The sequence below is a fragment of the Aplidium turbinatum genome, chromosome 5 (genome assembly GCF_918807975.1).
Source record: "Aplidium turbinatum chromosome 5, kaAplTurb1.1, whole genome shotgun sequence".
NCBI lineage: Eukaryota > Metazoa > Chordata > Ascidiacea > Aplousobranchia > Polyclinidae > Aplidium > Aplidium turbinatum.
In genome coordinates, this window is record NC_137476.1 from 3,672,571 (window position 1) to 3,743,230 (window position 70,660).

Below are 70,660 nucleotides of genomic sequence, written 5' to 3' on the forward strand. Positions count from 1 at the left end.
GAAGAATGGGAGACCATACCTGTTCCCATGCATTTATGCTCAGATTTTTTGCATCCAGATGTTTCTGATGCTTTTGCATCTTATTTTTCATGGTTGTCTAACGAAAACCCGACTTAAATGATGTAACATTGTAGGCTTGTAGCAATACCTAAAAATGGGCAATCAATCCAATCATGTTGTATTATATTCAGTAAATCTATATTGTATTCTGTGTTTTGTTTTTTCAACATGATTGCCAATTTTTAGGTGGACACATTTTGATTCCAAAATAAGTTTGTAGTGAAGTTTGATATAGTGTACTATAAAATGTCTGAATCTGAAGAAAGTTTTGAGTTTGACTCTGAGGAGGAGCGTGTTGATTTTGAAGAACTTTTTCGATCCGGTCAATTGGCACCCTACCAATTTGAACCGGAATACACTGATGCGGAATTAGAGCAACTTGACTGTGCTGATGCTTCAGAAGCTTGTGCCACTGATGATCGAGTTGGAAATACTGATTGGTAAGTGATGTAATTGAGATCATGTTTCTCAGTGAAGTACTAAACACTAAAACAGCGTACTTCCAAACCTTCATGCACTGTGATAAGCAGTAAGCACAGGTAGGTTTATTGCGTTTTGTGTAGTGTTTGCGTTATTTTTGTTTTCATCAACGGTCAGATAAATAACTGCAATGTACTTTTACTATTTATTTATGTACCAAACTGTAAGATACAAGTTTGTACTATCACTGCTGATTGTAATTGCGCCATTGGAATTACCTTTCTCGTTCGAAGGTACCAAGTTTAGTCATGTGGTCTAACGGGAAAGTTTTTGCTAATGTTTATACAAATGGATGTATTACCAGGTGTACGTGTACCTGTTGTGTGACGGTGGAGAAGCAAAGTGAAGCTGTGTGCTGCCGTGAGGTTAAGACAGAGCGCATGCAATCCCTATTGAATGAGAATGGTGGCATGAAGTGTGTTACCCATCACCCAGGGTTTGAAGCAGTGTGCCTCAACCCATGGGTACTTGAGACTGCACATGGCGCTTACATCCAGCAGTATGGACCTGGGGCCGAGCAAGGACCCCAGTACAGGTACTTTGACCGAAATATAGCATAGCCTAGCAACGTTTATTAGCAGGCTATTAAAAAGCAGTCTTGCTTTGAATGTGAAGGAGTTACCGTGACAAGAGCAAATGTAACCAAAAGTTGTTTTTACAGACGCTATAGACACATTGCCCACAGGCAGTTTGTTCAGTGGATATGGGGTCATCTTGGACGTTCAATCCGTGTGCCTCTGCCGTCATGCATCGTTTCTGCCATTCGGTCTAAATTTTCAAGTGATGATAGTACATATGTTGGTTTTAAATATCCTGATTTGAAATAAAAAGTAGTCACAATTCAAAGTCTGCTTTAAGAAAAGCTTTGCCGTGTGCATAGAGAGAGAGTGATTTTTGTACATGTACAGTTACGTATACCAGCATACCTATTAAAAGTCTTGAGGAAATGTTCCTAGTTCTTTATAAACTAATATGGTGCTTGCCTAAAGCAAGTTGCCTTAAGTGTTCCTTTTATCAACTACTAACATGCTTGAAATCGACATTAATACACTAGTTCATTGTATTTGCTGGAACGGCACCATCTCTTACTCTAGCGCCAGATAAACATAGTAGCAGCCGCAAGGGCCCCGCGCTTGGTGCACAACCATTTTTTAGCAAAAAAAAATGTCAAACATACAGTAGTTGGTAATTTTTGGCTTGCAAACTGGAATGGCATAAAGAATAGTTGAAAGATTAAATTACTAGTACCAACGTCTTGTCCTTTCGTAATTAATGTGCACTTTGAAAATCGGTCATTTTCGCTGGAGGCAACTGCCTAAATGACTGCCACGATACTATCCCTAGTTGTTTGAGAGAACATTCGACTGACAACGCGTTTAATATGAGCGGGAAATATGACGCTTGTCAAAAAAAAAATCTTGGTGCTGTTGCAGAATATGTTCCATGCTATGCTCAATCGTTGAATTTAGTGGGTGTATGCGCTGCACAAGTGCGCAATCGTGTCCAGTAACAGTTCAATTCTTTGACTTCGTTGAAAATATCTATTTATTCTTTGCTGCTTCAACACACCGGTGGTCCGTTGTGTTTTGTGCCTCTTTGGCAGGATCCCTACAGACTTTCAGAAACAAATTTGCTAAGTTTGAGTCAGAGGCGCAGAAGCTGACTCAAGTGCCGGATTACTGACCAACAAGCACCAGAAAAATTGTCCGAAATCGAAGGCACGATGAGGATGTAGACAACGGCCGTTCAGTTCCGGATGCAATGGATAATTATCAATCACCTAAAGAGAGATTCCGGGTGGTAGTTTTCCTTGCAGTATTGGACACTGGACAGCCTACAATCTGCGCAGGAGCAACGTCGCAAGGCATACACCGAGCGTCATGGCGAATGCAACTGGTTCAAAAGTGGGTTCATCTCCGCCAATCAGAACCCGAGATAAACGAAATTACGTCATGCATGTGCCTGGCAGATCTATTGCGCCCGACGGAGTGTTAAATATTATTTGCTACTGCACTAAAACACGTTAAAACTGTTGCAAGACTGCCGCAAACAGTCTTTCTGATGTTGGTTTAATCGTAAAACACGGTAAAGTCATTTGGATTTGTGCATATAACTATGGGCCTACGCTCATTCGCAGAAGCGTACCGAAAATACAGATATTTTGTACGTATTGAAAAATTCAAGAGTATGCTACCACATATATCCCCGTACCACATTAAATGGATCCAAGGCATTGTACAGCTTTTGCCAGACAACAATGACTTCTACTGAACATGCCATTCTTATAAAAGCATAACTGTAAACCTTCTTTTTTGGTAAGATAGATATGTGGGCCTAGTTAGGCCTTCAACGAAGCCACACTTGTGTGGTGAAAGCTTCATAATACACTGAATTTCATCAAGTTAGAGCGGTGGCCTTCTCTCTATTTCTTCGATTGGTATTTATCGCACTACGCATCCACTTGCATCACTGGTAAATTCAAACAAAGTTCATTCACGTAGTTTTATTTTCAAATTTTGTCTTGAGCTGACTAAATTAACAAATAAGTTCAAATAAATATAATCGTATCTACAAGCGGTTTTAGAGCAGTGGTTCTCAACTGGGGGTTCTCGAGCATTTGTCATAGGGTCCGTGAAATCTTTGAGTTCGCAACATGATTAACAAATTACAACATTCAAAGATTGTCAGTGCTTTATTTGTTTCCTACAATGATTTTCAAACTGTGCATTGTTTGAAATTTTCAAAGGACGTCACATAAAGGATCGGTTTTCTAACTGAAATAAATTTCATTAAAAGAGTTGCATCTTTTATTATGCTATGTAGCCTATGTTCAACTTAATTTTTTTAGAAAGAAAATTGTTGATCAATTCTTAACTTATAAATAAATAGTCAGCAGTCTAAATTAACTTAATCAGCACTCACAGTTTTACCACGACTATGATTAGGCCTACAACAAAATATTGATTACAAGTAGAAAAAGAGAGCTTCTTTATAAAAGTCGCAAATATTGTATGATCATAAATTTTTGATAAAATTTATAGAAAAACAATAAACTATAGGTTTGCATTATTCAACTTTCATTTCCATTTTAGTTAACAGCACACAAATATACTGTAAGCTGTAAGGTATTTTGATGATGCTGTTTCATAATTTGGCGACTGGCGTCCTTTTCATTACATCATAACAAGTTTTGAAACAGATGCCGCACATAATATATCGGTGAATAGTCCGATACCAAAATATGACGTTAGTGTATAACAAGCTTGTTTTGATATGATGGTCAGAAATAAAAAACAACTGAACTGAAAAAAAAAAAAGCTCGACAAAAAATTCGATTGGTACAGAATTGCAGGCTAACATCTTTTCATGATCACACATGAGATTTTTAACACTTAATTGGACAACAATAGTAGGTTACAACAGTAGGCTACACGACGACAATAGTAAAAAGGTAAAATTAGTCCTTACTTGATTTTACATTTCGAGGGATGAGAAGATAAGGTTCTTAGCGTGCAAATACAATATTACAGTAAAAAAACAAGTATACAGCATTAAACAAAAACAAGATGCCCCTCCAGCGAATAATTGTTTGTTGAGCTTTTATTTGAAGTGCCTCGTGAATTCTAGCTTCAAACTTTAAATGACAATTTCGAATTATTGTAAATAATTTCAATGTAAATTTGATGTTACAACAAATATAGTCTTTTATTGCACTGTGTTTGTTGGTATCTGTTAAACTAAGGTGTGTCCTCATGTAGCCAAGTGCCTTATGGAGTAAGTCATGTTCGTGTCATACGAACAAGTAAATTTATAAACAATGCCGGTATGAAGAGAATAGGGGAACGGAAGATTTCATCTATGACGGAAGATTCCTTTGCACAAACCTTTAAAAATTATTACATATTTTTCGCTGAAATCTTGTAGGAAAGGAAGTTGCATTATTTACATCTATCAGTCATTTTCAGATGTAGGCACTCTATCAACTAGGCCACTTTACTAGTAGTGAATTTGTGGTATGGTCTTTATCTGCGAGAGTTTTGTATGTAAGATTACATTTAATTAAAAAATCAATCTATAAAAAGCAAAGAAAGAATCCAAAGGTTGAAATGTAGATTGTGAAGAAAGAATCCAAAATTAGGAGCAAAATAGTTGGTAGCATGCTGTCAATATTATCAAAAATGAAAAGCCTAGAATGTAGATAGACGCATGTTTAGCAAACGATTTACAAATAGTTTAATTTTTGAAATGTTTGCTGAACATGAGTTTAGAATTTAGGCTTACTCCAATGAAATCTAAAGACATACTCAGAAATTATAATGGTGAAGTCTTGGTGTTGGTCTGCAGGCCACAAAGTTTATTCAACCACAAGAACCCACTCGGTGCAGTTCAGTTTTTCTGACGTTCTTTTTAAAGTTTTGATGCACCTTTGCACTGAACATTGTTTTGAAAAATGTATTTTTTTAAGTTCTTCATTTTCAATATAATTGCACCCAAAGAGTGTGCTATCATCTAGTGTAGCTTTGATTTTTATTTGTGAACTTGTTTCTTTTTATAAAAAAATGTATTGCAATGATTGGTTTGTTTGTTTTTTGTTTTTTTCTGGTTGATTTTGAATCTTTGTCTTCGTACTGGCAAAGCCTTGATAGGATATTCCTGGTAGTTTCGCATACTTGTAGAGGCTCTTGACGCAGGGCAGGTTACCGAGATTGGCAGAGTGAAATTTCCGATTGTTGAAGTGTTGTTGCCGGGGAATTATTCCATCCACTAGGTTCCGCTGAATGAAGAGCAGTCTTGAAATGCGTTGCTCAAGCGCACGCCCCGAAAGTCGAACTTGCGCCGCGTGATCTTGAGCCCGGCGCGTAACCACTGAGCTAACGGGGCGGACAAGGAGGACATTGCATAGACAGAACTTCCTAAAGCTCATTTGTAAAGAATAGATTAACAAGATAAGCTGATAGAGATCAATGTCGGGTAAAACCTTCTACTTTTCAAGGCAGGACGTAGCGCAGGTCGCATGAAAAATGGAAGTAGTAAGGGAAGGCGTGGCAAGTTGTGCAAGTCCCCGTTTGAAAGTAAATAAAGAGCGTAATGAATCTTTAACGCCATTATTATAATATTTTACCTATAATGCCTTTGAAGCACGTGAATCGCAGTTATCAGTTTTTTGGGCAGGTTAGGCTTGATCAACGATATAAGGTGTTTACTGTTTAGGTCTTAAGATCTAAATTCGGATGCAAACGAAATTTTGATTTTTTGGATGCACAGTAGAACTAGTCAAACTTTAGCAGTAGGGGTCAGTAGACATATGATGCAGTTGTATTTTCGCAGGTAGGCTAATATTTTTTCGTACATGTGTGAGTTCTCTTGAAATTTTTTGTTCTAAAAAGTGTGAATGGGGCAAGTATGTGCAATTGATGACGGGGCAAGTTGTGCAATTGTTCCTGTAAACCGCCTTTGTTAATTTACAAATGTTGTAGCCTATTAGCCATTTTTACATAGTTTCAAAGTCTGGAGATAGTGAATGAATGTAAAAATAGCTGATTTGTTAAATTGTCTGTACTTTTTCTGGCCATAATATGTTACTCAACTTACCCCATGGTGCTACACAGCTTGCCCCATCGTGCTGCACAACTTGCGCCGGAAAAATAAGCCAGGGCAAGTTGTGCAATTGTTAGTTAAACTTGAATACAGTGCAAAATAATAAATAAAACCAACCAGTTTTTGTCTTAAAACTTGGCTTATTAGCATGTTTTTGAAATGCAATACTTGAATCTTCGAAAAAAGTTAGTGAAATAAAAAAATTAGATTTAAAAAAAAAACCTGCTCAACTTGCCCCGCCTTCCTCTATAAACGAGAGCTGTTTGAGTCAAAACGCTCAAAAAACAAAAACGTATGTAAAACGCAAATAGTATAAACTTACCCTTGTGCGTTTAAAGCATCCCTTTCATTATTGGGGCACATCTTGATTAGGACATACTTTTCATAAAATTTGTAAGGATCTGGATATTTTCTGCCCATTTGTTTGCAAACTTTAAACAAATTAGCCTACATATAGTATTTTGGGTATAGAAGTTTCTTTTTTTAACCGTAAACAGATATAACTGAGAAACAACATTTAACATTATAAAACAAATAGCAAAGGTTTTCGGCGTGACAGGAAGATTGCCCGTCGGAAAACTGCCACCAGGAAAATTGCCCATCTTTGAATAAGGAATAACTGCGAAAAAAAATCCAGCTGTGAGTCTGTATTGAACCATTGTTCCTCAAATAGTCTAAACTTAGCACCCTTGCAACCAGATTGGTGCGACGAGATTTAATTATCACGTTTTGACACTGATCTTTGTCATGTATTAAGCGAAATTCATGAAGTAGCCTACTTTAATCTGTAGCAAACTTGAAAATGTACATTGGGTAATTCGCAGTAATAAAGGCACATCACATCATAAATTTATCATTTAGACATTGAAAGTAGCAACAACTTTCATTCGGGAATGACAAGTATGGGGAAGGTTTAATTGATATCAGAAACTTACATGATTACTATTGTTGCTCATGTGTTAACCAAGCGATCATACAGAAGGCAAATAATGAGAATACATCCATCAAAACACCCGGACGATTCCATGATAATATATTAAGAGTAAAACAATTAAGAAGGGTGGCAACATAACAGTTCGTGTCATGTGCGTTGTGCATGGCGGTAGCCACTTTAACAAGTCGAAATTCTGCCACTGAAATTGACTACAATGCAACCGCCAACCAATCAGAACGTGTTATAAGAGGCTACCGTCCAATTGTGACCCTTCTAGCACTCATCCAGAGAGTTAATGCTTGTTTTGAACTTTATTTGGTAATTACAGAAGAAAAAGAGCAATAGCAGTAGTGAGAATCGAACACGCGTCAATGAAATGACTACTTTCTATCCCTAACCCTAACCCCTAAGCCAACCAGCTGACAAAAAATCCATCACTTAATTTGCTTTCTATGATCTTCTTTTCGCCATGTTTTACGTCACTGAAACCGTAGCTTATGATTGGTTGGCGATTGCATTCTAATCAATTTCAGTGGCAGAATTTCGACTTGTTAAAGTGGCTACCGTGCATGGCAGACCAGCAAGTTTTCACTTCTTAGTTAACAATAACAACATCAATATTGCAATATGCGAGTTCGCGTGTAATCTTGCTTTGCAACTTGTAGATTTTCTTTCACTGTAAATGCACTCCCAATAAATCGTAGTACCACTTTTATTCGTCTTATTCCGATGATACATAAATTGTGATTCATCTACAAGAATGTCTTTTCCGCGCTCACTTTTTATGACGGTCACCATTTTGGGGTGACAAAATTTGAGACAATAGCGGAATCTGAAAGAAGACTATTCTCAGAACTCAGTGTAAAGCTGTATACTTTTGTCGGTATGAGATAGAGAGTTGATATTTATATTTCCCAGAAGCATTTTTTCATTTAGTTAGGCATTTACAGATTAAAATTTATCACGCCTTTTATTACAGCTGGGTGCTAAGTTTAAACTATCGGAGGAACAATGGTTCAATACAGACTCACATGTCACAGCTGGACTTTTTTCGCAGCTAGTTCAGTTCAGTTTATTTTTTGTTTTGTTGGCGAAAACGAAAGACACAAAAAGCAAAAAGACAATAAACACAAATAATTCGCACAACAAGGATGGCAGCGAAAGACCAAAAGGTCACCAAAGTCAGCTGCCACCCAAACATTTAAACAAAAGACCCAAAATTAAGAACATTAACACATACGGTATATAATATATAGCACAATACTAGCACTTTAATTTGTAAAAATTAACAATGGAATTAACAATACATTAACAATGGAATAACACAGGGCAACATAAAAAAAACATTGTGTAGAGAAATATTTTCAAGCTATTTCTTGCTCAAAGACGGGCAATATTCCGAGTGGCAATTTTCTCGACGGCAATGTTCCCACACGGGCAATTTTCTGGCAGGCAATATTCCCACACGGGCAATTTTCCGGCGGCAAATTTTCCGGGTGGCAATTATCCGACGGGCAATTTTCCTAGTGCCGGTTTTCGGCTATGCATATAGCCCTTATCAAGCTTTCAAACAAAAATAATTTTACATTGTATAAGAAATACTAGATAAACGTAAAGTATAACAACGAAAATATGGTCTAGTTCAGTGGTTTCTAACCTGTGGGTTGCGACCTTACGTGAGGTCGGCTAAACTTTTCTAACGTCTCCTTAACTCACCATCTGCTTGCTGTTTTGGTACAACGTATGAGTGCTTAAATTGGCTTTAACTTTTCTTGTTTGAATAATTTTTTTTAATTTGTGGGCTGCTTATATCAGGGTTTTTTTTGTTTTGTTTTTTTGAGGTCACAAGTAGGCTACGTGTCGAAAACGTTAGAAAACGTGTGTAGGCTAATATTAATAGGCTACATTATGTTAAATCGGTTAAAGATACTTTGTTTTGTATGTTTATAGTTAACAAAGCGAACTCTGTACCAAAGCTTCGAAATTCAATATTAGAGCATAATGTTGATTATTTTAGCAAAAAAAACTAAACGTTTCATCTTCATGAAATTCGTAAAACATGCTGAAAGTTCTTTCCCAAATGTTTATCAAAATTACCCAATTTTTGACAAACTGAAAAGTTTAGCGATGCGATCGCACCTCTAGCTCACGTAGGCTATCTATGATTGTTTAACTCCATTGCTTTTCGCACAAGGCTTGGCGGTTAGCTGTGCATGTATTGTCGTAGCTGAACGGGTCGTCATAGCTGAGGATCGCGCAATCTAAACCACCGGGTTCGTGTGTTGCCCACAAAGCGTCAGCATCGGTTACAAGATCACCACCAAGCCATCTCCATTTCCCGTCTCCGTCGATATCATTCATTCCAATCCATAGACTCCTTGAAAAGTTTAAAGCGCTTTGGATGATCCTGAAAACACAATGAACAAAGTGTGAGAGCAGTGAAGAAGACCGGAAATAAAACAATCAACCACCATCTTGTTGAGACTCAGAAATAAATTAGTTTAAAAAACTACAAATAACATATATTTTCATTTAGTTTCTTATTACTTTGTGTTTTCGCTATGTTGGAATTTCACAGCGCAAGTCAATGAAAACCAATTTTTAACGTTCTTATTATTCGATATTTTTCGTCTTTACACATATTTTGATTTTTTCACATTTCGTTGATTGCTTCTCATTGGTTTCCAGCTCTCAATTGATTGCTTTCTGTCAGTTGGTAGCTATTCTCTTTTTTCCTGCTTGTTTTTATTTTCAGTTTGCAAATGAAGATTGTTTAACACATAACTTTGGTGGTGCAGAATTTGTTAGTTTTTGCTGTATGTACTAACTGACAAATTGTTTCGACTTCATATCGAAACGATAAAAGAGGAACAAATTTGCGCAGAAACAAAATACGTTTGTTTGGTTAATCCTCAGTTTGGTTACAAAAATGCTATCACATTCTTCATCAGTAAACTGGATTGAAAATGATTTTATAAATTTTTGAAGCACTGTTTGGAACCTCACCTTCTATTCTCCATACTTCGGATACCGTAAACAGCCAAATCAGCTCCAATTCCTTTGCAGAACTCTCTGCTTGCAGCATAATTTTCGTTGTTACCTGAAAGTTTGTATCATCATCATAATCCATCGTCGGTTTGTTCCCCACTAGTGGGGGTGGCCGATTGTTTCCGCGCAGCAATTGTCTTAATCCCTTTTCTCCATTTCACCCTGTCCCTTGCATCTTCCTCCTTCAGCCCGACTTTTTTAAACTCATCCTTCACTTGTTGTTTCCACGTTCTTCTTGGACGACCGCGTTTCCTCTTCCCATCCACCTTTAGATCTAGTGCCTTTCTAAGAAAACTTCCTTCCTCCCTCCTTATCACATGTCCATACCATCTTACTCCATTTGCCCTTGCCAGTTGGTCTCTCTCATATCCAACAATTCTTCAGTCCTTTTTTCCCTTCTCGTTTTCACCCCACACATTGCTCTCACCATTGACCTTTCCGTTCTTCTCAGGATTGCCAGTTCATTCTCTCTCAATACCCATGTCTCGCTACCATATAGCATTGCAGGCCGCACACAGCTCCGATATACTTTTCCTTTCATCCTTAGTGAAAATTTTCTGCCATGCAACATTTCCCCACATTCCCTGAACTTTGCCCAGCCCAATCTTGCCCTTGTTGTCACCGCTGCTTCACATCCACCACTTCCATTTATCCGATATCCATTGGACAATCCAACCCATCCGTCTTGCAAATCCGTTTCGGATTGCTACGAAACAGAATAATGTAGCCTACTGTTTCATATTATTAAAACTCGGCTTTAGTCAACTCTATTGCTGAATACTGGGCCCCTGATTGGTGTCGCATTGCCCACACCAGGCCAATCAACGACGCACTGCGTACTTTGACTAGATGTCTGCGCTCAAGTCTAACAAAGTAGGCTACCAATCCTTACAAGCATCTAACCTGCTGAGCTTTGCCCGAAAGGGAGCCATTATGCATCTGGCTCCCCCCGCCAGAAGATCCTGACCACTTGCTCTACGCAAAACTCAGTCCTACCTCAGAAATCTTCAGGAAATTATAAAGTAGACACCCCTTTGTAGGCTACCAGCTGCCTTTGAATTATTACAACTATTCAGTGATCACACTGTTAGAAACGATTCCCCGCCCATTTAATATTATTGTTGTATCTCTGCTCCATTCTATTTTCATGCTTGAGTGACCCGGCCATGCATTAACAATTTTTGCTAGTTGATCTTTCTTTTTACGTTTTGGCATGGACTGGAGTGGTCATTGTTTTATAAATCTGGAGAACTGGAGATTTGGAGTGACTAGGGAATATGTAAGAATTCGGTAAGCAACTGTTTGTTTCGTTTTATTATTGTCGTTTTCAATACACCATTTCTTCTAATAAGTAAGGCCTGCACTTTATCCAGTCTAGGCAAAAAACGTTTTAGACATCATTTATAAAACATACCTTTGCTTGGTGCAAGGTTATGCCTGTCTAGTTAACTCTAGCTAGTTGTGTAATTTGTTTGTTATCCTAGGGTAGTCTTTTCAGGTCTGCCAAGGATTCATTTATGGTATGTGCCTTTGTCTAGCTCACTTTAGCTAGTTGTGTAATTTGTTTTGTTATCCTAGGGTAGTCTTTTCAGGTCTGCCAAGGATTAACTTTTTGGTTTGTGCCTTTGAGCCTGCCATGCTGTAAAGTTTCTTTGAACTTTGTAACTAGTTGTTTTGTTATCCTAGGGTAGTCTTTTCAGGTCTGCCTAGGATTCATTTTTTTGGTGTGTGCCTTTGAGCCTGCCATGCTGTAAAGTTTCTTTGAACTTTGTAACTAGTTGTTTGTTATCCTAGGGTAGTCTTTTCAGGTCTGCCAAGGATTCATTTTTTGGTTTGTGCCTTTGAGCCCGCCACGTTGTAAACTTTGTTTAAATTTTGTAAATAGATCTTCACTTTGGGCAGTCTTGTCAGGTCTGCCAAAGATTGAAGCTTCTAAGCCTGTACTCTGTCAGGCCATTGTTCTAGTCAGGTAGAACTGGTTACCGTTAAACCCTGTAATTTTAGTAGGTTGCTTACTGACATTCTCCGTAACATCGTGAAGGTCAATTGTCACCTCACCAAAGGTAAGTACCATACAGATTTTGTTTTTTGTAGCTTGTATATTGCTGTGTGTTAATTATGGCTCGTAAAAAGCCCAAGCAAACTCCAAGACGGAGTAAGCCAAATGGTTATGCTAGTGGCTCAACAGAGCAGCATGAGGCCGCCTCTAATATTAGTGGTCAACATGACAGTAGCGAAGAGCTGCCAGGTCTCGTTGTGTTAGAACAAGAGCTGGTTGAAATCGAGCTTGGCATAACTTCCATCGACATGGAGCTATGCTCAAGTGATGATTTCCTGAGTTCTTCTGAAGTTTTGGAGGTAAAGAAAAGATGCCTCGAACTTCAAAGGAAGCTCTCCCTTAAACGTTTAGATTTACTCAAATGCAAACCACAGCAATCAGGCTCAATAGAATCTAGGATGAACCGTATGGGGGAAAGCATTTATGGTTTGCTTGAAGCATGCTCTACCCTCATTCGAAGCTGTCGAGAGCAATCCAAGCGAGTGTCACATCAAACATCATCGGTAGTTATGGATGCAGGCAGTGACACAGGCAAAGCTGCTGAGTCTAGCAGTCACGTGACACCCCGTGAGAGTGGTGTAAAGATACCACCTGTAAAAGCAGAACAGGGTATCCTTCAGGGCAGCAGTAGTGCTAGTAATATTCTTAATCCTTACACATCTCCCTTTCGCACTGAAGCTAATAATAGTAGTGAATTTCCCATCGTCGTGCCTCAACCCCAGCTCAGTGCAGGGTTTCAAAATGTTCATGGTCCTCGGTTATCGCTTGAGAAGTTTGACGGCAATGTGTTAAAGTTCTTTAACTTTAAAAGGCGTTTTGAGCGATACATTGAGTCAAATTATCTAAGTTTTGAAGATCGCATCGCCTTTTTGGAGGACAATTGTGTAGGCCAGGCCTTGGAAGTAATATCTGGCCTGAGTTGCTTGCAAAATAGTGAAAGAGCATATGGAATGGCATGGGATAGATTGAGAAAAAGGTTTGGCAACCCTGGAAAACTCATGGCCAAAGTGAAGGAAGATTTGCTGCAAGGACCCCCTATTTCAGAGTGGGATGCGCCAGGCCTCACAAAGCTCTGCGACAAGATGTATAAGTGTGAAGTCAGTTTCGATGGCTGGGGTAAGTCTCACCTTTTAAACAGTGACGAGGTGCTTCAACGGCTGTTCCTGCGACTTCCTTATAAGTTAAAGGAGCAGTTTGTTCATGTTAATCACTTAGGATCGGACTGTGCCACGTTTGGTGATTTAAGAGTCTTGGTCGAGGATGCAGCCTCTCGAGCCGACAGCCAATATGGCCATCTTATGCAACCAGGCAAAGATGTTAAGAGAGCTCCACAACCATCGCTGGCTCGATCTAATCCGCAAGGTGGCTACAAGCGTGCTTCGGTTTGCACAACCCAAGAGCAGATTTCCCAATCTGCTAACCATAAGCAAGAGTCCTGTTGTTTGTGTGCAGAGTCGCATGCCCTATGGAAGTGTGAGATGTTTAAACAAAAACCTGTTGCAGAAAGAAGAACCCTGGTGCAAAAGCATAGACTGTGTTTTTGTTGCTTGAGAGCAGGCCACAGTGGTTGATTGCAGATTTAAGAAATCTTGTGCAACGTGTGGATCGAGGCATAACTCACTTCTGCATGTAAACCGTGTGGAAGTGGAAAGTCCCTCTTCCCCGAGGAAGAGCATCTCAGCAACAACGTCCGCAACTGTGCCAGCTACATCTGGGACAACAATTTTTAAGGTTTTACCAGTTAAGGTATGGGCTGGGGACCCCTCCAACTATACCTATACTTATGCTTTTATCGATGAAGGGTCCAGCGTCAGTCTATGCTCCTCAAGCCTCGTATCTCGCTTAGGAGTTGCTGCGACGAAAAGCAATGTAGAGTTGCTGACCACCAATGCTGTCTCCTTTCATGACAAGAAAATTGATTTTTTGGCTGTGCAGGGAATGGAAGAGCAAGCTGTGTTTTCCGTTGCAGATGCTCTGGTGATGGACCAGATTGTGGATGTCAGCCACAGTATCCCCACCGAAGCACTTAGTAGTGCATATAGTCATTTGGAGGACTTAAAGTTCCCTGAACTAAAAGATAGGAAGGTTGAGTTGTTATTGGGTAGCGATCTTCACCAGGCTTATCTTTTGCAGGAAGTTCGTACTGGCGCACCAGGAGAACCATGCGGACTGCACACCCTTCTGGGTTGGACCATATATGGGAAAGATGGTGGCGATAGGCAGCTCAACTCACCAGTAATGGTAAACTTTCTTAGCGTAAAGGAGTCTTGCGATAGAATGTTAAATGTATTGTTGCAGGATTTTAATGACATCGATGAGCCACAGGCCCCCTGTCCTTCAATTGAGGGTAAACGTGCGCTGCAGATCATGCAGGACACGGTGAAGAAGGTGGATGGACACTATTCTGTAGGGCTGTTGTGGAAGGATGAAGACCCGGACTTGTGCAATAATCGCTCTATGGCACTCAAGCGCTTAGAGGGAATGAAGCGGCGATTTATTGCTGACCCGGAGTTATTCAATAAGTATCGTGGTAAAATGCAGGAATATGTTAAATGTGGCTATGCTGTGCCACTTGAAACTGGTGTGGTAGACACACCAGGGAAGACGTGCTATGTGCCCCATCACTGCACGACCAATGCGGCCAAGTTTAGAGTCGTTTTCGACTGCAGCGCGAAGTTTAAAGGCGTGTCATTAAATGACAAGCTGCTTCATGGCCCAGATCTCACCAATAACCTTGTAGGAACATTGTTTCGCTTCAGGCAACATCCGATCGCTGTTGTGGGCGATATTAAGGCCATGTTTTCCCAAGTACGCGTAGACGAAGGGGACAGGGATGCCTTTCGATTCTTATGGTATCCGGACGACGATCTCAAGCGGGAACCTATCGACTACCGCATGCAAACACATGTGTTTGGAGCAAAGTCGTCGCCATGCTGTGCTGCCTTCGCGCTTCGGATGACTGCCAAAGACAATGAAGCAGGTGCCGATCAAAACACTGTTAACTCAGTTTTAAAAAATGTTTATGTTGACGATATTTGTCATTCATGTGAATCGCCGGACCAGGCTATCGAACTAATACAACAACTGCGTGAACTATTACAAAGTGGCGGCTTCCATTTAACCCTTTGCTTTTCAACCTTTTTTCGCAAGTTGACTGCTCAAGGGGGGGCCGTTGTTGGACCAATTTCAACCAGCTGTTACGTCTGATCTGCTGGTTCTTTTTGAACAGAATTTGTACTGATGTATAGCAAAATCACTTGTCTATAAGTTTGAAATATTAATATTCTGACATTTTGTATGCTTAACTTGATATCTCAGTTTTTGCAAAGATACCCAAAAACGCTTATTTTACTTCATCTTGCCGCCTTATAATTACTGTGCTAATCCAATTTTACGCAAAGCGCTGCAAAACAATGAGCTCGCTCCAACGCAATGCGGAGTGTGTGTGCCAGTGTATTATATTAGATAGCTTTGCGAGCGAATCTTACATCGTGCTTTACTTCAGAAATCTTTGATGCAAGAAGCCCATAGATATTTTACTAGTTGGAAAATCTGGCATAGTTTACATTTTGTTACAATGTAAACAATGACTGAAATTTTTAGTAAATAATGACGGTTTGCATTGTTGTGCAATGCAAGAATGACTAATTATATCCGCCTAATATCAATGGTTTATATCGTTTTCGATATCAAATTGAAACAAAAATTCCATTAGTTTTTCATAAGCCATTGCTTTCCGAAACACATAATGTTTAGTTTTTATGGAACCAAGCATCCCTCAGCAATAGTACCTAAAATATTGAATTTTTTGTTTGTGTGGTTTTGGCTAACAATCGCATGTAGACATTTCGATTTGAGAAGAGCAGCTTGCAATAGACCTACTGTTGAAATTATCTGAAATTTCTAACTTGTAAACTTGTTGATTTTTAAATTATTGATTTTCACGACAGCGTCTAACAAACAACCAAAAGCCATTTCATTTTCACTTTAGCACGTTTATTACTAATCATGTAGGATACTCACTAAACACAAATACAAATCACGCTAGGTTTGAGTACCTCTTTTATTGTAGATTTTTATCAGACAGTTTACTTGCGCCGTCGTGGTAAGCAACAAAGACAAAACAAAAAGAAAATATGGTTGGACAGAAATTTATACGTGAAAGAGGTGGTCAAACAATGAGTACAAGCTAAGCAGAGATTATCCCAGACAGCAAAATCTGTCCTTTCTCTACATTGATGTAACGTCTTCAGACGTTAAAGCAATGTAAAAATGACAGAATTTTCTTTCTAGGAATAGTTTTTAACAAGAACAAAAATATTACCATATGGTTTCAACAACAGATGTGATTTCAACGTAGTTTCAAAGTTTATGATAAAAGTTGACATAGAGCTACAATAAAAAACAGTTAATTTGTAGGCTACCCGATTGCTCCAACACTTTTTCAACTTTTCCAAACCTATAGATACCCCACAGGATTGAGAATCTTCTTTATGACCTCACATTGTCTAAACAACACAGCGTTGTTGAAACAATTTGGCTGCTATTATACAAATAAATACAGTTTGAAACCTTGAAATATGAAAGAAATCTTCTTGGGATAAGTTCTGACTATGTTTAGTTGCATCTGAAACGTAAAAAATGATGATGGTGAATGATTCAACAAAACACGTGTTTTATAATTCTTCCTCTAAGATTTGTTGCAGCAAATTCATCACAAGACATGAAGCATCTGCAAAAGAACACTATCTGATCTACACAATTATAATGGTTATCATGCAATTATCGAGTTGCAAATTACCTTTATTGTCTATCCTGTTGATTTTCGGCCAGCTTGGAGCAGCATGCAATACACGCATTTATGGCATGTCTATTACAAGACGGTTTTCCGCAGTTTTCACATGAAGTTTTTATTTTTGACATGCTGTTTTTCCGCTTCTTCTGCCCTGGACCTGCAGCTTCTGTGCAGCACATTCCACATCGCTTTCGCGACTCAGCCTTTAGTGGAAATCGTTTCAGTAGTGTATCGTTGGAGGCACTACTATCTGCTTGAATGCCGCATGTAATGCCCATAACCAGGTTGATCTTGTGTCGTACGGCCATTTGTAAGCCATTGAGTGACCGCCGTTGTATCTGGGGCTTAATTAGGCTCATAGCTAAATCCATGCCAAACTCAAAAGAATTTTGTTTTCGAGGATCTTTGCCATTGTTCATTGCAAACACAGTGGATGCATTTATGCGGCAAGTATCTAAAATATATGAAAAGGCCGGGATTGTCCATCGCTTTGATTTGGTTTTTACTGTGTTGTTTCCCATTCGTTGGTCCATCACGTCTGTACCACCTTTCGTAAAGTCATAAAGCTTGTAAATGGCGGGTTTTTTCTTATCGTCTTTTGTGACTCCTAGCAGTGGCTGGACCGTTGACAGAAGCAGGACGTTTCTCATACCTTTGCTTTTTGTTTTTACAATGTAAGAATGCAAAACAATTTTTTTTTCTTGTTCTTCCCAAAAACATTCGTAGGAGTAAACTTCCCGATTTCCACAGGTTTTCAGTTCAACAGGTAACCCTCTCCTGTTAGCTTGCAAAGTTCCCACGCACGTGATGTTGTGGGATAGCAACCAGTTTGCAAGAGAAATGCTGGTGTAGAGTCTATCAAAAGAAATATTTCTTCCTTGGAGATCGACTTGGCCTTGCAACTTTTCGATGAGGTATTTCACAATATTTTCTGTGCCTGAAACATAGTAAGGCATTGGATCTTCAACTGGTTTTCCGCAATAAGGTGCTGCAATGAAGGTATAGCTGTATCTAACAGCATTTACCGATTTGAATAAAAGTCCATATTTCGCCGGCTTGCTCGGGTTGAACTGTTTAAATCCTATTTTGGTGCGCATCGGATAGAGAGTCTCATCAATTGATAGGTAATCGTCAGGCACAACATGCTTGGAGCAATTATAGTTGAACTTTTCAAAGAGTTCCCGTATTGCAGCAAACCTATCTGACTTCCATCTTTCGTTTCTTGTTTCCTGATTATCAAAAGAAATGCAAGAATTAAGAAATTGAAACCGGTTCTTACTCATAGTGGCACCAAACACTGGTGGACCAACTATGGGATCATAAAGTACCTGCACGTTTTTATCATTCATTCCTGTAAGCCCCCTCACGTACATTAGCCCCAAAAATGCGGATGTTTCAGTGTTGTCAGTATCGTTCGTGAAGGTGAATGTACTGCGACTTGTGGAAGCATCGAAAGACTTACGAGCATTTCGTATACGATTGTTTGTTGCGGTTACTACCATTTCCAGCATTACCGAAGTAAAGAACAGTTCCCATACACCACGGGAATCAGTTTTCAGCTGCGATTCTTGTGATGGACCAGGATTGCCAAGGATTACGTTATGCAGTGGTTGGCGACCACTGCTGAGAGGCCTTTCACTTTTCCACGTTATGAAAGTAGGTGCAGCACGTTTACTTGCGGGTCTATCCAGAATGGCACTGTAACATTTCGGTTCTGACGCAAGTGGAAGGATAGAATAATTGTTAATATTCAGAGCAGAGTCAAGGTCATGCACTGGCCTTGAGGGAAGAGATGTGGCTTTCCTGGGGCAATGAGTTGTAGAAACTCCATCTTCTTCATTTTCACTTTCAGAAGTCAAATCGGATGCTGACAATGAATCCATTGATGAAAAATCATCGTCTGCGTACAATTGGTTGATTGATTCTTCTTCTTCTGCGCCAGAAATCAACTGCTCTATCGCTTCCTCGGCCGTGAAGCATTGTCTTGCCATTCTATGAATGTTACACGTTCTACACTTTCAGTAATAAACTAAATAAAGCACATAAAAAATATCCTAACGGTATGCAACAGTTTTCCGAAGCTCTATTACAAATTGAATTTATGCGTCAATCTTTTCTTGTTTTGTCGTACCCCTCCTGCGTAAAACAAAACAAATTTTCATTTTTACCGTAGGCTACCCCGATTAGTAGCAGTTGGTTAAATAAGTAGCAGCATAGTAATATACACCAATAGCATAATCTATTCACTATCTAGATGAGGTGCCGTTTTGTAGATCAGATCTTTATTCTCCTTTCATTATTGCAAAATAATATTGATTGCTAGATATGGCGTATATTCATTTGCTAGCTAAAGTAACGTTGCTGTGGTACTAAGCTACCCTTTGTTCTACACACCCTTTCCGACTCTGTTGCTTTTTTACTTCTACTTTGATTCGTATATGTGGAATTTTTTTCATTGGATAGTCGAACGACTAATTAATTATCACCATTTGCTGCATCGACCTAATAAGCTTACGTGTTGTCTGATTTTTTTTAGAATGGAATAAATCCGGCTTTGATAAAATAAAATTGTCACCGTTTATTAGTTATTTTGTAAAGAAGTAATTTTTCTGTACATTAGACAGAAGCAAAACAAATCAATTGGGTTTGAATGACCCTATTGAAACCCAATTACCCTTCGGTCTATCATCTGTGTGTGGTGTAATCTATGTCTGTCTATGGTAGTCTCCTGTTATTACAAAGCTGAAAATTACGTTTTGTTAGTTACTTGGAAGAGAAGTTATTTTGTTGTACCATAAACAATTGATAGACAACAAAGTAATTGGATCGAAAAACACTAATCAATCCCATATTGTTGTCTATCTACTCTAATAGTTGTCCAAACTAATAGCCTACTTTGTTGTCGATCCGTTGTCCATAATATTAGCTATGTAGAAAACGAAACTTGTGCAGTAAGTCACGTAATAATTTGAAACCTCTAACGCGATTTAGCAAATCAACAAAAATTTCAAGATTATGGAAACGAAAAGAGCGAGTTTTCTATTATTCAAACATAGATCCTGCACAAATAAAACGTAGTTGAATGTTTATGGCAATAGCCTACTGGCAATCTGACATGTGGAGTAAAAAAAGCTATCCCATTGTGTATACATCATTTAGGCAATATATATTTTTTAATAATTGAATTCTGTAGGAAAATCAATGCCATGAAATCATAAAACTATAAAAAATAAACATAAAACAAAGGTTGATCAAAAATAACTTATATAATTTTATATCAAAATCCATTCATAGCTGTATCCAGTGGTAAAAATGTGATGTCACAATGACAAAAAGTAAATGATCATCGAGTTTAGTATCTGTCCACCACCTAAAAAAACACGGTCCAAATCATCAACCTTGAATTTCTGAAAACCCTTACTATATACCGCTAATTAGGCTACACTAATTGAAGTTTCATGATGGATTTTCTCATGTTCTAAATGCTTTTTTTACGCAAACATGAACACAAGTTTTCCAACACTGCTGATATGAGCATGCAATTTCGAATAAAATGATATGATTATGATACAAGGCTCTCTGTAACGACAGCACAAAAAACTTTATCAATGGCAACAATCTGCGTAATAGATCTACCAATACTTGAATAAAGAACACGTTTCTGGTAATTTTTATAGCTACATCAAGCCTTCAAATCTAATCAAGCACATTTACGGCAATTTTTGCTCATTCCATAGAATTTTGATTTGTATTGGTTTTATATGTCTTTCGTACAGTGACGTATTGTATACGGCAATGGATATTTGTTGGATCGAACTTCTACTGTTTTCAATAAATTGTATGTGAGCATTTGGTGGTGGGTAACTATTTCCCGAGTCGCTAAAAAGACAAGATAGAACGTATTCTTTTTCATGAACAACTGCAGTCTCACTGGCTGGTATATTATAGCACAAGAAATGTTTGGGCATTGTGCGATTTTTCAATGCAATGCTATGAAAAAGGAATAACATGTTCTATTGTCCACTCAATAGGAAAATCTTTTCTGTTTTATTTTGGTTTCACGTCTTGAGACGTTGAATCAATATAAAAAAGAAGTGATTTTCTAACTGGATTGCTCTAGCCATCCGCTCGGGACAAATTTAGGTCAAACAAAACAATGGAAAACTCCGCGATAGTCTCTCTCCTCGCGCATGTTGATTCACGGAGCAATTATGAGCTTATCCCTTGTAAGCGGAAAGTAATCGATTTCATGCTTTGCCAAACGTTGGCCAAAAACAGCAAAAATTCACCAAAATCTTGAATTTACAAACAAACTACACAACTTTTGCTATCAAACTTTACATCATCAGATCCGCCTTGCAATTTTGGGAAAAGTCAAGAAAAACCAAGTGCATAACATTACTGTGCTTCAAGTAATTAAAAGAAATGTGAGGGGGGGGCCAGATCTGGCCTCCCTTTGAGGATCAAAGTGTTAACTAAATTCCTGTCTAACAGTGCAGAGGTCTTGAGTTCTGTGTTGCAGGAAGACTTGGCGTCGAAGGTCGATTTGCCTCAGTGCCAGCTTCCAACGCAGAAAACCCTTGGTGTTGTGTGGAATGCTGCGAGCGATTGCATGGAGGTGAGGGTGAGTATCCAACAAAAGCCTAACACCCGGAGAGGCGTTCTCTCCATGATTTCGCAAACATACGACCCACTAGGTCTAATACAACCCTTCATTTTACCTGCTAGGCAACTCCTGCAGCAGGCATGTGACGCTCAACTTGATTGGGATGAACCCCTTAATGGCCTTGGGCCAGTAAACATTAATTGGGAAGCTTGGTTAAAGGCCCTTCCAGAGCTTGAATGTGTTTCCATCGCTAGAAGCCTGACTCTTTTTGGTAAATGTGCTATCCGCTTTGAATTGCATGGTTTTTGTGATGCCAGTACCAGTGGCTATGGGGTCGTGTTTTATGTTAAAGTGTTTTATGATGATTCTGTAGTAATTTGTAATTTTCTATTTGGCAAGGCTCGAGTGGCTCCATTAAAGCCTGTTAGCGTACCTCGCCTGGAGCTCACTGCTGCTGTGCTCGCTGCCAAAGTCTGCAATTTTATCCTGACGGAGTGTGATTTTAAATTCAATTGTGTTGTCTTATGGACAGACTCAACTGTTGTGCTGCGTTACATTAATAATACTTCGACTCGTTTTCACACCTTTGTGGCTAATAGGCTGAGCACTATTCACATGCTTACCAGTGTCAATCAATGGCATTATGTACCGACTACCTTAAACCCCGCTGATCTCGCGTCTCGGGGAGTTTGGCCTGATAAAGTTAATACCGCTAAGCTTTGGTTCAATGGTCCTAAGTTTTTGCATGATGTCACGAGCAATTGGCCAAACCAGTCCGACTTTGTTGGCGGAATTTCGTCAGACGATCCAGAGGTTAAAAACATTGAACATTGCTCAGCCCAACAACACGCGATTACGGACTCGGACTCTCTCTGTCGGTTGTTTACCCGCTACTCGAACTTCCACGATCTACAAAGAACGGATGTTTGTATTTTTAATTGTTTGGCGACCCGTGCTGTGCACTTTGAGGTCGTGCAATCCCTGGAGGCAAGTGCATTCATTCAAGCCTACCGAAGATTCTGCAGCCGTAGAAACGTTTGTCCTACTGATCTGTACAGTGACAACGGAGGAAACTATGTTGCTGCAGACCGCGAACTTCGGCAAGGACTCAAGAACCTCCATCAAAAGAAAGTCACCGATGCCTTACTTCGGCATGAAACGAACTGGCACTTCAACCCTCCGCGTGCTTCACATCAAGGCGGCTTCTACGAAATATTTTTTCGTTTATTAAGAAAATTGATGCGGTCGCTGGTAGGAAACGCTACGTTGGATGAGTTCGACCTTCTAACGCTGGTAGCAGAGATTGAAAGAATTTTAAACGATCGTCCCATCACTTCGCTCCCATCGTCACCAGATGATCTGCAAGCCCTGACTCCAAGTATGATACTCACCGGATCAGCTTGTGACACCCTATCGCCAGATGTTTTTATGAAGGCTGACGGTTATCGACGCTCTTGGAGAAAGACCCAATACCTCACAGACAAGTTTTGGGAACAATGGCTGTTGCAATATCTCCCTCAGCTGCAGCCCCGACAAAAGTGGTTTGGCACATCTCCAAGCTTGAAACCAGGCGATTTGGTACTGGTAACGGACGAGGCAACTAAACGTGGGCACTGGCCCAAGGCTATTGTAAAGGAAGTTATGCCGGACACTAATAAACTTGTCAGACGCGTGCGAGTAAAGGTTGCTGACGGTACAGAGTTTGTTCGCGACATCAGAAAGATCTGCCTGCTAGAGGGCAGTATGGACTTTTAAAATGACAATTTTGTTTTCTAGGCTGGCTGGTTGGCACGATTGCACAACTGACATTGCTCATGCTGCTTAGGTTTCATATTTGAATTGTATTGCGTGTTTGTGTTTATTTTACTATTATTATTCTTGTGCTCCTCACTACCGCAGCTAGCGCGGTGTCGTCGATGCATTTGCATCCAGCAGTTCTGCCATAACTGTGTTATTGACTCCCATTAATAGTGTTGTTTCTATTTGCATCCTGCAGTTATTTACACTGTAGCAGTCTAGCTCTGTTTTTGGTCTGACTATTTCACACACCTGTCTCACTACTAATGCTTTTGCTATGTGCGATATTATTTTTTGTGTTTTGTCAATTCATTGCTTAATTATCACGACTCGACTTAACAGTCGCGTGTTTTTTCTGGTAGCCTACTTTTGCTCTGACGTTAATGTCACTTGCGCTGGTCATAGCATTGCGCAGTATTAGGTTGTATGTGTGCTTTTGTTTATGCCATATCCCCACTTCTGCCACTGGTACCATGTATGCTATCATTTGTTTTTCGTGTATCTGTTTATGCTGACTTCCAGTTGTCGGTAGACTTATGTTTTTGTGCTTAATTTTAGCAATCGCTAAGCATGTTGGTCAAAAGGGTTTTTTAACTCCTCTTGGGCGTGTCTTCGATGTCCTTCTGTAGGCTACTGTTATGCATGTTCTATTAAGTTGGTGTGTAATGCAAGCCAGCCTTTGTGTTGCAATTGTGATCCTTGCTAACCGCGAATATTTTTGATTCTGGTCGATATTTGCATAATTCATGTTCATTGTCGTTTATTTGGCCACCTTGTGGCAATTAGTTGGTTTGTATTTTGCTTCGTTGTAATCGTTTTACAGTGGTAAAACCCTCATTTGTTAAACTCTGGTTTTGGGGGTGGGTATGTTAGAAACGATTCCCCGCCCATTTAATATTATTGTTGTATCTCTGCTCCATTCTATTTTCATGCTTGAGTGACCCGGCCATGCATTAACAATTTTTGCTAGTTGATCTTTCTTTTTACGTTTTGGCATGGACTGGAGTGGTCATTGTTTTATAAATCTGGAGAACTGGAGATTTGGAGTGACTAGGGAATATGTAAGAATTCGGTAAGCAACTGTTTGTTTCGTTTTATTATTGTCGTTTTCAATACACCATTTCTTCTAATAAGTAAGGCCTGCACTTTATCCAGTCTAGGCAAAAAACGTTTTAGACACACACCACCAGTGTAACACATTACATGGAAGACACTTGAAACAAAGCATGGTGTGCCACCGACAGGGCCTCCGAGAGAAGTCAGCACTGGTCGGGAAACAATACGAAAAATGGGCCCCATAATATTTTTTAGCTAATATTGCGTTGCATGTTCGTGTTAAGCTGAAATTAGCCTACTTTCCTCAGCAAGAAAAGAACTTCGTTCAATGTAAAAATCATAATAATCACTGGATTACACTTACAGCAAAAATGCCATTGAGGCTAACTATTTTGTCTAGAAAACTTTGTAAACACACAATAGGCCTACAGGCAACGAAATTAGTTCAACCAAGCATTTAATTCAGGAGTGTCCAAACTTTTTTCCCACGCGAGCCAGATTTGATAATTTGTTCGCGGGCCAACAGCCACAATAATTTTTTTGAAAACTGCAAGTTGAATTTATATGATTTTAGTGTGTCTGCAGGCCAAAAATAACACATTGTACAACAACAGGCGCGGGCCATACAAAAACGTCTCGTGGGCCGGAGTTGGCCCGCGGGCCAGGCTTTGGACATCCCTGATTTAATTCAACCCTTTCTGAACTTTTTGCAATGCAAAGTTACGTATCACAGCATCAAATGATAAAATTTTGCGGCGTCTGAATTGATGCACAACATGTATAGTTAGGCTTTTCAATCGGTTTTGAGTCATAGGCCTACTGGAGCGCAAACAATTCTTTACAAATTTCAATAAATGCTAGAACCACGTTCTCAAAGCGCATCCGTTGGAGGTACTGTAGCTACCGGAACACAAAAATAATCATAACAAAACTATTTGGAAAAATTTTTTGAAAGTTGCAATCAATGATTCCTTGTGTAGAGATTATGGGGTGGTTGATTTTGGTTTGCAGCTGAAGTTTGCTGTGTGGCTTTCTGTCAAAAGTACCAACTCATCCAAAATGTCATTGTTGTAGCCTACAAATGGTTTAAATTTGTCCCACATGCCCGCAACTGCACAACAGACACAGCCTACCATAAACTTTTCATGGAACTTCAAACTCATCGACGATATGTTTGAGTTTGTTGATACATTTGTCAATTTCAACAACTATCGAATCCTATGCATTGTACGGTAGAATACATTTCCTTCGAATGATGCAGCTGTATTAAGTGGAGTTATAAAAGCGTTCTGTCCTCAGGAAAAGAAAATCATTTTCTTTTAAATTTATAATTGCCACTGCAACTTTAGCTTGCGAGTAGTAGCCTACTCTTCTCAGCTTTCTCTTACTTAGATTACATCTTCCTTTAATTTCATTAAATTCATCAGTGAATATTGTTTAGGACCGTAATCCACATAATGCAAAGCAGTCACAAATTTAAAACTGCTAGTTGTAGGCTACTTTAGCGTTGACTCAGCTTCCGATCAAGCTCTTGTTGGTTCCAACTTGATGCATTCAAGAAACGTCTTTAGAGCTTGAATTGCAAAAGGGTAATGGAAAGCATTGGGTTTGACTGCACCACGCCTTGATTACCCTCTCGAAGTCAATTTTCTTTGCAAGATGATAGGACAGCTTTCTTCAGATTTTTCAGAATTTTTCCTCTGACTGGGCTATAACTTTGAAGATGCCACTAGCTTACAGATAATCAATTACTCCAAAAATGATAAGACAGAGAACGCAAACTAATTTTATTAATGATAAGACATTTGAACAACGCTGTCTGTAGGCAACATTATGAATTCCAACTAGATTTAAGCAACAATATCCATAAACAAAAAACTCAAATAAAGAAAAAACTCACTACCTTCCAAAATCACATCATGAGAAGCATGACCAACAAAAGGCTACTTGACCACACGAAAACAGAAGATCTTTTAATTATGACAAAATTACATCCAATTGCAGCAATAAGTTAATAAAATCAAAAGTTTTAAAACTGTTCGGCCATACTAAAAGATCACAATTCGGAATCAGCAAAGTTTGCACAGAAGGCAAAGTAGAAGGAAAAAGAAAACGTGGCAGACAACCAAAACGATGGCAAGACAACATCCAATCATGGACCGGACTCAACTTGGCGACACTGGACGAGCTGGCTCAAAATCGCCACTCTTGGAAGCAAATAACTCATGTTGATGCGCAATCTGCTACAGGCGGAGATGATGACTGATGATGATGATGATCCATAAACAAAAAATATACAGGATTTACTTTCTTTAATCGTGCTTAGACTGATACCTTTAACTTTCCCAGATAACTTATGTCGGATACAACATTTTATGCCTGGCCAACGCAGATTTTGAAGTTAAGGTTCAGTTGTCAGCAAAAATAGTTTCCGCTTAGCTAAAACAGCACCAGTTTTCAAGTCGACACTATCAATACAATCGAAACCGTTCACTGATCATTTCAGCTTCAGATTTTACGTCTTGAAGCTGTTCAACATCGCCTACCTTAACACGAAAATGAATTGTTCTTGATGAGAAGCATTGAGAGTGACATTTACAATGATTGAGAAATACTTGGAACTACGCACTTCATTTAAGAATTTGTTGATTATTTCGTCGGTACATTTTTACTTTAGTACTAAAAATGGGCCCCCCTCAAAAGTGCAAAAACAAAAAACTACTTGTTTTTCCTTTACAATGTTTTGCTAGGGGGGAAACTGGCCCGACTTCCCCCCCCTCTCGGAGCCACTGGCCACCGACACCAAACTCCATGGTTTTTGGATTCGGCCGAAATACCCAACCGTTAGGATTTTATACAGTTTAGACTTTTTTTACTTAGCATTCGATATGGGAAAGATTCATCATTTACAAGTTGGAAAGATATGTTCTTCAATATTAGCTTTCAAGATGTAGGAGAAGTCAGCAAAGTTTTCAGTGGTACGCCAATCAGTTGCTTTTCCAGTTTTTGCATGAATGTTGACAATTGGTCCAACTAGTTGGCCACATTTTGTACATTTATACTCTTGTCATAATTTTGTTGAGCGCTTCTTACATAATTCAGTGTTACTTATTAAATATGTTAGAAGGTGATCTAATATGTCATAAATTGTATGTCATAGCTCATAAGTCATAACTAGGGCAACCAAAAGTCAATAAAGTCAAAATTTTTCTGCCTTGTTCAAAGTTTATAAAACGTCCACAAACTAAATTTCCGGCTGACACGAAGAGAGGTTTCAAAGTTATTAAGTAAAAAAAAAGTCAAAATTCATGGTTAGGTCAAAATTTTCTTTTAATGTAGTTTTTCTTCTCTCTATTGATATTTTATTAAAGCTATACACAGATACTGATTTTTTGTTGCAATTTCTGTTGCTATTCTGACGTAATAATCGATTTGTTGCAATTTCTGAGGTAATAATCTTGTTTCGCCCACTACTGACGATTGAATATTAGCCAACTACCCTGCTGTTGATGAGTTGGTTGCCAGGGTTAAAGCAGTGACCATTAAAAACAGGTCAAGAAAAGCTAGTTTTACTTCCATTGGCCAACCTCCACAGCCAAATGTAACTAGATGGGCCCTTGGTTGAAAGCTGCTTTCTATTATTCAAGAAGTCTACCGGAAGTAAGAAATATTGTGGAAGGCTTCCATGATGGTGGTGTCTTGCTGCGGCGTGCGCAAGATGCTGTAAAAGCTCCCAATTTAGCTACTCACCTTGTACAAAATAGAGGAGCAGTACAGCGCACTGTTCGATTCAATTCAGAAGATGGAAGACAGCCGATACACCATTCAAGAAGCTTACCAGAAAATGAGGTCCCTTAACTTTGGTGTTGATGGCTGCCGAATTGGAAAATATATTCAAGCAAGAATCTCAAGAAATGACATCAAGTGCATTGTGAAAATGGGACGAGATGATATTTCACCACATTTTTATAGCCTGCTGAGGAACTCCCAAGCAACTTCTGTATTTCTCTATTTTAGGAAAAAATTTGGCGAGAGACAGGAACTTCAAAGGCGATAATGTGAAACATTACTTGATGTTAAAGTATAATAGTGCAGAACCCTCTCAGTAATTTCGGGACATTTAAAGACTCTCCATATTTATCTTTAGCAGTTTTTCGAGTGACTTTCATTATACATGTTCACTGTTCGTTAGATGTGGTGTCCTTGAGTCTTCCACATTTTTCTCATATTTGATTAGAAAAGAAGATATCCTTACCTAACGGTTTGATTTCTAATATGCTTTATATTTCGCATTTGGGTTGCAAATGCAGAAAGCTATTGGTCAAAATTAGGTCAAAATTTGTAACTTATAAAGTCAAAATTTCAAGTTTTTAGGTCAAAAAATTGGTTGCCCTAGTCATAACAATCGAAAAGTAACGAAACTAATGGAATATTTCAACACGCAAGTAACTGGCATCTATGACGTAACAGTCAACATATTGTCGTACAATTCCACACGAGGAAAATCGGAATGATGCAACATTTCATCATTTTCAGCAATGTTTTATGACGTAAGACGCCAGGTTAATTAGACTTTAACGGTTGAACGGTTTTATGTGACGTTTGATCTGGGAAACGATTGATCGTAACAGTGGGCTTAATAAGCTGGGACTACTGTAGGCTATACGAACGATCCCTTTAAACCACTAAAATAAACTCAAGACCAGCTGACATGCTTAGAAGCATCAAAGTTTAATTTTGTAGAAAAAGGAATTCACGATCACAAAAAAATCATCAATGAAAGTTTTTACTGAAAAAAAAAGCACTGAAGCATGACTGAAAAGAGCAGCAATAAGAGCACGATTGCAATGAAGCAGAACGAAGTATATTGATGAAAGCCTTGATCGCCGTTTCTCTTGCGGGTAGCTTTAACCTGAAAAGGTGTTCAGTTAAACAGTGGCCTTCAAACTATATTTAAAATCATCTCCCATTCAGTTTAGATTGTTTTGCATAAAACTATAGCTTATGTTGCACGTGTTTAAAATTGTGATAAAAACGTAGCCAACATCCAATGTAAGACAGATTCGAGCAACATGGCAAAGCTGGGAAGACTAAATTGTTTCAAATAATAGAAAACGCACATCTGACGTTCAACCTGTAACAACTGCCAGTTGAAGATCAGTTTCAGACGGTCACCCACATTGGAGACAGGAAGGCATCTAGTGCGCTTTCAGCTGGCGTCGAATCTAAAATACTTCAACCAGCCGCTCGACTGTCTGATAGCGCCAAGCAGTCAGCTCTTGATATCACGAGCTTTTGACGTTTCAAGTAAATTCTTCCTCACAGACCACACGGTTTCCCACGAGAAAATGTTTCTTCTGTTTTATAATTGGAAAGGTACCACCCGGGGGTAATTTTCGGACTAAGGTACCTCACATGGCTAGCAAAAGTATATTTCACATTTATTTTATTGCTGGCGCTGAATCGATGCAAAAAGAGCTAATGTTCTTGTGAGGACGTTACATCACTATTTAAAAGTATAAACAGAATGTTCCATCGCTCGTTGTGGGCAAACAATGCACCTACTTGTGCTACAACTTTACCGAGTTTCGTTTGTGACGATTTCTTCTTTGCGGTGATTTTAATTCCAGAGCTGCGACAACAAAAACAATGATTGGACAACTTCAGCAAGTGCAACATCATTTTATAACTTTATGAAACATGTTCATGCGTTCTGATGACTTCTTCTGATGACTGCAGACCAGGCTACTACAAGGTGTTTAAAAGATGCTGAACCAGCTTTCAGGCAGCCCGCCGTCACCAGACGAATGCAAGAGATGGACGCTCTTGGCTAACGCCGATTGAGCACTTTACTGGTGGCTCTTTGTTATGCATTGCGCAAAGCTCACTGCTTGCAGTTTAAGCACTTTGGCAAAGTTGGCAGTAGTACCATTTTTGGTGTTTAGGTACCACAAATGGGAAAATGTCACATGGACGTATATATCTCCATGGCCATTCCAGTGTACCTACTGCACTGAGGAGACCGGAAGGTCGAAACGGTGTGCACTGTCTGCAGTTATATAATTAATTAAATACCTGGCGATCAGTCTCATTCTGTTTAACTTTATGGCTAAAAACATAGGATTCTAATGCCATAGGATTGCCCTTGTGAAGCAATCAGAAGGTTATGTATCGGAAAGTATGAGCTGACGGCAAGTACGATACGAAAGTAGACCGTCGGGTGCATAACCGAGTGGTGAGATCGCCTCCACCTTGCCCAAGAGGACGTTGGTTCGACGCCGCTTTAAGGCATGCGGTTGTTTTGGCAGAACACTTCATGGCGTGCCAAAATAACGGAAGCAGCGGACACGATCATTAATGACCATAATATGAAGAAGTATCTAATATGAAATTAAGTAGCCTACTTCCCATACAGTCTGGATTATCCGTAGCAGCGAATCCACCTCCTTCACGTATCATACTCACCCCAATAAGTTTAAAGGTTAAATTCACAGTTGAAAACTACTGATCAGGTGAGTTCGCAAACGTTGCATAAGTATAAAAGGGCGGCTTGGATCTGTAGATTAGCTTGATGTGCTTACGGCTCACCTTCCATGCCAGCTTCTACGTCATCGAAGGATTTGAAAGTCGTCCGGTCGGTGCAATGGTGGGTGGCAGTAGAGAACGCCTGAAAACGACTTCTCATTGAAGGAATGGATCGGAGTTTATCTGAAACTAATCACAACCAAACAAATTTCCCGTGAGAACGTGCAGGCGAATTAATGAAACGTGCAGACAACGTAATAAGATGTTGAATAAACGTATCACCAAAATATTAGCTTTCTACAAAGGTCATCAAGGAAACAGGTCGATATACAGACCAGAGCTCGTGATTACAATTTTAATATTCGACCAACATACACAGCCAACAGTGTTTGCATATCGATGGATTCCACAAGCAGATGGTTAGCAACCAAGCCAACGCACTAAAACCGGATAGATGTGCAAAAATATTCCCAACTCGCCTCGGACAAAACGCTTAAACATGAAAGTCATGTTGACAAACCACACAGTGCAAATAATAAAATTCAATGTTTACGAGCCGGCATAAAACTCAAAACTAGACCACACTGTCGGTTCGGCAACTATCGAGGGCGTCATGCTGTGTCTTGCAATGACATCAATGACGTGTTCATCATCAATGACATCAATGACAATGACATCAATGACGTTGCAATGACATTAATGACGTGATTGGAACTGGACACAACCCAGGCAGCAAATCAGTCATTTTTTACATTGATTACATATTTTGTACAACTTTTTAAATGACGTTTGAAAAATAAAGTATGACGAAATTGAAACATAGCTTGCTGCCCCAGTACACCGACCTACTGGCAGCACTGCAAGTAAACATATCGGCGTCACATGGTGTTCATTTAACTGTTGCGTCAAAAATGGTTCTTACCGGTCCGCTTCACACTTTACCAGGGTCAATGTTTGAAGTACTTGCATCGCAATAAACACCGCGTGTGTTGGTAAAAATTATCAATTTTTAATAAAACAAATAGTAGTTATATGCAGGGGGCGTTACATATTGTGAGCACCAATCGAATACTTTACCTTGCAAAACGACTCCGCCTTTGAGCTTTGAGAGAGCACAAATTAATTTTGCGATGGTTGTACAATTGTAGGCAATAACTGGTTCCACCAGTGGAGAAGACAACATTCTGTTCAATATCAGCGAGTACTTGAAACAGCTTTGCCATTGGCTGATATAGTTCACCAACGAAGAGTCTAAAACGTCCAGAGATTTTCCGACAAATTTCGATAATACCCGATCTTCGTGTTCAGAGGGAGCGTCGCATATGGCGAGAGCGACGGCACAGGCGATCGGGGGTGGTGGCTTCGTTTTCAAAGCCCATGAGACAAACACAGACAGGAACAATTCCAAGTCTCGATTTGAAAGCGCAAATTGTTCAAAACTCTCGTGACGTCGTCCGTTGATGACGTCACAACCAAGTAACGTTTCTAAAAAATATTTTCTCGACGCTTTTAGCTGAGTGGAAGTCCCCATTGTGAATCGTTCTGGGGGTGTCATCATCTCGTAGCCGGCGCGACAGGCGCATCTCGTGATTGTCTTCGGTGGACCTATTTTCACATAATTTAATTCGCGTCGATCGTATTCATCCGCGTGCTCAATACGCATTAATCTGTATGCCGATGATCTGACGTCATAACTGCATCTGTGAGGAGAGTTTTGACAGGGTTGTCCGACGGCGACTGGCAACAACACAACAGTGTTTTCTCGGTCAAGATTGAACATTGCATTTGGAAAGGTCCCACACCTGCAAAATAACATCGATATGTCACCCGCGTGTTTGCTGCACTGTGAGAATTCGCCACATCACAGAACTTGCCAACGTCATAATGGACAAACGACTAAACAAAGTTTGGAAAATTCCCGAAACGTGAGCACAGTGGCATGTTAATTACATCACAATGGCTTCGTTAAGTGCAGCCTTGTTTCAGGCTTCTTGGCAACCAGACTAGCAACAACTTAATATTCTTTATTCATTGTAATGTAACGAAACTTAGTTTAAAAACAGCTAATGGCTAAAACTGAGCACTTTTCTGAAGCAATAAAAAGTTAAACAAACCAAAGATTCATAAGTTACAGATACCAGTAACAGTTTCCTAAATCATCCAAAAACATGTAATCGAACTTATCGGAAAATATCCGGTCCTTCAGGTAACCGAAAGTTCAAAAAATAACTTTCTTTGAAGCAGCTTCGGTCACTGCAGATCAATGCTTTATGACGTCAATTGCCCTCGGCGCCAATTCACGCTATTGCTGAAGAGAAATGAAGATATAGTCTAACATCTCCGTTTTTTTACATTCATTCAACGTCGGCCAATGTTGAGTGAATGTAAAAAAGAGCAGATTTTGTAAATGAGGGTGCGTAAAGTTCGAAAAATAACTCGAAATAAGAAAGGTCACATCAGGGTTGAGCAAAGCGAGGTTGGTTTGTGAGATCTCTCACCAAGACACCGAAGCACAATGGAATGTCACTTGGCTGGTACAATTATCCAACTATACATTTGATAATTTGTTTGAAAAGTCGGTTGTCGGTTTCAGATTCGTGCTTTGAAAAGAGCGGTTTCCGTGAAGTTTTCTGAACGTTTCTGATCGAGGTTCGGTTTAAACAGTCTTTGTTTCGCATTTTCATGCTGCTTATAGGAGGGACCGCATGAAAGCGACTGTTCTTCTCCTTCATTCACATGATCTCTTTGATCAAATGCTTTTTTTGATACTGTTTAAGAAATTCCAAGCTATGAACCAACAGTGCCTGCCAGCCATGTGACCCAAAATATTTTGACCACGTGATTAGCGGTTCCTGCGTTTCGTCCGCTTTATGACGTCGCACGGATAAGCAGAAATCACGTGATCGAAAAAGAAACGACGAGTTTGGATGGCCAAGCATGAAGAGGAACCAAGTCAGCAAATGAGCCTTTTTGCATTGATTCATCGTCTGCAGACAGCGAATCAATGCAAAAAAAGGATTGATTTACTATCTGGAAACAAACTTCAACAAAAAGAATTGATTTGTTGCCCGAAACATCAATATCATCCACTGTCACGTCATAACTGGCAAACAATTATTTGAAACTAATTGGCTCTACAAATGCAAAGGTCTTTTTGCCACAGGACTCATTTTTATATCAGGTGTACGATGTCATCACATTATTACCCGACTGATTCTCACTGCGTACAATCGGTACCGCTTTTAAACTCTTCGGTTTGACCTGATCTGTAATCGATCTCAGGCTTACCAACACGAGAGCCGAAAGGCGATAACCACTCGGCCACTGAGCTGGTATGATAATGGTCGTTGTGGTCTGCCTGGCCTCTTAGCTTTGGGCGTTGTTCTGCAATAACCCTAAAGACGATGGACTGTGGATAACTGCGTCACAATAAGATAAAGTGTCACGCGCAATTGCAGCGTGAAGGCACTCATCGTTGATGTCTTCATTTGACTAAAAGCTGTTTGGTTAGATAGAGCATTTCAATCATCGCACGTTCTATCACTGAAAGAATCTTTATCATACTGCCATGCTACCGAGAGATTGACAGGAGAATTCAATAAAGAAAAGTTAAAAAAACGAGATATTAGTCGAGCAAAATAAATGCACCAACAATTTCCAAAAGAATTTTTTTGTCGGTCTTTACAGAACAAACTCTTGAGTTGCTTAGTGTCAGAATTCCTTTCCGTGATTCCATGAACATGAATCAAGATCTCCGGAACCATCATACCAACGCTTTTTTTATCGTTCTTTCTATGACTACGGAAGGTAGGCTACTCGCCACAAGCAAAAAGACCATCATCACACGAATAGGTGCGGTGAATCGTTGCTGTCCCCATTAAACCAGCCGGTTGATTTGAGGAACAAACAGGAAATGAGGCATTTTAAATCAATTAACAACCAAATGCTTAACAGAAGAATCGTATAGAAATGTGACAATCACAACAGCAGCAATTAAAAATAAGTAATTGTGAAAATTTACAGATTTTGTTGTTTTGGAATTTTTTTCTAAAAATAGAAAAAATAATCCAAAAATGTTAATTGGCAAAATAATAATGACTAAGCTTAATATTTGCATAAAAAATTGTTCAATGAAGTTTTATGGCAATAGCAAACATTTCCATGATAGTAGTTACTACTAGAGATGCAGCGAACCCAAAATTTCTATCCGCACACCGCACCGCAACTGACTCATCTATCCGCGCACCGCACCGCACACCGCAATTTATCTGGAACTTTGACACTGCACCGCACCGCACACCGCAAATTAAAAAAATTTTAAAGAATATTTTAACGCGTTAATTTTTAGAAAGTCAATTGTAGCAAAAAGCACCCATGGCATATAACTGGTAACCTGCGGTACGGTACCAGTACAGTTGTGCATTAATTGGCTAGGCTAACCAGATTATATTCTCTTATCAGCAATGCATCTAAGTTCTACGACATAATACAAACAAAGACAAATACAATGTTCCTGGATCCAGTATCAGGACTTTTGAACACTTTTTGTAAGCAATAATGCAATTTTAATGTCAGTGGCTAGGTACGTATATGAACTACACACACAAGAGTTAAACTTATAGCCTGAACTCACTGGGCTAACTGTTATAGTAACTAATGCGGTAGTTGCGCTAGGCCTATAGCCTGGTAACTGGGAGCTGAGCTTATCAGCTAGGCTATTAACCAAAAACATTCGTACAGCTTCCCTGACAAGCCAGCCAGCCCCAAAACCCTGTCAACCGCAAGCCATTTGCAATTTGCATTTGCAATTTGCATAGCTTTCCAGCTTAGGGTTTCCAAAGGGAAAAAAAACTGATCTGTGTTTCCAATTTAAATTTGAGTTTCATAACTGATTTTCTTGAAAAGTTGAAAGTTTACGCGGCAAGCGGCGCGGCGCGGCTTTGTCATTTCAATTTTCCACGCGGCGCGGCGCGGCACGCGGCGAAAAAGTCAAAAGCGGCCGCGTACGCGGCGCGGCACGGCGCGGCTTGCATCACTAGTTACTACCATTCCAACTGCGAGACAAACGTATCAAAGGGTTCTAGTTGTCCAAACTTGTCGGCACCGTGCGGTCTGAACTAACAGTTCACATTACTTTAACTGCTGCAGACGTTGAATCAATGCAAAAAAAGACTAATTTTCTGGCTGAAGTGCTTCACATACAGCAGAGCATCAAACCACAAGGACTTCACCCTTTATTGTAGTTTGCAACCAGGACACAGGCAACCTGTACTTCTGAACGACATAGTTCAAATGGGTCTGCTACTATTCGGTGAGTCCGATTCGGTGAGTCCGATTCGGTGAGTCCGATTCGGTGAGTCCGATTCGGTGAGTTCCTAACCTCTAACCCCTAACCCTAATCCTTAACCCCTAACCCTAAAACGGCAATGATAATTAGGCTAGGTACCCGATAATTAAAAAAAAAATTGAAAAAATCCCACGTTAAGGGGTCGGACTCACCGAATCGGACTCACCGAAACGGGCCATTCCGAGTTCAAATAGCATCGACATTCACAATTTGTGTAATGACCGTGAACAGGGAATGCATCATAAATGTTTAGTGTTGGTTACGTCATCGAACAAGCTTCAGTGCATTTTGCCTGCATCATAGTTTATCGCTGATTCAACAATAACATCAGTTGTTGACATTATAATTAAAATGATGATGATGAATGAAAAAGAGCAGCAATTTTGCTGCAAGTTGCTGTCAAGTTGATTGATCGTTGTAAGAATGCTTGTTGAAATAGGCTACTCAGCACGAAATGTACCAACCAGCCAACAAGGCATCATTTTGACGTCGTTTCAACGTCTCCAGACTTCGAAACGATGCAAAATATAAACTTTTGTTGGTTGGGTGTACATGAGTAGGCAGAGGAACGGGAATAACATGCCTCAAAAGTTTCCTTTGAATCGTTGCGACATACAGTATATATATATTTACAACGCACCCGGCTACAAACATGAAACAGAACACGAGCTTTGGCAAGGCAAACCATTCGATAATTAATTCGAATGAAAATTTTCGTGGTAAATCAAGAGAACACCTCATCAGCATTACACGAACAAAATCGACTTTAACGATAACAAACTTTAAATTCCGTGTCCTTTCTGATCGAATATTAAATGGTAAGGGGCCGTATTGACGTAGATTGCCAGCTACAACGGAAGTCGGAAGCTAACGTTTAAAAGAGAAAACGAAAGTTTTTTCTTGGTAACCTGGTCACCGTACAATATGGGGTTGGCAGACGGTCAAACGCGCCCGCCTTTGCATTGGACAGGACCCTTAAATACGATAATACTTCTCCTCTCGTGTTGTCGCTATATATCAGGGGATGACTGCTCATCCACATCAATATTGGAACTGGCAAATTCAATCCACAACACTTTTCATTAGGCTGTCATTCATTACTACATGTGTGCTTCTTTCTGTTTTTGTTTTATTTTTTGCTATTTGTTTTTTTTGGGGGGTTTTGTGGCCGTGCTAACTACTGATATATAGCCTACTACATAATTTTTCATTCAGGCACGTTTTAAACCTTTCAAGGTTTTGCCACCTTTTCCCGTTCGTTAACGTGCTGGTAGGTTTATATCGATTTTTGTAGTTAGTATCGTTTTCGTCCCGGACGCGTTAATGACGAAAAATAAAATGATTGATTGATTGATCTGTCGGTTAGCCACTGCCTGGTGTCATCATCAGTGGAGACTAGGCGTTCTATACCATGGGGTGGTCTGTGCAGCGGCAATCCTTGATTATGGGGTTGCCGCCGCAACTCACCATGTGCACTCACAGGCAGCAGCACTCTGGGTCTCTGCCAAGACCCCAAGCAACATGTCGTCTACAACTGTCGCCATAAAATCATTCTACATCGTTTCAGGGTAGCTGAACAAATACGATGTAAAATGGCAACCCTTTTTGTCTGAGTTTGTACATGTACGGCGTACGCCACCCCTACGTCGGCCGTAACCGCAGTCGCCAATAGCCATCAACACAATGGCTCAACAATGACAAGCTGGTAAACGAGAAGCAGCCATAAGCTAGAACAGGGGTTCTTAACCTTTTTTGTCTCGTTTACCCCTTGCCGAATGAAAAAAGTAAAATTTACCCCCACCGTTTTGATGGCCCCTTGTGATGTCATCGAGTCCAGTCAACCATGCGAAGAAATGCAAAACATCTTTTTTTGTCTGGATTTACCTTGGCAAATATCAGAAACAAGCTGTTTATTTGCCAAAGACACGATTGTTCTTGACGGGATCCTGTGAAAAATAATGTCTACTCAAATGACTTTTGTGCTTGCTTTCCACGAACAGTTTTGGAGATCCTTGGAACAGTCGTTGAAAGAGCTACTCGCATGTCGTCTTTGGAAACTAAGCGAGATCGATGTTTTGTTTTAATAGTCAACAATGAAGAGCACCCTGCTTCACACAGATAAGTAGTTGGAAAAAGTATAATAACTTCACATGCACGCTTAGTCAGCGTAGGAAACTCTTCGACTAATCCACACCAAACTTGGAAAAGTCACCATTGCACGATACGAATTTGGAATAAAGCGTTGTTGAACATTGAAGATCAATCAATTCATTTTTGCAAAGATCATCGTCAGCAATACTTTCTAACTTGGTTTCGAAGGGATGATTTATCCAAAGAGCAGTAGGCTACTGTTAAAACTTTCATCTTCGAAGTAACCGTCAAAGTTCTTTTTTAAGGCGGCAAGGTGCTGGCATATTTCGACTTTGAGGTCAGAAATCTCGTTGCGACTTCTACTGACTTTCCAATCATCAAATGTTGGAAAATTTGCGTAAATTCTTTTTTGAACTCTTCTACTCCTCAGATCTAATTTTGTCTAAAGCTAACACTTTTTCCTTGCATTTGCATATTGAGCTGGTTCAAACTTGAAAAAATATCTGTCAAGTAAGCCAATGCACCAATAAATTTGTTGTCGCAAATAGCTCAACGGGGATTTGCGTTCTCGAAGAAAAGTCTCATATTCACCATGTAGTTCGAAAACTCGAGACAAAACAAGACCCCTATGTAGAGCCACCGAACTTCGGTGTGATAAAGGAGAACAGAGTGTTTTGATCCGATCTGATCACAAACCACTTTGAAAAGACGATGATTAAGAGCACGTGTCCTGATAAAATTCACACATTCAACCACATGCTTCAATACTGCTTTCAAATATTCTGGAAGGTTTTTGCTTGTCAGTGCATGTCGATGAAGGGCACGGTGAGTAGAAATGATGTTCGGTGCGCGTTTTTTCACCGGAGTTGTAAAGCCAGACTTAGCACCGAGCATAGAAGGGACACCGTCTGTGCAAAGTAAACCCGTATGATTCCAGGATATAATTATTTTGTTGAAAGAAATTAATTTATCCATTTTTTCCAAAAATGTAGCACACATGCGCTGCTGAAATGAAACTGGTTGTCTACTTGCGTGGAGATAAAAGAAAAAGACGAAAACTTACATTAGGCCTAAGCATAAATTTGAATCAAAATCGAGTGCAATACTAAGTTTCCAGTTTTTTAATAATTGAAAATATGAAATTTACTTTAATTTATGATTCAGTAAATTTACCCCCTTGGTAGGTGAAATTTACCCCCAGGGGGTAAATTTACCCCCGGTTAAGAACCCCTGAGCTAGAACAACCCGGTTGCCAAGTCAAACAGTCTGTTTCTCAGTTTAAACAGAATATATTAAAATAACACAAAGTAGAGGCCTAGTGATATATTGCGGCCAGAGTCATGTGATCATGAAGTTGTTGATACAATAAAAGCTTCACCCATTTCAAATTTTAAAAGTACAGTATTGCAGTTAGCAGCAAATCCCCACAAAAATTCAACAAACGCAACAGTAGCAGCATTCAGAGCCATTAGAGAGAAAAAAATTGTTCACGACAGAAATGCGCCACAAAAATCTCACTTGCAACATAGCCTTTAGAGTTACGGCTATCTATGTCATATTTTGTAAGCAATTTCTATAAAACGTACTTTTGTTTTCTTGATCTTTTTAAAAGTAAAGAACTGTAGTATTTGTTGAGGTTACTAATAGTTCGGAAAACTTGTAGCTGTTTTGGTTTGATAATACTACAAACAAAAAATGGTAAAACTCTATGCACAAATAGCACCAATAGAGCACCGCATGCAGCCGGAGTTCTGTAAACCCAAACTAACCTCAACACTACAATGCAAAACAGTCACTTTACCCTAGGCTACGTGATTAAACAGAAATTTCAAAAGCTTTGGACGTATATTCTAACCTTTCTTTACCAGGTCTTAGAATATACTGTTGTATGCTAATTGCTAAAACCCAGACTAAAGTTGGATTGGAAAAAAGCCGACAATCCCCCTCCTGCAAATGCAGATTCATAAAGACAGATGTGCTATATGATTCATCAAATTGATGTCGTATAATCAAATTTAAGTGGTATATAACAAAACTAAAGTAACTGCAACAAGTTTCCAGAACTGTTAGTAACCTCAACTAACACTACCGCACATCTCTTTACTTTTGTAAAGATCAAAAAAACACAACTAGACCTTTTAGAAATTGCTCACAAAATATGACATAGCTAGCCGCAACTTTAAAGGCCATGCAAGAAACAAAACAAAATATTTGAAAATGTGCTCGAAACTATCATAAGACAGTAAAATTTGGAAATCCGGTTTCTACAAAATATCTAGCTCCAGCGACAATGAAACAATGTTAAAAATGTCAGTTTTTGCCGATCGAGTGCCACACTCATACAGGGTAGCCTCCTTTATGACGAGTTTCAGTGCTGATTGTGCTGTTCATAAAAACCGCGCCAGAAAGACGACGCCAAGAAACAAGGACGTCATAAAATTATCTGCCTCAATTGTTCGGTAACTTCAAAGACGTTGCAACAAGACTGTGAACTGTGAAAATATTTTCTCCAAAGTCACATTTTAAAGACACACATGAAAGTTAAAATCTGAACAAGCCTTTTCTCAAGGTTACTCAAAACACCTAAATTTGACCCAATCATCAACTTCTATCCAGCCGTAACAATGTTATGGATATCAACTTGTCAGTTTCATATGCACTTCATGTTCAGACGGAAACTTGAGTAATCTCTGCTTGCTAGTTGCTTCTTGAAATTTTGTGTTTACGTTATTTTAAATATGTTTTTTTTGGGTGCGTATGTTGAAGCGCGGGAACGCTTTAACGTTTATTTTTTCTCTTTTATTTTAAATGGCAAAATCGTCATTCCGTAGGGTGGCAATTGGCTAGTAGACCGTATGGTCGTCTCGTTGTCTCCCTGTCGGTATGGGAACTTGTGTGACTTTTGCATTGTGTATATTACTTGCATATTTCAAACATGTACTATGTTCCTGTTACTGACAAATAAACCATTGATTAATTGATCTATCCAGCCGGCAATACCGGTCCTATTACTCCTATTGCATTGATTTAACGTTTGCAAACGTTAGACCAATGTAAAAAAGACAGATTTTCGTTTGGCTGGGTAAAACCGGTCCTTTTTACATTGATGTAACGTTTGCACACGTTAGATCAATGTAAAAAGAGCAGATTTTTCGTTTAGCTGGGTAGATATTTGGTGACAAACGGTGGATCAACCGCATCGCTACACATCATGACAATGCAAAATTACGCAACCTAATGCTTGCATGGCGTGAAAGTTTCAAGAAAATTCCCGCAGTTGTACAAGTGACGTGATCTGACGTCACCACAATTGCTCAGTGCGGAAAGCACAGCCTTTAATTCAAGCGTAGTATACCAAAAATTAAAACTTTCACAATATGATTCGGCAACTGACCAAGATTTTTAGTTCACTGATCATACATTACACTCTCCAAGTCTCCAAAGTCCCATTTATGTTTCACCAAGGCCATTCCTTCATTTGTGCTGTTCTCAAACAGTTCATGTTGAAAAGTTTAGCAACACGTCAGCACCAATTAATTATGGCTCGCAATTGGCAGTTTCGATTGGAAATTAGGTGGAATGACGAGTCAAAGCCAAATATTTGTCAAAGAAATTAAAACACAACTGGAGGAAATTTTCTCAACCAGACAACCATTTTTTAATTGATTCAACGTTTGTAGAGATGCTAGAGGTATAGCTTGGTTATTTAAGAGTGTGTCCTTCATCCGTTAAACCCTCTCAGCACGCAGACACTTATCTTGTTCAAGGAATATCAATGTTCTTGTTTGACTCTTAAGCTGCAGATTAAATTCGAATTTCTTTATAATAATCAACCTCTAGAAAAAACTTTGACTTTGCCAAATACAACTAATGCTTAGAAAACATGTGAAGTGCGCTGTGAACATGCTAAGTAACGCGAAGGAGCCATTCCTTAATTAATTACTCAACATCCACACTCACTTCATATTTCAAGCTACATTTTACAGAATTGGCAAAGTAATCAGAAGCGTAAATATTTGAATGGAAACACCACCATTGGGATTAATGACGGAATAGAACATGAATATTTTAATGACAGGTTTTTAAAACATTTCAAGAAAAAGTAATGTTAAAACAACTTGCTTGGCATTGCTGCGTTCACTCGCTTTTTGATCCACTGTGTGTGAGTGAATGAACTAACACAAATGTACGAAATGACAAACAATCGTCCAATTGTTGAGCTCAACAAAGATAGCTGGGCGAAGTATTTGCCACAAGAATATTAATTACATTCTTGGTATGAACACACCATGAAGAAAACGATCGTCTGGTTGCATTTCAATATGGAGGCACTTTGATCGACTACAGGAAACTTCCAGAGTTCCTTGGTTACGTTAAAACAACACGTAACACTGCTCCAAAAACAATGGCAGCGGCAGGGCAGAGATAAAAATAGTTTTCCAATGTTTCGCAGCGTCTCCAATAAATGACCATTACTTTGATTATGTGAAGCTCACATGAAGCTAATGCAAAGTTGAGCTGCTTCCCCAAAACGAGTGAGGGGAATAAGATAAATTGTTTGAAGCTGTGACGAATTGATACGAGTGCTACTCCAGTCTGCAATTACGGTACATTTAATGAAACATAAACACAATCCATTGGCAATGGCAGGAACACCCCAACCGAAAAAACACGTCCCTTTGACATTGATTTAACATCTGCTCAGTGTATACGTTGAATCAATGTAACAATAACGGATTATACTTGATGGAAATCTGACAATGATCCCTTTTTAAGGTCAATTACAGCCATTTCGTCAGCAACGCGCTCTGTGCTATAAGCTACCTGCCAGAACGGCCAGTGTTGGTGGAATTGACGTCATCAATGTAAATATTCCAATAGCGAGGCATACCAGTGCGCGCGAGCGGTCATTGACCAACAGCGCACGGACAAGTGAGCTTGCACAGGTGCGTGTTCGAATTAAACGCATTCCAAATCTTTTCAAGAAATATGTTAAAACAACGCATAGTTATACTTTGAAAAAAAGCAGCACGAAGCAGACATGAAGATGCCATATTTGTTTACACCAAGCAACTAGCTTTTGTGCTGCAGATGAGAATTACTCAGTTTTCTTGCAGCTATGCGATTGTGAGCAACTATAAGATGTCTCTGCTACCTTATCATTCTTATTCTTAAGAGAATCATAGAAAGGCCAAACAAACTCCTCAGACAATAATCGAACATACGAGAAACAACGCTGGCTTTTTATTTGGTAAGTCTTTGCCCTCTCGCTGTGTGAGCACCTGCAACAAATCGCAGCGTTTCGGTCAAGCAATAGAAACTATCACCAGCAACTTAAAAATTAGTGACGAAAAACAACGGGTGATCAATTACCTTGCCAGGCCTGTCAGTCGGTTTTCGGAGCTTGGCAAACTCTTCAGTCGTTCATAACATCTTTCCAGTGCGATCTGGAAGCGAAAGTGTGAACCATAAGTGCAATCAGGCACAGAAACAGCGAAATCCGTCATTTTTACATTGATTCAACGTCTGCAGACATTTTTTATAACGATAACATTATGGAATTATAACTTCACTAGAACATTAAACTATTCTGTCATCACAAAAATGCAGACTTTGCTTTATGAACATCCCCGTTTTGAAAAAGAAACAAATTCAACAGTTTGCTGCTTTCATCATATAATATTTTAATCCCACAAGAACAATTCTAATTAATTTTTTTATCAAATTGCTGCCCACCCCCGTAGAAATAATGTTGTTTCAGTTTCAAGATTGATCAAGCTGTGGATGGGATGACCAACAACTGTAAAGACAAAACGAAAAACACATGCTTATCAGTTGACATCACTTTGCCATCACCCGATGTCAAACCTACAGACTATTCGTTGCTAATCCTACCTTGGATCGAGCGGAGGTGGCATTTGATATTGAAGATCTTAATTGATCTGTGAATATGAAATAACAGAACTTAAACCAAATATCGACACTAGCCAACAAAAAAGAACAGTTTGAGCTAGTACAAAAAATGTAATATGAAAGGTTAAATTTATTACAAAAAACATTGTCCATTGTCTGCAATCAAAAGCAATAAAGTAGTAACACGCATTTCCTCAAACAAGCTATGCAACTTCTCCGTTGAACCAACCAATACAGCAGCAGCGTGTGTACTTTTGAAGGCAGTGCCACAGAAAGGATGCAGGAAAAAGAATCAAAGGTTCTAATACCAGTGTGCTGTGTATACAGCACAGTCCATAAACTAATCAAACCTCAAATATGAAACTACGTAGGCCTACTGCCAGAAACAGCGCGAAGCATTGTATGTGCATGGTTCATACACTACCATTCATCCTTCTCTATTCTTATCAGAAGCTTTAAAGCTTTCTACAGTCAATTTTTCCAAGGATTTACATTGACAACACATAGAGAAAGATGTTAACATTATCATTCAGTAACGGCACAGAAGACTTTAAAAAATGCAGCAATAACGCCATTTTTGCTTTGTGGTAAACTGCTGTATCTGCAGATGTTGAATCAATGTAAAAAAACGATTGATTTGCTGTTTAGAATGGTACACACATTTCAAATGTTGATTCAAAATCGGCAAAGCATTCAGTGAATGATCTGTCTGTACTGAATGGCTGTCAGTAACAATGTAACAAAAAACCTAAACAAAGAGGTTGAAAGGTCACATGCTTCAAAAGTGTTGCTGAAAGGGCGCACACGCTACGGGACAATGTATTTAGACTTTCACCGGGACAAAGTTCGTTTTGTCAAACTCACTAGCTAGGTAATGTCTACTCTTGATCCATCTCAGTTTCTTCTTTCATTATCATACTTGATTCGAAGCATTGAAGCCTACTCTACGAAAAGTTTCTCAGTTTTTTGCTATTTTTATTACATCTGTACTGATGTTTTTTTTGTTAGTTTGTTGCTGTAAGTGTTAGATGTTTTTCGTGAAGTTCTTTGTTTGATTAACTTGTTGCAAAACGTTTTGGTTGGTGTTTCTGCCAACTATTCTTCAAAGACTATTAGACTACACAGTCACACTTCAGACCTTTACAAGAATCTGAGATCATTTTCATCATCATCTGACAGTACAGCCTCCTTTGTTATAGAGGTGTGATGAAGTTCGACGCGTTTGCATTGTTTCGACTTCGACAGACGTTGAATTAATTTACATGGAAGTAAAGCTTGAACCAGCTGGGCTCTTTCATGTTTTGCAGCACACATAGTCTGCAACAAATTAGCATTGAAAAGCAAGACTCCAAGAAAATTAGCAGAAGTAAAAAAAATCATTTTTAATTTGCTTCAAACATGTTGTCGTTTCGAGACAGCGCTACAGTTTCGCAGTATGTGTGCTATTTATAAACAAGCTTATTATTTAGCGAAACCCAGTCTCTTCAGCGCATAATTTTAACTACATGCTATAAATTAAGATCGCACCGGACTTTAGTCATGTACGCATTTCGTTTGTCAAAAAGCATGAGGCGAGTATTAGCACAAACCTACGAAATGATACCAACTGATGGCACCACAGTTTTTGCAGTAGGAGACCGCTCGCCAGGTAGTAGCCAACTAACCACACTAAAATGATTAATTATCTTTTCTGGTTGTTTCCGCAAGTAGACTTTGAACCAATATCGTGTTGTTCGATTTCTTGTTCAATGAGCGACGTTTTTTGAACCGTTACCAATGGCTATAGGCCACTACTTTCCACCATTAGCTACCGCCAACCCTCCACGTCCACGATGACACATAAGTAGGTAGTGAGGAGCAAATGTTGTCAAAAACACCCCCATCCCACCGCAACATTAGTTTTCGGTACCTATCCATTCATGTCATGGGGGGAGGTCGGCCGCTGTTAAGCACCGTTATCTTGCAATCAAACAAACTATATTTTCAACTCCTATTGTCTGAGAACTGCAATACTGACTCTGTGGAGTGAGCCTTTCCCCATTCAAACCCATGCGAATAACTTTCTGTTAAAGGGGAATTGCATTGGACGTTTTTCGCAACAAGTCTCAAACTTCAGTTTGCGACTCGTGTGGAGACTAATATTGACTTGAACAATTACCGACCGACTTGACACAAACAAATGCAACATGCACACAAGAGATAAAGTAAAACATAAGCTTAATCTCCACCTTTCCCATAAATAGTCTCTAATCTTATTCGAGTAAAGTCAAAGTTCCCCATATTTCGATGAGGTGCCATTTTTATGAAATTAAGACAAACAAATGGATTCCCAACGTCCTATCTTCGAACGTTCATCAGCGTGTGCACACTCGTGCAGCAATTGTTGCATAATACACAAGCGATGATGACAAAAGTGAATGTGACGTCCACATGAACGCACCAAACCGGATCTTAATTTGAATGGAATCTATTCGATGTTCTAAAACCCCCATTCCAAGCCATCATCACAATTGTTGCTAGCGCGATAATTTACTATGTATTTTCCGTGTTATTCATGTGCCATTGTTTGCATGAAACTTTTCTTCCAGTTGAACTGGATCGCAGGTCAATGGGCAACGTGACAATGACAGAACGGGGCCACCAGATGAACAGAGTATGCAATACCTGAAATCAGTGGTTCTTAACCAAGGGTGCACGAACCACTCAAGGGTGTGTGACGTGTTCCCAGGGGATGCGTAATTGCTTAATCATTACATAAAATGACATAAAAAGTTGTGTTTGTTATTTGTTAAGCAAGTTTTAAAAAACTTTCTGATCAGAACACGACTAGGCATATTACTTATCAGCCATTTAAAGAAGAAGTTTGAGAACTGATTGGCGAATGCAAGGTGGTGCCAACAAGGCAAAAGGTTAAGAACCACTGAAATAGTCAAATCTGATGACAATTTCACTTGCCGACGATCATGGAAGGCGTAAGGACAAACGCACAGAACATACAAACAAAACTCAGAAAATAAAACACTTGCGTTTAAAATTCAACAGTCTTAGTGATAAAATCAATAACTCAAGCACCTTTTAAGACGCTTTGGTTTTCCAAGCTTTCAGGTAGATTTCGGTAGAAATCCAGACACCATTTGACAGTAGATATTATGTCATCTGATTTCAAATAATCCTCAAGTTCGACCAGTATCGAGTCATCGGACTTGTGATTCGATAACCAGGTCATCACTGACTCCACACGACTCTGTCTCTTTTCCCACCGGCCTCCCTTTCTCGCGTACTGAAGAACACAAAAACGCACTTGATCGCAAACGAACACTGAATGTTTATGGGGTGGATCAATATTTCGTAAAATGTGAAGAAGGGGTGTTCTACTGATGGGGTGCGATAACATTTTCAAAGGTTGCGATACTGATGAGCCCAGCCTCATGGGCGAAACACGTGTCTATCGCTGTCTATACGATGCTACAATCGGCTGCCCAGAAACTTACACATTTCGTAAAATGTTACCAAACAGCAAAACGTGGTGGTGGGAGTTTTTCTAGACTTTCCAGAGTAGTAAATTATGTTCTGGAATCGTAAACCTCAAAACAAAAAACCATGGCTACCTAAAGTTACGGCCCGGTTTGTCACATTTTGCAGAAATTTCCATATATATTTTTTCAAGTTTTGGGCGACAGTTTAAATAAACTTTTTCTACAAATTATATTGTTACGCTTTCTTTACTATTTTCGCCAGATGACACAATATAGGTTTTAACATTCTCACATGTTGAAAAACAATGACAATTTGATTTCGAAGATTTTAGTCAGACTGTTAATTTTTCAATAACAGTCTGATTCAGTGTTTTGCAACTTACTTTTTCTCATTTGCTACTGCTTCCCCAAGCCAACAAAAAGTTTTTATATCATTAAGAGCCAGCAAAAAGGAAAAACATCTCAAAAAATGTCAGTCAAGCACCAGCAGTAGCTGTAATCAAAATCTGCAAAATGTGACAAATCAGGCCGCATCTCCAGGTGGCCATGAAAAAACTAACAAACCAACAAAGTGTAGCCTAGTTTCCATTAATGAAATCAAATCACATTAAGTGTGCACAATGCTTATCATGTACAGCAGGGCTACTCAACTAGCGGACCGCGGTCCGAATCCGGAACTTCTGGGTGTTGATGGTGGACCTCGGGCTTAAATGCAAATATAACCTTTGTATTGCTGTGTTTCAGGGCCTTTTTAATCACATTTCTACGGGAGGAAACAAAATTTTCTGTGATTATCTTAGTAGCTAAGCCATCAAGACCCCCAAACACTTTGTCACAAATTCAAGTCGAGATACATTTTACCTAAAAAAAACGATTCGGTACAGGTAGTTCGTGGTTGCGTAATGCGCATGAAATAATTTATTTACCGGACCGCTAAAAACATTCAACTTGTCAAACCGGACCTTTGTTAAGTTAACATTAGTTGGGGCAACCCTGATGTACAGAGTACAGTAGATTCAAGTTTGATTTCAGCTATGAACCAAGCGGTTTAAGAAAGGAAGAATAGGATCTTTGCACCTCAACTTAATGGTAAAATGTCTGGATAATTTGGCTTAAAGTTTGCTAGTGTTCAATAAATAAAGCATCTTAGTTGAATTACAAGTCGATTTGACATTACTAAACTGTACAATAACGTTACGGTTGCATCTGATAGCTCACGCTGAGCGCATGATTAGCATAATTACTAATTACCGAACAAAATTCCAGCTGCAGACAACAACAGGAAATTATTGAAACGTGATGAGTCGTCTTCAGGGCAACAGCAAGAAAGGTGCTTGTCACATCACATTTGCCATGCGCCCAATAGCAAACTACCTTCAAGAAATTGTGATACATTGTCTTCATTGAAACCCATTAAACGTGATGTGTTGGTTAGAAGTTTAAACGGACTTAGCGTTAAAATGAAGTTAAAACTGAGTCTTAATCTTACTTGCATAAGTGTGTTGGTGAATTGAAAAAATACTTCAGCCCTCACCCAGTCGCAACCCATCAGAACAGCCAAGAAAGGGAAATTTTTCGGCTTAAAATTGCACAAATCGAAAAATCTGGAAGCGTTATATATCCTTCCGCGCATGTAGCAGGCGCTGTCGTGACGTACTATCTGCAAAACATAATAATGCTCAATGTGGCCAAATGTCTGGAAAATAGCAATTTTTAGATTTCTGATGATTAAAATGAAAAACATTCTTGCGTGGGTGTTAATTATGTTACCACAATGCTTTGCAACATCATAAATATAATAAGTGTAGAAAAGCATTTCATTAAACATGTAAATATTCTATAAATATTTCTTTCATCTTTTGCTACCAAACTATAATCCAGTTTAAGATCAACAAATATGCACAGAATGTCCTAGCAAGCTTAAAAGTAATATAAGTTCATCATAATCACTAGAGCTATTTTAATCAGACTTTGAGTTTATAAATACATTGGTACCAAACGAAATATAAACCATTGCTTTAGACTTTAGAGTATATAAAGACCATGACATTACAAAATACAAGTCATGTCGCTGTAGTAGAAGATCATTGCCGATTGTGTGAGGTCCATTGTCCACTCACACGAAGACGGCAAACTAAAATTTGTAGGAATTCCTCGTCGCAATGTTGAAGCTAAATTTTGACTGCTCCATGAATGACCGTAACGAAAACACACCGGAATGGAAACTATAGACATAGAGTATAGAATAGACTATCGCAGCTCGTATTTCATATTTCTAGCTACCTATCACAATCACCCAAGTGTGACGACATTACTACGACGTCATCGACTTTCGAAAAGTGGAGGCAAAACCACGAACTTTTACAGATTATGAAGAACATTTCACAAGCAAGGGCGAACATACGTTGAAAAGGAAGTGATACAAGAATGGAAATTCTAAAATTTCCTGACCTCAAGTGGCATCTTATTGACGAACAATGTCAAGTGATATGCAACACATCCTACATTATTACCTCATCCCATGTCAAATGCTTCAAAGGAATGTAGCCACAAACAAGAGGAAAGACATAGAAATCACTGTCATTGGAAACAACAAAAGCATTCAGCTGGTTTCCGATTCGGGCCACATCCCGATCAGCATCTTGCAAAGTGTAAACAAAAGGGATGTCAAGTTCTTCTAGTGACTGCTGAAACACTTCCCCTGCAACAAGGCACAGAAAGTTAAAAAATGATTTAATGGACAGACACCAGAATTTTGGTATGAATGGAGGATGCACTCAGTTTCTTTCTCTCAAAATCTTTCATTTAGAAGTTCGGTCTGAATTGCCTTCGTATAAAGATGAGAGATGATTTTCAACGTTGAGCATAGATGGGTTTCGAACCTGAGTCGCATGATCGACAGCTAAGTTTCGTACTCAAACGCAGTTCCACAGCTTGATCGAGTAGAAAAATCTTTTAACAAAAATTATGGGATCACTTTAAGCTCTAACCGCTGAAAAACATCTACCGGGGTATTGCGAAAATTTCAATCTGGTAAATTGTCTTTAAGTGTTTCAAAAGGTTAACGGGTGTTGGGCAATTCAATTTAAAATGCGTTCTCGTACACATTTTGATTCTCAATGAGCTGAGGCTGTTGTAAGCACGGATGGCAGCTGGATCCAAGCATGCAATATACCGTGGGATCTCAATCATATCCACCAATGCAAAGTGTCATATATTACGTTGATTTCACGTAAAGTTTCATAAAACAAACTAAAGTTAAAACGCTGACATTCGAGAAACATATCTGGTGTTTTAGCCGCATCAATAATTAAGAAAAGAAATATTGAAATTAATATTTAAACTTTGATTAGAGGGCAAATTGTCATGACAACGTAAACACATTTTCACACAAGCCATTTAGTTTACAAAGCAGTGACACTGAAAATTTGGTATGCTCAGTTGTTCAAGGTCAAGACATGTAATAGACGATGGGAATCTTTATCTTTGGACTGGGAAGGCTTCTTTGAGAGCTTAATTTTGACAGTTTTGAATGCTTGCAGATGTAGAGGCTTCGAACTACTCACGCAGGCCAGGCCACCGAGTTTGGGAGAGGGAAGTTTTCGATTGTTGAAGCTGTTGTGTGTGAATTATTCCATCCACCGGGTGCGGCTGAATGGAGAGTTGTCCTTCATATCCGTGAGCTGTCCTTGCACACCCCGAGAGTCGAACCAGTGTTGCTTGATCTTGCACTTTCTTCGTTCGTGAAGTTTGGAGCTTAACTAACTGAGCTATTGGGGAAAAGAAAAAAACAGCGAAAGAGAATTGATTTTTTTCTGATCAGTCACTAGAAGTGTATTTATCTATGTTTAGAAATATCACAGTAACATGCACAATCAACAGTAAAACATAATTAAAGTAAACCCCATTTTACATTAACATCAATATGCTATCAACACCGCTATGCAAACAACAATTTATAGGTGAAAGATGATTTTATCGAGTTCCAAGAAAAGCTATTTTCTTTCATGCAACATATCCAACAGAGTTAGGCTGTCATGTGACAATTTCCCATTTACAGGCTGATCAAACCAAGTGTAGACAAATATTTATTGAAATAACAGTACATCACAGCAGAAAAAAAAATATATATATACAGTATATAAAGCAAAATACAAAGAAAAGTATAAATAAACTAAATGTACTCTTATTCTTCAATATATCCTCCCTTTTCCTTCACCAAACGGCTTAGTCTGTTGTGCACTTGACTGCATGAGGCACGTATGGTGTCTGATGATATTTTTTTCCAAGTGCGCAATTTTGCCTTCAGAGCTGTAAGTAACGCTTGAATGATATGAAGAACAGGCTTCACTCTCCAAGATACTCCATATTGCGAAGTCCATTGGGTTTAAATCAGGAGAGGATGGAGGCCATAATTCCTTTGGCCAAAACCCTGCCATATTCTCCTTACACCAGTCCTGGACAAGATTCGCTGTGTGGGACGCAGCCCCGTCTTGTTGAAGAGTTATTCCGTATTCTTCAAATGTTGCATTGATCCAGGGATTCAATTTCTTCTTCATCATTCTCAAATAAACATGTTGATTAACTTTTACTCCCTCTTCAATGAAGAAGAAGGGAGTTTTTTGACCAGTTGAAGTTAGCTCACCCAAAACCATCACAGAGGTCGGTTTCTGTCTCTGGAACATCACCTTTCATTCAGTGGGATATATTCTTTATTCTTTGCATAAATACGGTCATTCTGATGATTATGCACAGCCTGGACAGTGGACAGCGAATAATTTACGTCTGTATAAAAAACTGGTGGCTGCGTGCCTCATGCAGTCAAGTGCACAACAGACTAAGGCGTTTGGTGAAGACAAAAGGAGGATATATTAAAAAATAAGAGTACATTTTGTTTATTTATACCTTTCTTTGTATTTTTCTTCACATGTGTAAATTTTTTCCTGTTTGGATGTACTGTTATTTCAATAAATATTTGTCTACGCTTGGTTTGATCATCCTGTACATTGAAATGCTTAGAATCCGCAGGAAAACACGTCAATTGCACACAGACGATAAACACATCAACCAATATGCATTACATCCCAGTTACCTCCCACCTGCCAATAATGGAATGACTAATTTCCTGTGTTTTTGTGACATCACATCAGGCAAATACTCAACGTAGTTTTGTAGCCGGTGAAGCTGAGTTGCTCTCTTGTTCAAATCAAAGGCTCTAGTGAACAGAGGTCATGTTTATTTCGATGGGTTTGATCGCAACCACAGCCGCACATCTTATAGATTCTGAAGAACGCTCTGGTTATTGTAGCAACATTTAAACTGTTAACATGTTTTGGATTTGGAATCACAGAGAAAAACGTTTTACGCCATAAATTAAAGTGTTCTTTTCCGGAGTAGTAACCGCAATCTACAAACGAATCCAGTTATTTACATAAACAATTCTTCAATTTTTTTCATCCGTTCATGTAACCAGTATGTGCGGTCGTACGTATTCTTAACAAATGCAGCAAAAGTGTGTGTGTGATTCACAGTCATGCTAGGATAATACAAACTGAGGGAATAGATAGAAAGCAATCGTACATATATTTGTAGCCTAGGCCTACTAGGAAGAAAGCAAGTTAGTTACCCGTCAAACAATACGAGAGAGTGGATGGAACACTTTTGCAAATTATCAAAGAACAGGTGGATGAGGTCCTTGAATTCCTTATAATCTCCACCATGCCTGAAAAGAAACTTGTGTTGTTTGTTGAGTTACTTGCCGTTTCAAGCCAAGCTGATGTTACAGTTACAAATCACAACTGTATTGTTTTCAAGAGTAACTTGTACTTGAGAAAACACTCTGCTCTAGCGCTGTCGGTAGCTTGCAGTCTTTTTTTGTATACCCATAAGGCACACGGCTACATTTGAAGTTCATTTTGTGAGTCCTAGATTAACACACAGTCAGGAAATTAATTGTTTTTTGTTGGCTGAGGAAAAATTCAAAATACTGCAATCTCTCCGTCTCACCTTATGTCAAGTTTATTTTCTTCATAGAGGAAGTAATATAAACTGTTGCCATCGATGACAAAGATTTGGTCTGAAATCCTTGCCTCCTGGAGTAAATATTTCTGATTGTCCTCAACATATGTTGTCAATCCCCTAATACCCATCACCTTGATTACCTTACACATACATCATGTTGAACTGTACACAATAAACAATAATAACGTGTTGTTTTAGTTTATTTTTTCGAAAATTGCACACAATTTTATTGCTGTGTTGAAATCAACAATTCCATTCACCAAACGCTTCTGGGGTCGAACACAACTACAGGCAAGTTTTTAAAGGAATAACAAGAACTTGCTTCTTAGTTCCATCAGTACATAACTACGAACGTCATAGGAACGACGACAAATACAACAATAGAGGATTGCAAGAACGGTAAATGCATGAACATCGACTGTCAACGAAAATCACTTTTACAGCAAAAAGTTCACCAATAAAGTTTATACATCATAGTTGTTGGTGCCCAGTGAAGTTGTTTACAAACCTTCAGGTTTCCTTGTGACGCCAGAATACGTAAGAAAAATCACTTATTAACTTTAGCATGCATACCTTGGTTTAAACATTGTATGTACTTGAAAACACATATAATATAGTGTGGCAAATGTTTTAATATCTTATCTTTCCCAGAACTCTAAAATTCTATATGGTCACACATAACAACTTTTCCCTCATGCCAATTTACCGGTGGAAATTCAAGTGAAGAACATGCTTGGCTCACTCTAAAAGTTTCAAGAACGCTATCTCAAATGAGCAAGTTTTCTATGACGACCAATACAGCACAAAGGTTGTAAGCAGAGACCATATTACATGAACGCAACATGGTCAACTTCACCAGACTGCAACAGCTTCCAACGGGTGCAAACATAAACGCGAAAACAGGTTCAATTAAAAAATCAAGTTGAAAAATTTTACATTTCACGCAACATCCATACAGGTTGTGAGCTTGACACTTCCTGAGTTTCCAAAAGCATTTTCTGCATCATTACAAATTTAAGCTTGTAAAACATGAATCTAAAATTGAGTCAGTTTTTTTTCTATTTATTATAACAAAAAACATGAAAACCCATCATCAAGGTGTAGTAGCAGGCAGAAATGATTTAATGCATACATACTTGAGGCGGCGAAAAATAATAGTAAAAGATTTAGCACCACCTCAACAATATACTTGATAGTGTGACCTTGATAATTCCACTGTTAACAAGTACTAGCCTAAAATCATTGAATGAAAAGACCTTAGGTACATTTCATTGGGCAACCAACATAAAGTAAACTTAACAGATAAATAAAAATGCAAGCTTATGTACGAAGTTATACAAGAGACCTCATACAATGAAAATCTCGATGCAAATGTGTCAATACGTATATGTGTACCGTACTTCACTTCAAAGATGGCACATCGTTTTTTCTTCAGATTAGAGCCACATATTTGTTTGACAAAAAAAACTATGTGGTATTCAAGTTGCAAAACCCATGAAGACAGTTAGCAAGGGCACTTAGTGCCCTTGCTTAGTACTTAGACCAACCAAACATCTTAAAACTTGAACATTGTATTGAAAATGCCTACGTTGACTACCACAAACCACAGTACTAGAACAGAACACTGCTTTTGAGAAGGTTAATTTAAAATTATGTTCAATGTTCAATTGTTCATGCAAAAATTAAGGATGAATATGAACGTGGCATTGAAGGATTTGCTACTATTACAAGAAAAAAAAGGAACTCTACAGAGGGCAGTCAAAATAAAAACATAAACAAAAAAATATGCCATAGGTACTTCAATCACCACAAAAAAATGTCACATTCCAGATCAAGTAGAAGCGGCATGTGGAAAATACAATACACAGAGGAGACTTTCAACACATGTTTAGGCACCATCATAGTAAGTAAGTAAGTGATGTTGAATTATATCAATGCAAAACTTCAATTAAAAATGTACAAAAATATTGAATTAAACAATTCATATGTTGCTGTGTTTATTACACATAACAAGTAACACCAAGCATTTATTCTGTTGAAAACAGCAAAATAAAGAATTACAGAACCCTTGCATCAACACCTTACACAGAATCAGTGCTATCTCTGAAAATTGTAAGACATAAACTTAGAGTGACTAAAATTGTTGAAAGTGGCATCCACAAATTGAATATGTTTATTAATGTTTACTGCATCATGCAAGCATGTTATTACTAAACTTACAAGTCTAGGAAAGTGACCTGTCAGAAAGCACACACAACAGAAATTACGTACGGTATACTACATAAAAACACTCTTATTTTGCCTTGCACGTTAAAATGCTTTGTGAATTGAGCACAAAATCTAGTGGAAAATATTCACAAGCTTGAAGTATTTCTTAACAATTGGTCGAAAATTTAGATAAAAAACACACCAAGTAAAAATTTAATTCTATATGTTGCCAAACAACAACAAGAGGTTCAAAAATCTTTTCTGAACATTTTACTAATGAAATCTTTCTACACAAACAACATTGTATATATAAGCCAAACGAAATTTTCCTGATTGGATGTTGTTGGATTATGTCAAATCATATTTGTAACATTATTGCTTTTCAATTAATGCCTTTAATACACAAAATACATCAAAATAATTCATGCCAATACCATAAATAGAATGGAAATGACAGACATGGCAATTTTGAATAACTAGGGCCTTGGATAACCATTAGAAAGTTCAAGTTCAATTCTAAGCAAAAGTTGATTGTGCAGCTAACAAGTTCAAGTATTGCACTGCCCAGTTGAATGAGTAATGCTTGCTTCAAATACAACCGGATGATAAACTCCAGAACCAACACGGTTGTGTAAAGTTTGTCCACCGAGTGCCGTTGACCCATCGCTCGCAACATACAGCTGCAGGTTATCCCCATCACTACCACTCGGGTTATGGGTAAAGTCCTGACTTTCAATGAGCTTACTCACAACATCATCAGCACTAACCCGGGTCTCTCCCATACGACTAGGGGATAAACATACAGTGTTTGAATGGGGAGGCGGAGGCCGAGGTGGTGGGCCCATCTTGTCGTTTTGAGAGGATTTGTATGGCGACTTGAGGAACCCTGTGCTTCCCAATGCCGAGTCACGTTCAGTTGTCGTGTCCATTTGACTACTGGCCTGGCTTATGCTACTGGAGGTACGTGAATGCTGAGAACTATAGTCAGATTTCCGAGAACGTTGGCTTACAGAACTTGAATTCCGCGTATGTCCAAGTTCAAAACAATCTGTGGAATCGCTTTTCTTTGTTTGTGTAGATTTCCTGGGCAGGCTGCCAAAACCACTGCTATTGCAATCCAACTTTGAAGTGGCTAAATCAGGGGAATCATCTGGAAGCTTCAATCCGATATCACGTTGAACAGTAGGAGTCTTGAAAAGTGAATCTCCTGACAACAGTTGCATACCGATAACAATTTTCAGAAGAGAATTGTCTAGTCTAATTGTGTCATCATAACCTTGTAGTAGACAATGTCGTGATGTTTGGCCAGCACCAGCAAATTCTGCTAAATTTAAATCAATAAAACCAATTTTTGTGGCGCTTCTGCCTCCCCTGACTTCTTTTCTTACTGAGATTCGAGCAATACAAGGATCTAAGACCCCAGTGCTAGGATCTGCAGACAATTTACAATTGTACTTAAATCGTTGCCGCCAATAAACGGAATGATCTGTTACATTATTTCTTTTTGTGTTCTCAGTATAAGTTCCACCATTTCTTAAACGTAACTTGCAATAGAGCACACCAGTTACAAATGGTACTGCAGTAAGTTCATCAATAAGCAAAGTGACTTGAAACTTAAATCGCTTCTTTGTCATTACCAAAGGTTTGAGAAAACTCATGACAAAATAGCAGTATCCAAAACCGTACTTTGCTTACTTTGTTTGCGTTTTAAAACCTGCAAACCAAAAATTGTATTAACATAAGTTCCAATGAACACAAACCCGATTCAGTTAATTTTCAAAGTTTTATAACAACTAAAAAGTTCCCATCCTCATTCTCAATGCCAAAATCAAAAGCAACAAATTGGATACTTGGGTTTGGCGAAAACCAACCAACACTAACCTCCTTCTGAATTTCAACGCTATATATATACCCTTCTAACTGCAAGTCTGGATCGATTGACCCTATCTTAATACAAGCGGCTGTTTTCGTACGAGGGAAAGCACGTCACGGCTATCTTAGCCCGGTGCTAATAACGGGAGCTATGAAAATCACCGAGCCAAAATATTTTACAAAATAATAGCCATGTGTATTGTGCATATAGAAATTAAATTTTACCCAACGAATTTATTGAAACAAATTTTTTGAGATGAAAAAACTTTAGAAAGTCAGTTTTTATTCTACTTTCCCAAAAATAGCTTCAAAATTGAAATTTTTGAATTATATATATAAATATATTAGAGCTTGACCGATATATCGATCAGCCGATATTTATCGGCCGATATCAGGAGTAGCCGATATATTGTATCAGCTATTTTTCGCCGATGAACATCAGCCAGCAAAAGCACACTCAAAACCAGTCATACATGCCTTTAGAAGAAACACATGTTGCTCAAACGCGCATTTAAACTCTCTCGTTTTAATTACGTGCAAGTGCAAGCACCTGCAGACATTCCATTTTTGCACGCAGCATGTGGGTATGCTTTTGACTGTTTTGTGCACGTGAAAAGGCACTCTTCTAGCTGCCTATTTAATTGGTGCTGCCTGGTTGTGCTTCTGCTTATCAGGCTAGAGGCGGTGACACCGGTCTTTGTGCGAATCCTAGCAGAAACTCCTGTAGTGTTGGACTGATTTACGATGACAAAAGATGTTCTCTTCTTGGCATGAATGCTGAGAAACTATGTTTTTTGAACTACAATTTGAAACTGTTAAACTCTGATTATTGAATTGAACACAAAACAGTAGGCTATTGCATTTGGTTGTTTCTTTTTTGTCTGGTGTTTTTTTGTTATTAGTGTTAAGAATGATTTTTCCATTACAGCAACCAATGCATAAACTTTCTTGGACTGGTTTGTTGCTTAATAACTTTGTTGCCTTGTTGGTAACAAATTTTTCGTAGTTGATATATATGATACCAGTCCTCGAAATTAGCGACGGCACACGGCAATTGCCGTGGTAAATGCCGCCGCAAACGTCATAATGGTCATTCTGCTACGGCAATAAAAATGCCGTCGCAAAACGAGCACTTAATTCGGACAAAAATTGTTCAAAATTTTTTCCTGTTTGATTTACTCGCAGTGGGAGTTTAATCAGCAGAAACATCACACCAACACCTCGGACTATTTTACTTGCTGTGAGCACTCACGCAGTCTTCGAAATTAGCATATTTTTACTACGCAAAAACGTTGACAAGGCCAAACGGTAAAAGTTGAAATTGCCTCGGCAATTGCTGTGAACGTTTATTACGAAAAAATTGTACCAAAACATGTTAAACGAGAAGAGAAAAATACAATCGAATAATCTATCATAGAATGGCCCGTTTCGATGAGTCCGATTCGGTGAGTCCGATCCCTTAACAGAGGATTTTTTCAATTTTTTTTTTAAATTATCGGGTACCGTAGCCTAATTATCATTGCCGTTTTAGGGTTAGGGGTTAGGAGTTAAGGTTAGGGGTTAGAAGTTAGGAACTCACCAAATCAGACTCACCGAATCAGACTCACCAAATAGTGGCAGACCCAGTCTATCACGACCGCACTGTTTGATTTGTTGTGATGTAATAATACCAAAAGTAGCGAGAAACGCGATACGCACGCTGTTACGGTGATTCACGTTAAATAACTCATTGGGGGGGAAAGTAAGTTAATTTTGGGTTGATTCAACATTCGAGTCAGCACAAATCGATTTAATTTTCCCGGCAGGTTATATCACGTAACAACAATGCCCAATAAGAAATTTACGTTTGTTTTACATTAATTCGACATCTGGCGACGTTGAGAAGATTGCCTCGATTTACGTATACAGTACAGTCGCGCTCAAAAGTTTAAGACCACCTGTCAAAATTTTGGATTCTTGTAATAATCTATGGATGATGATGATGATTATGTGCCTGATCTGATACAGACGTTGGCGATCATGGTCTTCCAAACTTCTCTGTCATTTGCCATTCGTATAAAATCGTTCGTTTTAACTGTTGTGTTTGTGGCCCATTGATTCAAGCTGTTTAAATAAGTTAATCTTTGTCGACCTCTGCTTCTTTTTCCCTGTATCATCCCCATTCCCCAATAGAGCTAATTTTTCCAAATCTCCATGTCTGTGAATATGACCTACAAATTGCATCTGACGCCTTCTAACTGTTGTTATTAATCTCCTTTCTGCATTTGCCAATTTCATAACTTCGTCATTACTCTTCTTTTCAGTCCAAGATATCCTCAACATCCTTCTGAGAAACCACATCTCAGCAGCCTCTAGTCTTTTCTTCATATCTTTACTTATTGTCCAGCAATGGAAATCTATGGAAATCATCTTAAATGTTATGTCATATTGGGTTTTATGCCATTACTGCAGTGTTATGTAACAGAGCCTTCTGTTTAAGCCATTATGAATGAGCTATTTCTTTCAAAAATAAAAAATTTATACATACTCTTTTTCAAGATTTGTTGCTGAAAAAAATGGGCAAAAAAGGAGCTTTTCAGCTGTGGAGAGGTCAAAAATTGTTATATTAAAGGAAGAAGGGTACTCAGAAAGAAAAATATCCGAAAGACTAAAGTTCAGCACGACAGCAGTCCATCAGGCAATAGTTAAATTTAAAAAATTTGGAAGTTTAGTGGACTTGAAAAAGGGTGGTAGACCCAGGGTTACCAGTCCAAGAGATGACCATGTGATGAGGAGGATGGTAGTGCGCTCACCCACGTGCTCCAGTAAAAAAATAGATCGGATTTGTTGTGTAAAGGTACAAATGTAAGTACATCTACTATAAAAAGCCATCTTAGCGATGAATTTGGCCTCAAAAAGCGGAAGTCGCTGATTGCACTTTCTGCTAACCCTAACCATAGACTAATCTATGCTCTAACCCGGGTGCAACCTAGTTCGTATCTTGAACCATTTGTACATTCAGTTCGTACCCTGAAAAGATCGAGAGAAAAAATTAAAAAAAGCCGAAGTCGCTGATCGCAGTTTAATAGCACAAAGCCGAAGTCACTGATCGGAGTTTCCCCAAACAATTTAAAACAAACTCGAGGGTTGGGGTTAGCGGAAACGGCAGAAAAATGTTTGCGGAAACTACGATCAGCGAGGGTTTGGGTTAGAGCATAGATTACTCTATGGTTAGAGTTAGGGTAAGCCATGGATCACTGAATGAGATTTTTAATTCTTTTAATTATATAGATTTTTAATTCTTATTTTTAATTTTTATTAATTTCTAATTCCGTGATCCATGGGTAAGCGCACTGGCGCCGACTTATGAGGTTACGGGGTGGCCACGCCACCCCGTAACCACTGTGGTGGGGTGGCAGCCACCCCGTTTGTTTAGGCTACATTACTTACTGCAAATAAATGTAATTAGAACGGACGTTTAAATCTTTTTTTGGTCATTGGTTTTCGCTTCAAGTCAACGTAAAGCAAGAAGTGAACCAATACAGTATTGCGAAGAAAATGATTGTTTTGTCGCAAGCATGATACTCGCGTAACATCAAGCAAGCTACTTGAAGATTACGCAACACGTGGCTACAAGTTTTTTCCTTGTTGTTGTTGCGATCGTTTTATTTGTTATTTGTCATAAGTCATTGTTACATTTGTTAGGTTTACAATGGGATTTATTAATCAATAAAATACGATCTTTCCATTGCCTCCCTCAAAAATCTTTTTTGAAAATTTTTAAACTGCTCATAATATCGCTATAAATTATGCCAGCTATAAAATACTTGGAAATAAAATTATCTCGGTGATTGATAACTCCACCCCCTAAATGAATATCCAATTATCCATTTTCAAATTTCATTAAAAAAATGCAATTTTCGAAAAGCAGCTCCCAGGGTAAATGCTTTTCTTTACCAGTATGAGGTCATACTAGATTGGATTGACACGGCATCGAAAGAAGATGGCATGGATGCTGTCACTCGAAACAATGCCACTAGCCATGTTTTATCCATGGAGAGTTTCGACGTTTACTTTTCCTTGCGTGTCCTGCAAAAGCTTTTGCTTATTTTAAGCCCTGTACATATCGCTGTTCAGAAAAGTGGGATCAATGTCGGAAAGGTACGTGAATTACTGGAAGCCGTATCATCAACGGTTTCTTGGAATGCAGCAACATAAAGTGAGGCATCTGCGTTGTTCGAAGCATGTAAAAAATCAGCTGTTGATAATTGATATGGGTTTGCAGTTGCCATCTTTGCCGCGTGGCCGTACTGCAAGACCTTTCCATGACCAGCAACAGCAACCGTTTTTTTTTTACCGTAGATGCTTACTCCCAAAGCATTTATTTAGACGTATTTAAACAGTGTTCTTCTTCACTTTTGTCACATTATTCACAGCAGGACATGAAAACGATAATGACATGGAAACAGTTCTGCTTTCCAAGGATCAAGCATCGGAAGAGAACAGAGCTGCTTTTGAAAATATCGCTGCCACATATAAAGATGACATAAACCCAACATTTCTGCGTCTGGAATTGCAACAGCTGGAAAGTTTTCAACAGCAAAAACAGATTTTTGTTTCAATTATGTCGCAACTGCTTGATCTATTTGCAAGCAATGAAACAATTTCATTAATGCTTCCAAACGTGGTCTGCATTGTGAAAATATACTTATCGTTGCCTTCCACCACCTGCGAGGCGGAGCGATCATTTAGTGCACTCAGGCGCATAAAAACCTACTTGCGATCTACCATGACGCAACAGCGATTGAACAACGTCCTAATTTTAAATGTTTATCAAGCTGAAGCTTCACGGTTACAACTTGACCAGTTGATTAACAGTTGGATTGACAGAGCTGCTGTTCGCAAAAATACTTTTGCCAAATGTTAAGTGTCAGAGCAGCAACGTAACAATAAAATTCACGACATACTACCTGTGCTTTGTTTTAAAGTGGCTTTGTAAATTATCGAGCTACAAACCAGGTGTGAAAAGACAATAGCATCTACGAAACACGCTTAGTAAAAATCAAACAAAAACATGCAGTTTGGAAATTTTTAGGTTGCCATATTGTGCTATCCGCCACCCCGTGCAAAAATAAAAGTCGGCGCCTATGGGTAAGCGGAAACTGCATTTAACGGAAACTGCGATCAGCGAGGGGTAGGGTTAGAGCATAGATTACTCTATGGTTAGGGTAAAGGTTAGCGGAAACTGCGGAAAAATGTTTGCGGAAACTGCGATCAGCGAGGGTTAGAGCATAGATTACTCTATGGTTAGAACTAGGGTAAGGGTTAGCAGAAAGTAAGCAAAATGTTTGCGGAAACTACGATCAGCGAAGGTTAGGGTTAAAGCATAGATTACTCTATGGTTAGGGTTAGCGGAAACTGCGGAAAAATGTTTGCAGAAACTGCGATCAGCGGACTTCGGCTTTGAGCTAATTTTTCTCACGATCTTTTGAGGAGGAAAATTTTAAAATGATTGCGCAAACTGCGATCAGCGACTTTGGTTTTTTAAATTTTTTCTCTCGATCTTTTCAAGGTACGAACTAAGGGGACAAACTACCGTATTTTACGGACCATAAGGCGCACCGGACTATAAGGCGCACTGTCAATAAATTGCTTTGATTAGTTTTTTGTTCATACATAAGGCGCACCGGACTATAAGGCGCACCGGACCATATATAATAGTATATCGGTACTGGTTTTGAGTGTAGGCAATAAAGCACTACCGCACTTGATCCATACATAAGGCGCATCGGACCATAAGGCGCACGATCAATTTATGAGGAAAAAAAAGAATTTAAAGTGCGCCTTATGGTCCGTAAAATACGGTAGGTTGCATCAGTCTAACCCTAACCCTCGCTGATCGCAGTTTTTGCAAACATTTTTCCGCAGTTTTCGCTAACCGCAGTTTTCGCTAACCCCAACTCCAACCATCGAGTAATCTATGCTCTTTAACCCTACCCCTCGCTGATTGCAGTTTTCCCGATAGCTCAATTGGTCAGCGCGTCACTTCGGGAACGAAGAAACTTCAAGATCAATAGCGGCGCTGGTTTTTCCGTAGTTTCTGCTAACCACAGTTTCCGCCAACACTTACCCTAACCATAGAGTAATCTATGCTCTAATCATAACCCTCACTGATCGCAGTTTCCGCAAACATTTTTCCGCAGTTTCCGCTAACCGCAGTTTTCGCTAACCCCAACTCCAACCATCGAGTAATCTATGCTCTATAACCCTAACCCTCGCTGATCGCAGTCCGCCCCGATAGCTCAATTGGTTAGCGCGTCACTTCTGGAACGAAGAAACTTCAAGATCAATAGCGGCGCTGGTTCAACTCTCGGGGTGTGCGCTTGAGCAACGCACGTTAAGGGCTGCTCTCCATTCAGCGGCATCTAATGGATGGAATAATTCCCCGACAACAAGCCTTCAACAATCGGAAACTTTACTATCTCGGTGACCGGGCCTGCGTCAGTGATTCAAAGCCTCTACAAGTATGCGGAAACTGCCAGGATTAAGCTCTCCAAGAAGCTTTCCCAGTCCGAGGATAAAGATTCAAACAATCAATTTTCGCAAATATTTTTCCGCAGTTTCCGCTAACTGCAGTTTCCGCTAACCCTAACCCTCGAGTTGTTTGCGGAAACTCCGATCAGCGACTTCGGCTTTGTGCTATTAAACTGCAATGAGCGACTACGGCTTTTTTTAAATTTTTCTCTTGATGTTTTCAGGGTACGAACTGAGGATACAAATTGTTCAGGGTACGAACTAGGTTGCACCCACTTTCGTGTGCCGTGGTGCAAAAATTCAAATCCACTGATTTAGACCCAGATCAATGACAAAGTAAAATCAATGCTCGTTTTGTTGATTTTTTCGACTAGCACTTCAAAATAGCTTACTGATACATTATTGAGTTTCGCTTTCACTATAGCAGCATGATCGTTGCTTACTTCACAATGTAGATATTAATGACCTGTTTAAGCCTGATGTTGCAAATTCGCTGTACTGTAGTACTAGCGACATGTACTAGCTAACCTTAGCTTTCGGAACACAGTTCTCCAGCCTACTCATGTGCTATAACGAATGGTGTTGTTATTTTTGATAACCACATAATACCGGTACAATGACACACTGACTTTAACATTGTTTGTCATAGCAGATGACTAGAGAACTGCGTTCTGAAAGTTAGTGCATATCCATATTTTGGTACCACAGCAAACTCACAGCATCAGGCTTAAACAGGTTGTTAATATCTACCGTACATTGTGAAGCAGCTGACATTATTCAGCATTGACAGAGTAAATCATGTGTTTCTCGGCAGTCGAGTGTAGCAGGAACTCAGCGATAGACACATGTTTCGCCCATGAGGCTGGGCTCATCAGTACCGCACCACTAGTTCCTGCCACATAGTTCTCAACCGCTGCTTTTGTGCACTGTAGGACAATCATTGCAAACTGAATTTAACTGCACTAACTACTGTTCAAACTGAATTTCCAAGAAATAGCTTTTAGACTTGAGCAAACTTTCAGTCCCTCTCTCTGTCACACAACTTCAACATTTCACATCATTCTAGCCCTCAACTTCAACCCTCAGCAGACATGTTTCTGCCACTTCATCATCATCAATTCATCGCACATTCACATTTCACAAAACGCCGAGCAATGGATAATCTCCGTTCTTCCAAAACAGCGGCCAGCAGGGTTGCCAGATACTCAAGCTATAGTAAGGCCAAATCCATCATAAAATAAGGCCAAAAAAAGCCAATTTTTTTATTTAGTTCTAAGGCTAAATAAACGCTAACAACTTAATTGAAATAATTTTTTGAAAATGCCATTTTACGATCAAATATGACAGATAATAATTTAGCACTGTCAGAGCATAATGACTGGTTCGTTTGCATAATTTGATTAATGAAAAATTACTGCAGTAGCAGATAAACTAGAAACCATTATTACTTCAATTCATGAACAGTGGTATTCGGAACATCTAGCTAAGCAATAAGCATGAATTTGTCTTCTTGAGTATATGTACCAGGGATGTCTACAACTACACGATTGGAAACTATTTTCAGTGCTACCTATACATGACTACAGAAGAATTATTAAAATAAAACACTGTTTGTATCAACTAAAGAATGTATAAAATTCAATTTTGCAATAACAATATAAAATATAGCCTTCACTCACATCAAAACTTATTTGATGTATAGAAGTTTAAAACCACGAATCTAAAAAATCAAAAATAAACGAATGCAAAGATTCCCTGTCGTTCTGTATCATTTTGCGTATTGCAAACCGGATCAGAAGTAAACGTGGAGTGTTCAACAATCAGTGAAATGTGTTGTCGTAGGCTTTTATAATAAACTTATTCACAGACCAACCCAGTACGAAATCAATACGTTTAAGATGTCATAAGAACTAAAACTAATAGGCCTACTCAGTGGCGTACGCAGGATTTTCTGAAGGGGGGGGCCATTGAGAGTAGCGTAGCCAGGAATTTTGAATGGGGAGGTTTGACGACCGGCGGGCGAAGCCTGACGGCGTTTTCTCCTAAGACGACACCCAGCGGCGGGGGGTCTGGGGGGCCTCCCCCAGAAAATTTTGAAAAATTACTTTGAATTTGGTGCATTCTGAGAGCATTTTCAACAAAAATGTGGGTATGAATATTCCTGTAAAATGGTGCTGTCAGGTGGCATAGAAAAAGGATAAGATCATGTTTTCTTCGGCATTTTTCGGAAATGAAGCTAAGTCTCTATGTTTTCTTGTTGTTAATTCCTGGCTGAGATGTTTGAATGTTTGGTATTGGCAAAACTCGCTCTTTTCATGCAGTTTTGTTTAAAATTAGGCAATTTTTTTTTAGACTGAAAGCATCATTCCCAAGCATAAACAGACTGAAAGCATCATTCTCAATATCGTGACGTCACATCCGTGCCAAAGGGTGGTTGTAACCCCCAACCCCTCCCCCTTGGCTACGCCACTGGCCATTGATATCCCAGACGTTTTCATGATATGCCAGTATGGTTTTAGTTTAGACTTTATCCATTTCTTTCTCACTATAATAGGCTTACAGAACCCTGACAGAACACTATGCTACATTGGCATACCTGGGGTGGGGTAGGTGGACTGGGCCATGTATTTCATATTGGCTTAGTCTATATTGTTAATTGCTATGACAGAGCAATGCAAAACATATTAAATGCCTTAATTACGTCGTTAACTACTAAAACATTTTTAAGGGGGGGGGCCATGGCCCAATGCCCCCCCTCCCCCCTGCGTACGCTAGTGGGCCTACTCGGTTTTGAAATTATTTAGCAGCAAACAAAATACGACAATATTGCACAAATGGAATGCAAGCACATCACATTAACAAACAAGGCAAGTGTATACTTTACGGTTTACGGCAGGTGCAACTTAATAGAACCGCCCTGTCCACCGCTAACACATTCTCTACTCTCTACCTATGTCTCTACTCACTAATTAAAATTAAAACAAATATAGGTCAGGCTCTAAGTGATGATAAGTGATACTTTTATATTACAATTGAAATTGAATTTCCTTAAAATAATACATTCTAAACCAGTCAAAACTTGCAGCCATAAAAAGGGCCAAATAAGGCCAGATTTTCTGGCCTTATTTGCATCAATTTTTTTAGGCCAACTGCAATTTAAAAAGGCCAGTTTTCTGGAATTTGGCCTAAAAAAGGCCATCTGGCAACCCTGGCGGCCAGCGCAAGTGCCCCACGAAATTGTCACTGTTATAATTCAAAATAATCGAAAGGTGGCGGTAGAGAAAATTCAGAAGAGAGCTCAGTTTTGAGACAAAGAAGGTCATTTCATCGATTTATATACTATGACAAAGTTAATGCTTAAAAATAATTTAGGGTTATCTGGATCCATTGACGAACCTTTTATTTTGCTTCACATGCATTTCAGATTTTTTATCAATTTTTGTCTTGACGCATATAAACTATTTCGGCAGCAGTGGTCGAGTGGTTAGCGCGTTGGGCTCGCAGTCGAGTCTCGAGAGCCTGCATGTTCCACTCCAGCCACCCGCACTTGCTGTTGTTTCTCTGGGCAAGAAACTTTACGATAATTGCCTCAACCCAGTGGTCGATTTTGAGTAATGGGTAGTACCAAATTTAAGTCATAAGTAGAGTAGACAACCGGAAACAGTCATTGCCGTCGGCTGCAGCGTGGGTCAGGTGTAGCCTACGTCGGAAGGCGTACACCGATGCATAGCGCTCAAGTCTGCTTTCCCGCAATGCAGGATAAAGATAGGAAAAAAACAAAAACAAACGAACTATTTTCACTGAATTGCAGTGTTGTCGGCTTCCGCATTTATCAACTTCGAATCTAGTACAAGCCAGCAGTTGTGAAATGAGAATATAGCGGTTGAACAAGCAATAAATGAGCCAGCAACATATCAGCAAGTAGCTGAGGTTGGCAAATGATGCAACTGATAAAGTGACAACTGAGCAAACGGAAGCTTAGCATGTCACAAGTCAGCAAAATGAGTTGGTTGGTTTTAAATGTTTATCATCGGACTGACAAAGCCTTGATAGGTTATTTCTGGTAGTTTCGCATACTTATAGAGGCTCTTGACGCAGGGCCGGTTACCAAGATTGGCAGAGCGAAGTTTTTCGATTGTTGAAGTATTATTCCATTCACTAATAGGTGCCGCTGAAAGGAGAGCAATCTTGAAATGCGTTGCTCAAGTGCACACTGCACACCCGAGAGTCGAACCAGCGCCGCGTGATCTTACAGAGTTTAAGAAACAAGCGATGCAAGTCCGAACTTATTTATTTTTATTTATTTATTTATTTGCAATCAGACACAAAGTCCATAGCATTCAAATTTTTAACAGTCATCACACAAAATATCAGACTAACACAACATCAAGCAGGCTACATCAAACAACGTACAAAATACTGTTGTAGTGAACATAAAATGTAGAATTAAAATAGTAATTAGAAGACATAATATTGCGCAAAAGTGGATTAATTGATCTTTTGCAACGTTCTACAAATGCATAGCAATTTTTTCTTAATAGAGCATCAAATGTTAACACGTCGTTCTGTACCTGATACACTCTAGCACTGTCGCATCTCGAAAACTTTTGGATAATTCTGTACGAGTCGTTGTAAGCAACTCGTATGTGATTTAAAGTAGAAGTTTTATAGTTACACCATAGCTGCGAACCATACATTGGCATACAATATGATTGCTACATTACATTTTTAACTTCGGTAGAGCAATTTCCAAACATGGACCTAAGCTGATTGGCAGCGACATAAAGAGATCGCACTTGCCTTTTAATATCTGCGTCATCACTGATGGTATCATCAATCAGTATACTGTATACGGTACCTAAATATCTCACTTGTCTAACAAATTTAATTTGTGTATTGTACAGCCGCATGCATGGAGAAGTATACCGTACTTCAACAATTGGAAGGTGATGGTATTGACCTCATGTTAGCGGGAGATGGAAGAGTAGATTCTCCTGGACATTGTGGGAAGCACGGCACATACACGATCATGGACACAAGATTGAATAAAATAGTGGATTTGCAACTTCTTCAGGTATGGACTTCAGCCACTACATATTATACTTTAGCTAGCAAATCCAGCTTCTTTCACATGACTCATTGAAAAGCCAGTGTGTCTTATAACAAATTTACGTTTAGGCTATTTTACGTAGCCTATGTTTTTACGTTATAATTTCTCTGCTCGGCGCGCTTTCCATTGATTGTTTTCTCTGCTCGCGCCTCACTCAATCTCAGCAAGCCCATTTTCATAAGAGCTTTTCTTGCTGTGTTCAGTAAAAGAGACTTTTGTTATGGTACTTTAAGTTCTGATCGTGTGAGACTGACTTAATTTGTTCGTTTTATATTATTGACTTGTGTTTTGCAGATGTACTTCGTTTCTTACTTCATTTAAACCTAATAAATGGTCGTTTCAGTGTGAACATACCCAGATAACAAATCAGTCGCTTTTTACATTGATTCAACGTCTGCAGACGTTGAATCAATGCAAAAAAGCAACTGATTTGCTATATGTGTACTTTTCTCAAAACTGCTCGTAAACAGGCCAACTTCGCCCAGAAAGCAGCAACGCAAAGATGATTTATTGATGCTAAGCTATTTCACTGAAAACAATTTCACTGAAACAAATTCACTGAAACAATACAAGTTGTATTTGGCTGTACACTGTACAGTGTACAATGTACATGCTTCCCATTGCAAAGTCAAGAAAAATTTGCGGCCATGGCCGTCTCCTATCGAATCGGCACATACAACACTCGCGGCCATAGCGTTTCACGGTAGGAGTAGATAAAAGCAGATTGTGCAAAATTGATATGTTGAATGTTGTTGCAGAGAAATGTATGTGGTGGCAGCAATGCGATGGAAAAGGCTGGGCTAGTTAAATGTATGGATTTCGTTGAGAGACGTTGCTTTGATGTGCGGGTGAAACTGCTCGTTACTGACTGGTCACAACGGTAAACCATAATCTCTTCTTGGGAAAATTGTAACATAAGATTTCCGAATCCGTTCGTCTGTATGTAATGACCGAAAATCAAACACTCTTTTGAAACGTCTATTCAAAAAGTGTATTTCTGTAAAATTAGCCCGCGGCTATCGAAAATGGAGTGCAACGCGGTACACCACTAAAACTTGTCACTACAATCCAAACTATTTAGATAAAAGACGGAAATTTTGTTCAGCTAGCAAGCAATACGCAAAACAGTTAAATTTGCGACCAACTTTCAA

At 39.1% G+C, this 70,660-nt stretch overlaps 6 protein-coding genes across 6 annotated transcripts; 3 read left to right on the plus strand and 3 right to left on the minus strand.

Moving 5' to 3' along the window:
* Positions 1–135: 135 nt before the first annotated feature.
* On the plus strand, positions 136–1,373 carry LOC145771408 (uncharacterized). Its single transcript, XM_082583169.1, has 3 exons — positions 136–500; positions 845–1,075; positions 1,202–1,373. The coding sequence occupies exons 1-3, from the start codon at positions 307–309 to the stop codon at positions 1,365–1,367; spliced, it is 591 nt and encodes a 196-aa protein (XP_082439295.1). The 5' UTR covers positions 136–306; the 3' UTR covers positions 1,368–1,373.
* Positions 1,374–9,241: 7,868 nt separating this feature from the next.
* On the minus strand, positions 9,242–11,052 carry LOC145770247 (C-type lectin domain family 6 member A-like). Its single transcript, XM_082581843.1, has 3 exons — positions 11,013–11,052; positions 10,079–10,172; positions 9,242–9,479 (listed from the first exon to the last, which is right to left on the minus strand). The coding sequence occupies exons 1-3, from the start codon at positions 11,050–11,052 to the stop codon at positions 9,242–9,244; spliced, it is 372 nt and encodes a 123-aa protein (XP_082437969.1).
* A 1,186-nt stretch (positions 11,053–12,238) lies between these two features.
* On the plus strand, positions 12,239–16,361 carry LOC145770248 (uncharacterized). The gene is made up of 3 exons (XM_082581844.1): positions 12,239–13,561; positions 13,737–15,159; positions 16,252–16,361. Exons 1-3 carry the CDS (start codon positions 12,239–12,241, stop codon positions 16,359–16,361), a joined length of 2,856 nt encoding a protein of 951 aa, XP_082437970.1.
* Positions 16,362–21,130: 4,769 nt separating this feature from the next.
* Positions 21,131–23,335, plus strand: LOC145770251 (uncharacterized). Its single transcript, XM_082581848.1, has 3 exons — positions 21,131–21,211; positions 21,497–21,598; positions 21,980–23,335. Exons 1-3 carry the CDS (start codon positions 21,131–21,133, stop codon positions 23,333–23,335), a joined length of 1,539 nt encoding a protein of 512 aa, XP_082437974.1.
* A 5,805-nt stretch (positions 23,336–29,140) lies between these two features.
* LOC145770416 (single-strand DNA endonuclease ASTE1-like) lies at positions 29,141–53,955 on the minus strand. The gene is made up of 12 exons (XM_082582060.1): positions 53,792–53,955; positions 53,412–53,507; positions 52,885–53,000; positions 50,299–50,486; positions 49,275–49,445; positions 47,382–47,589; positions 44,292–44,338; positions 43,770–43,843; positions 32,036–32,760; positions 31,022–31,147; positions 29,999–30,065; positions 29,141–29,345 (listed from the first exon to the last, which is right to left on the minus strand). The coding sequence occupies exons 1-11, from the start codon at positions 53,953–53,955 to the stop codon at positions 30,004–30,006; spliced, it is 1,977 nt and encodes a 658-aa protein (XP_082438186.1). The 3' UTR covers positions 29,141–29,345; positions 29,999–30,003.
* Positions 53,956–53,988: 33 nt separating this feature from the next.
* On the minus strand, positions 53,989–57,723 carry LOC145770417 (early estrogen-induced gene 1 protein-like). The gene has a single exon (XM_082582061.1). The coding sequence runs from the start codon at positions 57,670–57,672 to the stop codon at positions 56,563–56,565; it is 1,110 nt and encodes a 369-aa protein (XP_082438187.1). The 5' UTR covers positions 57,673–57,723; the 3' UTR covers positions 53,989–56,562.
* Between the last annotated feature and the right edge of the window lie 12,937 nt (positions 57,724–70,660).

Coding starts and splice junctions, on each gene's coding strand:
- LOC145771408 (XM_082583169.1), top strand. CDS start 307: ATGTCTGAATCTGAAGAAAGTTTTGAGTTTGACTCTGAGGAGGAGCGT. Junction 501..844: donor CGAGTTGGAAATACTGATTG/GTAAGTGATGTA, acceptor ATGTATTACCAG/GTGTACGTGTACCTGTTGTG. Junction 1,076..1,201: donor GAGCAAGGACCCCAGTACAG/GTACTTTGACCG, acceptor TTGTTTTTACAG/ACGCTATAGACACATTGCCC.
- LOC145770247 (XM_082581843.1), bottom strand. CDS start 11,052: ATGGCTCCCTTTCGGGCAAAGCTCAGCAGGTTAGATGCTT. Junction 10,173..11,012: donor GCTCAGCAGGTTAGATGCTT/GTAAGGATTGGT, acceptor ACAAACTTTCAG/GTAACAACGAAAATTATGCT. Junction 9,480..10,078: donor CGAAGTATGGAGAATAGAAG/GTGAGGTTCCAA, acceptor TTGTGTTTTCAG/GATCATCCAAAGCGCTTTAA.
- LOC145770248 (XM_082581844.1), top strand. CDS start 12,239: ATGGCTCGTAAAAAGCCCAAGCAAACTCCAAGACGGAGTAAGCCAAAT. Junction 13,562..13,736: donor GTGGCTACAAGCGTGCTTCG/GTTTGCACAACC, acceptor GCTTGAGAGCAG/GCCACAGTGGTTGATTGCAG. Junction 15,160..16,251: donor TGCCAAAGACAATGAAGCAG/GTGCCGATCAAA, acceptor CTTTTATTGTAG/ATTTTTATCAGACAGTTTAC.
- LOC145770251 (XM_082581848.1), top strand. CDS start 21,131: ATGGAAAACTCCGCGATAGTCTCTCTCCTCGCGCATGTTGATTCACGG. Junction 21,212..21,496: donor TTATCCCTTGTAAGCGGAAA/GTAATCGATTTC, acceptor TCTGTGTTGCAG/GAAGACTTGGCGTCGAAGGT. Junction 21,599..21,979: donor GCGATTGCATGGAGGTGAGG/GTGAGTATCCAA, acceptor CTATTTGGCAAG/GCTCGAGTGGCTCCATTAAA.
- LOC145770416 (XM_082582060.1), bottom strand. CDS start 53,955: ATGTGTAAGGTAATCAAGGTGATGGGTATTAGGGGATTGACAACATAT. Junction 53,001..53,411: donor TCTCTCGTATTGTTTGACGG/GTAACTAACTTG, acceptor TCTGTTCACTAG/AGCCTTTGATTTGAACAAGA. Junction 44,339..47,381: donor AAACCAAAGCGTCTTAAAAG/GTGCTTGAGTTA, acceptor TCATATTCACAG/ATCAATTAAGATCTTCAATA.
- LOC145770417 (XM_082582061.1), bottom strand. CDS start 57,672: ATGAGTTTTCTCAAACCTTTGGTAATGACAAAGAAGCGATTTAAGTTT.